At 40.4% G+C, this 72,089-nt stretch overlaps 1 long non-coding RNA gene across 1 annotated transcript; it reads left to right on the top strand.

Moving 5' to 3' along the window:
• The first annotated feature begins 44,166 nt into the window (after positions 1-44,166).
• LOC117094551 lies at positions 44,167-46,410 on the top strand. Its single transcript, XR_004441580.1, has 4 exons — positions 44,167-44,247; positions 45,380-45,518; positions 45,805-46,027; positions 46,223-46,410. It is a non-coding gene; the product is annotated as an uncharacterized LOC117094551 (long non-coding RNA).
• The last annotated feature ends 25,679 nt before the right edge of the window (positions 46,411-72,089 follow it).

Here is a 72,089-nt window from a genome sequence, read left to right as displayed (position 1 = left end):
CGGAATACATGGGGCCTCACTCTCCACACTGCCCCCAACCCCAAGAGCCTCTCCATCCCTGGACAAGGAGAAGGCACAGTTTCCCTCGTGTCTAAGTAAGCATCAGCTCTGCAAATGCAACTCAGCCTTGGGTTCCAACGTTTCAACTTAAGAGGAAATATAAGGTTGCCACCTACTTTGGCTTCAGATTTTAATGTGCTCTCCAAGTCAATTTCCCAAGCAATTAAGCTGATGATCTCTAGTGAATTCTTGGGTCTAGGTATCAATTAGTCCAGAGCTTTGAAGAGCAAGGATGTGACTATTAGCCTGAAACTCATCCGTTCATACACCACAGTGGGCTTCCGCCCATGCTTCTGGCTCTAAGAAACTAAATCTTGAGCCTCTTACATGACTTTAACATGCTGTGAACATATGCCTAGATAAATGTCGGGGAACCCACTAAATAAAGTACTGCTCTATCAATGCACAGGCCAGCTACATTCCAAAGACTTCCTCTCTGAAGATTTTTGTAGGATCAAGCACAGGATAACTCAAGTAAAGGGGAAATGCTTTCCTTAACTTATTCCTATGTACATAAGGTTCCATGTCAGCTCATTAGGGCAGTGGCACATAACTCTCTCCTCCCTTTGGGGCAGATGAGCTCCAAACATCTGTCCAGCCAGGCAGAGTTCCTGGAATTATGGGCAAAATATCCAGGTCGCATATGAGACAAATTCCCTAGCAGAGGAATAAGGCAAACTTTGTCTTAGGATGCTTTCTTATAAACACAGGAAGTATCATAAAATAATAATTTCAACCCATTTTTACTCAAAGAGATGGGTGAATTGATGAATTAAATAATTAAATTAGGTTTTGACATTTTCTTAACAAGAAACAGATCACTGCAATTAGAAGAGTTTGCAGAGTAATTATTTCACATTGCTAGTTCAGACTGCTTTCACAGAGAGATGGGCGTTTCCCTTAACATGTGGCCAAGACATAGGACAAAATGGCTGTATTTTGGATAGAAACACGGAAACATGAAGAGGTATATGCTTTGTATACAGTGGCTAAATTGTCTGGTCAGCTGTTTCTAATAGCAGAGGTGCAAATAGGTCTTGACAACTTCATGTTCTATTTCAGATTTATGATCCATTAAAAATATTTAGAGTTTTAAAGCCCTAGGGCCATGATTGTGCCACAGGCTGTTATTCCGAGGCAGCACACTGGAACTCGTTTACTGTGTGTGATTTTTTTTTCTAAAGATTTCTCTTCTCTTCTTTCTTCTGTTGTCTCCCTCCTTCCCTGTCTTTCATTTTCTCTTTTCTTTTTTGAACGAGGAATTTTGCTCTTTGTGAGAAGGTGATAAAGAAGACAACAATGACCTTGAATTCCTGTTCACATCCAAATTGTATTGGGATGTAGAACTCAACTCCATCTGGGAGTAGTTCTCCGGTAATGAGAAAATTCATACCAGGCCCTATTTTCAGCCTGAGAGTCCCCTTCCAGCCCCTTGGAAACATCACAGTGGAGAGAGGCCCCCTTAGTGGCCCTCAGCCACTCATTTCTCCAGAGGGGTTATTTTTGCATATTTCTGGCAGCCTGGCCTCTGACCTATAGCCTGATGTAATGGGGTTCAAGTTAAGTAAAGTCAACAGTTGCCTGGCCTATTGTTATGTTTACCCTTGGTCCTTCTGCAAGCAGAACACTTGCTTCTCTAATAATTATCAACAGGTTAAACCTCTCTTTGGATCTGCTTCTTCTCTGATTTCTGAATTGGTGAGAATGAGCTACATTAATGGGAAAACTAGGCAAGGATTGAGATGATAAAGAGAAATTAGGAAATACACTGCAAAACCCTGTTGGAATGAAAGAACTATGGATGAAGAGCCACAGATGTTCACAGAGGCTTCAGGTTCTGAATATGGACGAATATGATGCGGAGATGTGTCCGTTTCAGACACCTCTGCACTGAGAAAGGCTGGAGAATGTTAACATCTCATCTTTGGAAAGGATCTTAGAAAGAATTTAACCTGGCGGTTTTGGAATGTTTTTAGCAACTTGATCTTTTCTTTGAGTCTAACTCAGATTTCCAGTTTATAAAACAGATACAATCAACACTGCCCTAGATAATACCCCAAAAAGGAGGCTGAGGGCCTATATCACCTCTGCCCTCCTTCCCTCACCAAACAGCCTCTGAGATGCCTCCTCGAAGCCCCTGTCTAATCAGCATGGAGCAGAGCCTGAAAACCACTCAGAGCACAGCATGTGCCCAGACAGGATCCCTGACTCAGCCCCACTCATGAGAATTCCCAGCAGCTTCCCAGCAGCTGGAGCTGCCCTGACTTTCACCATCAGAGTGGCTCTTCGCTACCAGAGCCTCTGAAACAAAGCTACCCCTCTGTCCATGTGACAACCTTCAAATATAGGACCACAGCCAGTATGTCTCCTTGTGGTCTCCACACCCCACTGTTTGCATTCGATTATTTGCTCCTTGAAGTCAGGAGGTGTGCCTGTTTTATCTTCACAGTCTCAGTGCCTAATCCAATAGTGAGTAGTAAGCGCTTAATAAATGTTTGTCCTAGAGAAAGTGGTGATAGCTACAAGATGACACCTGGATGATTAATAATAAAGTAATTATAAAGACTCCAATGATTAAATTAGGCATTGGGTTCAACACTTTATATACAAAATGTATTTCAATTTTTTGGAAACATTTAATAAGCATTATTAACGCTGTTTAATAGAAGAGGAACTGAGGCTTAGTGTTAACTGCCATAGCAGGGCCACACAGCTAGCAAGCAAGAGGAGGAAGCAGGACTTGAGTCCAAGCTTATCTCAGCTTTTAACCACAATGATAGAATCTAGTGGTTGAGGCCAGTGTTGACAGATGTTCAGTCGAGACAAGGGCTGGGGAGGGAAGGATAGGAAGGAGACACTGTGTAAGCAAGTGGAGGAATCCAGAGTTGCTACTTGGGAAATTGTCCTAATAGATGCACTTCTACCATCACCACCACCCTGAGCTCCATTTCTCTTCTTTCCTCCTTTTTCTCTGTCAATTCTCATCTTGACCCAGATTTTTTTTTCTTCCAACAGTCAATGGGTGGATACTGTCTGAATTCCTGAAGGGTTTCTGCTACTAGAACATGACCACCCAGAGCTGTCTGCTCTCCAATGGCTTAGCACAGCAGCAGCAAAGGAGGCGGGAGGCAGGCTGGAGGACATGACATTGCAGATGTATGATACATGTGTAAGACAGCCTCTGGCATATGGCAGGTCATCAAATGATTCAGTGTTCTCCCTTCCTTTCAAAATTTCTTCTTGCAAGTTTCCCACAGTCTCTCGTAATTTCCTTCTCTAGAGGCTCTAGTTTTGTCTAGGACTGATTTGACATTCCTGACCATCTGTGGAAAATGATGCCTCCCAGAAGACACCATTCTTTAAGATCTTCCTATCCCAATCAGGACAATAAGCTCTCTCTTAAGGTCAACTCCCACCTTCACCCTGCACTTGTACCTTTCCTCATTGTCACTGATGCTCCCTCCTTCTCCATTGAGCCCAGTGTTAGGATGTGAGGCTTTTGAGCCTCCTTGTTTCCTTATTAATGGAGCTTGAGATTTTGTTTCTTGCTTTGGAAGCTACATTGCAAATAAAGGTAGGGTCAGGAAGTGAGATCTGATTTGCTGTCTGGTGCCAAGGCTATGGTTAGATCTTTGAGGCCAATTTCTAAGTGACTTTGGGTTAGAGTCAGAATACATGTTTGAGGTAAATAGAGAAGAGAACTATCTCTTAAGTGGGGGAATCTCAGAGACTAGTGTCTTGGAGAGAGGTTTATTGGCTAAATAATAATTCCTTACATATGTTCAGCATTTCACAGCTCACCAAGTACTTCTTTGAGTATTATCCCATTTGATTCTTGAAACAATGCTCTAAGGTAGCTGGGAAAATATCATTGTTCCCATTTTATACACACTCTGCACTCCTCAGTAAGGACAGCAGAACTTATGGGACTTATTCACAGTCATTCAACACTTTAGTGTAAGAACCAGGACTGAAACCGAAGTTTTCTGACTTGTAAAGATCACATGAATAAGGCAGGTATGTAGCCCACCTGAGAAAATGTCTTCTGCCTTTATGTATTTAGAGAGTGTCAGTCTCTGTCCTCATTTCCTTTCTGAATCCTGGATCTGTGTCCTTTTTTTCATTCACCATGCTGGAAAAATAGATAAAAGGAAGTGATTTGGAGAGAAGGAAGAGAAGAACACGGTTCTTGATCTCCAGGGACTGGTTCTAAGACCTGCTTCTGAGGCTGAGGTTGATGCTATTGTGAAACCCAGTATGAAGTATAACCTCGTTAGGTCTAACCAGCAGAGAGTGGGAGAACAGTGTCTCTCTTCACTTTCTGCTTCCTGTCCTCCCTCCTTTCCCACCCAGCTTCTGTGGTTTGTTAATTATTTGAGGCAAGGGTATTGGAGGTGCCTAGGCTCTGTCTTCTGACTCAGTCTCATCCCTCCCTGTCCCATAAAAATGTCTCAGAGGCCTTGTTGATCTGAGAATATGAGGCAAACCAACCACCTCGCCCTTTCTAGGCTTGTACATGGGTTTCTGAACTGTCCCCCAACAAACCCTCCCTATGATCCCACCCACCCAGCCACTATTGCCAGCCCAACTTACTGGAAATCTCTGTTCCTCTAAAGCAGACATTGGCTTTGTTCCCAGAGCCAGGCAAAATGGAAATGCTTTCTAAGAAAAACACAAACAAGAGAATTACATCCTGATCTGACCAGTTGGAGATTTCTTCACAGTATAATTTTATTTATTCTTCATCAAGGATGCTTTATCCCTCTTTCTGCAAAGACTGGTCTGCTAGGTCAACAAAGTAACTGACACTTATTTCTTTCCCTAGTTATTAAAAAAAATCCAACCCATATAAATTGCTGTCAATTCTGGTGACTTATAGTATAGTTAGAGCTCTGGTATCAAAAATAAATTGATATGATGGTCGTGAAAGAGCAATAGGATCCTCCTTCTTGAAAGATATTTAAAGATTTGAGAAACTCTGAAGGGCCTCTGGACTATGGCCCTCACTCCCCTACTTCACCTACAGCTCAGATTATGTTTTTTAGTAGTATGATTATTGGATTCCACTCACTGCCACCATCTTTGGTTAATGCCATCCAAGAGCATGACTATTCTTCAATGTCTAAGTTTTCCAAAAACCTCTTTGTTTTCCCTTGCCCACTGCAGTCCAGTAAATGCTACATTATTTTAGAGGTGACCTAATTTGACCTTCAAATCATCTTTAAAATTGGCTTTCCCACAGTAAAAGAATTTCAGGCCACAGACTGCCACCATTGTGTTTATGTCACACAATATTGTTTTGAAGGCTTCTGTCAACGTAACTCAAGTTTGAAGCACTAAGCTGGCACTTGATATATGCTGCTGAACAGTCTAACTACAGGATATACTATTTATTATTTTAGTAGTAATGGGAGGTATATGCCAAGCCTTGTTTTAGATGCTGCAAATGCCATGTGCCTATGAACAGTCCAGTTTGAGACTCTAAAGAAGCTCTTATTACATATTCATATTCCAGTTCATAGATATTTCTCCTAGACTTTGGTTTTCAGATTATTTAATTGTTACATTATTACTCAACTTTGTGTCAGTTTTTGCTTCATCTCTTTCCTTTGTCCTAATCCTTTGGAAGGAATAGCAACAGCAATGGTGAGGAGAAAGAGCCCAAGAAGGGTAGACTTGAATTCTGCTCTTAATTCATTTATTCTGTGATCACCGACTTATCTCTTTACTTCTCTTATCTCAGTGAATTTATATGTAATATTAGGAGAATAGAAATGCAAGGGACCCCAGGAATAACATAATTACTTGTCGAAAATAAATGGTCAAAGATGACTATTGTCCAGGTGTTCGAGATGGAAAGGTAAATCAGATTTGATCCCTGACTCTAAGGGGCCAAACAGTCTAGCAGGAAAACAATCTTTGAGCCTAGAGCTTTTTCCTTGTACCCAGCACATGACTTAAACTTCGTGAGTGCTGGAGAACCAGATGTTAATTTGGGCTTGGAATTTTGAGCTAGTTCTTTTACCATAATTGCTATTTCCAAGTGGAGCTGATCATCTTTCTACTTTCTATTTCTAGGGGAGAAAGATATATTCTGGTATAGATCCTAGGTGTTCCCAACTGGCCTATAAATTGACTCTGTGATACAACAGAACAGGCATAAATTAAAATATCCTCTTCTGTTACTCACAAATTCCATACTTTTGGATAAGTCATGTCCCCTTTTGTGCCTCATTTTATTCCACTGATAATAAGAGGTTTGAATTAGATGAGTTCTGGGGTCCCTCCTACTTGAACATTCTTTGAGTTGAAGATCATGGCCACATCACTCAGCCCTGCTACTGGTGCCCAGGCTCTGGCCTTAGGCGTGTGTGTCTAAGCTATTTGGTTGTCTCTTTTTCTGCCCCTTTCTCCCTTCAATCCATCCCTAGTATCTGTACACCAGATCCACTGCCTTGGGCCTACCATATATATTAGGTTGGTGCAAAAGTAATTGTGGTTTTTGTCATTAAAAGTAACCGCAAAAACCACAATTACTTTTTCATCAACCTAATACTTCTGCTTCTCAGTTTCTCAGTTCCTTTTTTCCGTCTACTGCTTTTCTTCTTGAAATTGGAATCGTTCTCTCCCTGGATTTTACCCAATCCCCCTGAATCGGCAGAGGACTCTCACCTTCTCTCCTCAGCTTGAACTATATCTTGCTCCTATGAACTTGTTTTCTTCAAGGCTTTGTAGCCTCTATTTTATAAGCAACACCTATGGACCTCTGAAAAAACTACTTGAGAATGCTATTTTTTATGTCTTACACTCAGCTCCCTATTACCATGTCTTTGTATTTTGACCATTTCTATTACTGGTCAAGGTTACATAACCTCATTATATGCTACAGACTGAATGTGTTTTTGAAATAAGAGGCAGGGGAAAACTGTCATTAGAGGTAGTAAAATATAAAGCTTTTTTCTTTCTTTCACAATCTCCCTTGACTTGTCATGGTCATGTTGTTTTTCAATTTGCTATTTAATGTTCTAAATAAAGAAAAATTGAAATGGTAGATTACTAGCATAGATTTACCATTCATCTTGATATTGTGCAATGACACTTTTAAATGCAAAAATAAGAGTATTTCACTCCTATGAGAGCTTACTGAAATCACACAATTTATACTTCATAGCTTGTACATGCATATATATTTTCCTCTTTTCAGAACACTGTAAGCACTGCACCAAACCAATTCAAGTATTTGTACTTTTCTTCCTAATAATATGCACATTCTATCAACACTCTCTACCTTTGACTTACTGATGAGTAAGAGAGGACTGAAAAGAAAAGGCACTATAGTTTGCCCTATCTTTCCTTCTGTGGTATCATTTTCAGTGCAAGTGGTTGACTAATAGAGGAAGTAATATGAGTAATGAAGGATATGACAGAGTCCCTTGCTAATTCTTGTTTCTTAGAATGTCCTTGCCCTCTTTCTGGCTTGAATGAAAAATGTGGCCTCCTGGGACTGTCAGTGATGTGGTCCCCACGTCCTTAGTCATAGACATAACATACTTACATTGTACTTGATTTGAGTCCCCTCTGAGCTCCCAAGCATTGCAGATTCATCAGAATCCTGTGCTCATGGAATTTTATGAACACGATACGCAAATAGGACAGCAAGAAATGGCAGTAAACACTTTTATTGTAGCTATCTCCTCTGCTCCTGCACATGCTCCATGGTACCGCTGGACTTCACTTACAAAACACAAATACAAAGACAAAATTACTAAGAATTACCAAGAATTTTAATTTCAAGATGGCAACAGAGTATTAAACCAAAGGTGAAGTCGTTCTGAGTGTGGAATTTGTAAGACAGCACTGGTGGCACTCCCAGGAGCTCGTCTTGGCCAGGTCGCACCCTTGAGTCCATTGGAACCTGAATCTCACCCTACTCTGCTATGCTGTAATGACTCCAGCTGAGTTCAAGGAGTTACAGTTCAAGACTCTCCAGACTCTAGTGGCCAGGCCATCCCACTTGTGGTGAGTAGCTTTAAATAAAATATGCTCACAAATTATTTAATATACCTTCCTTTAAGAAATGGAGCTTAATTCTTTTCAAATGTGGACTATTTTTTAGTGACTTACTTTTTAAAAATATTATAGGGCAAAAGTGATGAAGTATGACTTCCAAAACTTGATCTTGGAAGATATTGCATCTTCTCTCTTCCTTTCTTTCCTAGATCACTTGCTCTGAGGGAGGACATCTGCCATATCATGAAGATGCACAACCATCCCATGGAGGGTGATAGATGCAGAGCCACTGAGGCCTCCTGCTAGTGGTCAGTGAGGAACCGAGGCTTCTTGCCAATGGCCATGTGAGTGAGTCATCTTGCAAACAGATCCCCTAACCCCAGTTAAGCCCTTCAGGCAATTGCAACTTGGTCAAGTCTTAACTGCAACCTCACGAGAGATTCAGAGCCATAGCTACCAGCTAAGCTGCTCTTGAATTCCTGACTCAGAAACTTTCAGATTGTGAATCTTTGTTGTTTTAGGTCTCCAACCTTAGGGGTAACTGGTTATGCAGCAATAGATAACTAATATACCACTATTTATAAGCTTGGTACAACCCAAACACCAAAGCATATCCAAGAGTTTTCTTGGCCATGTTAGGCAGTCTCAGAAGACCTCAAAATGAAAAACAGACAAGCCTCTATTCCTAGAGTGCACATTAGGCAGATACAATATTTAGCTTTTCTAGAATGCTTTATTTTTTTAGGCACTGTACAGTAAAACCAGGGCTTATTTCCTTGCCTTGATAACTGGTGATATAGGTCCCTGTGCCACAATTCTGCCAGACTCAGACATCATTTGTCATTTGGAGGAGAAATTCTGAATCACATTCTCCATCGTTCCTTGCAGGCCCCCAGCGGTAGTAACCCTCTGCTATGCACAGTGAAATTCAGCTCAATTAGACAGCCTTGCGCATGCTTTCCCCCATCTCTACTTCACTCCCCTTTCTTTTCCCACTAACCTCCTGGGAATCATCCCTTGAGGACCTTGATGAGAGCAGTTGACCAAACCAAGACAGTTGTTTGGTCTAGTGTTTTGGGGTGGGGAGTGCTTTACAAGTTGATGAGATTACTATCCCCTAAAAAGGGAGGAAGCAGAGATGTCTCTCCCAACTCTTGCTTCTCTTACTTGGCAGTCTGACCTATCAGGCAGGCTAAGTGGCCTAAACTAGTTCAGGCCCTAAGGCAAAAATGTTTTTTTTTCTTGTTGTCCATGACATTATTTTTTTCTTATCACTTAGGAGAATGTGTCAGGCTGGCCTTTTCTTACAATACCAATGCTAAGTCTCCACCCTGAGTTTGGAAGTTAATTAGAAGGAAAAGAAGCAGAGGCGTATGAAGGAACTAGCAACATAGAGGTGCCCAAAATGGGGCGGGGGATGAACTGTAACTACACAAAGGCTGGCATTAAAAAGTACAGCCCCACATGGAAGCCTAGCCCCACTGTCCTTAGCAGGTGTTCTGGGCTGCTAGTTTGGCGGGTCAGGGATGGCTTGTGCCCCTAGGCAAGAGGCAAATGGTATTGTGGTTAAGGATGAACTTGGATTATAAGTAAAGGAGATTTATTCAGGAAACAGCTGGAATTGACAGGGCAGGTTATTGGGGCTGGCTTTAGCAGCTTTGGGGCCCAGCAATATTGAAGTAGCTCTTTTATCTGTTGATTTTAGCAGTATTGACAATGACTGTTGAGTTTATCAAGAATGGAGTCATCTAGGGAAGAGGCACTTGAGAAAGCAAGTATCTGATATTGATGATAATAGAGGTCAATGGGGTGTTTTTGGTCTACCTGAGAGTACTGAGGAAGCATCCCTTCTCTGGAGTCTTCTGGTTGTATGCAGAGAGGGTGTCACTGTTAACTGAGCCAGCAAAGGCTCATCCCCAGAGAGGCTATTTCTCAGGCATGACTACAGGCCTAGAGGCTTGAAGCTCCTGTAGGTCTCTATAGTGTGACATTTTTGATGGTGAGGCACTGGCCCAAGTTTTCTCCTCCATCCTGCCCTGAGGCAGGGGCTGAAGAACTGTCAGGTTTTTTAGTGTATAGGGAGGAACCTTTCATGTTGGTGCCCATGTCATTCCAGAGAGGTAGAACTTTCTCCCAACATATTTGAAAGGGAAATTCTGACCCTCCATCTGTTTTGGTATGTGTGGGAGCCTGAAACTGGGAAGACTGTATTTCCTGGTTGCTTAGTGCTAAGGCACTGGAGATCACTGACTGCTCAGCCATGGCACAACCGCTTGTCTCTTTTGCTCCGTAGCCCCACCCCACCCTGTGATCAGGTACAGGGGTGATGTGCTTGAGCTTCACGTAGTATCTCCCAGGTCACTAAGATGGGGAACTTGCCATTTCTCATGTCTTCGCCTCTAGCTGACCCTTCTGTGCAGAGTAGCTACATTTAACAAGAAAGAAGTAGAAAGCCCCCACTCTGGATATGGGCCTTGGTTCTCCATTCTAACCATTTCTAGAAATGGATGCTGAGAAGTGAAATTTGAGGCTATTGTATAAATACAAACATTAGTAACATACTGAATGTATATTCATATACATATATAAATTTTTCTGATCAATTTGAAAGTTACCGACAGGATGCTACTTTATTGCTAAATACTATAATACTAGAGTACATATTTATTAAAAAAGAAGCACATTCTTTTACATAACCACAAGATAATTATCAAAATCAGGAAAGTAATATTGATGCATCATAGCTATATTCAAATCATCAGGGCTTATTTGTATTTTTCCAAACGTATTAATAATATTTTCATGGCAACAGAAAATTCTGCTTTGCTTTCAGTTGCTGTCCCCGTTTAGGCTGCTTTAATTTAGTACAGTCCCTCAGTCTTTTTTGTCTATCATGACATTGATAACTGTGAAGAATGCAAGCCCTGGTTATTTGATAGATGGTCACCCAAGTTGGGTTTGTTTGATGTTTCCTCTTGATTAGATTTAGGTTATGAAATTTTGGCAAGAATATCACAGAAGTGGTATGTTCTTCTCAGTGCATGATATCAGAGAACATATGGTATCTTACTTGTCTCATTTCTGGGGATGAGAATTTTGATCACTCGATTAAGGTGGTGTCTACCCAGTTTCTTAAATGATAAAATTACTAGTTAGTTAGCTACTAATTAATGAGAATCTGGTGGAAGGGTACCTTAAGATTACCTCAGTATCTTCTTACTCCTTAAACTTCCATCTGCTGGTTTTAGCACCCATTGAAGATTTTTGCCTGAATCAATTGTTATTATAATGGTTACCAAAGATTGACATTTAAGTTGACCCCTGGAATTGTTTCTATGATTATTGGTTGGCTTTCTACTGTAAGAAAGAACATTTTCTTATCACCTGTTTTCTTATTTATTCACTCATGTATCCATTTATATCATGGATTTTATTTTTTCTGTGAATTCTATTTCTTTTTCTGTGAATTGTATTTCTTTACTATGCTTATTTACTTTGATTAGCCAATTGTCCAGGTTTTTTCAGTCTAAGCCCTTTCAAGCTGGTTCCTATGTCCGTTTGACATATCTACATCATTCTTTTAACACATTCTCACTTTTCTGGCACAACACCATATTCTTAACTCATCTTACATTTTTCCAGTATCAGCCATTTCTCAAAAGGGCTTGATTCCTTTTAGTGGCAAATGGCATTTTGATTAATTACTACAAGGTGCCATTGTTTCTAGGGCCTGTCAACAGACATAGACAGCAGATGTATATACACACATACACTCATATATACAAATTTATGTGTGTACGTATGTAATATCCATGTCTATATCCACAGGTGTACCTCAAAGATATTGTGCAATAAAGCGAATATTACTATAAAGCAAGTCACATAAATTTTTTGGTTTCCTAATACATATAAAAATTGTTTACACTATACTATAGTCTCGTGAGTGTGTGATAGCATTATGTCTAAAAAAAACTGTATATACCTTAATTAAACCATACTTTATTGCTAAAAAATCTTAACAATCATCTGAGCCTTCAGTGAGTTGCAATCGTTTTGCTCATGGGGGGATTCTTGCTTCAGTGTTGACGGCCGTTTACTGATAAGGGCGATTGTTGCAAGAATAGGGTGTCTGTGGCAATTTCTTCAAATAAGGTAACAATGGAGTATGCCACACTGACTGACTCTTCCTTTCACAAAAGATTTCTCTGTAGCACACAATGCTGTTTGATAGCATTTTACCCACAAAAGAATTTCTTTCGAAATTGGAGTCACTCCTCTCAAACCCTGACACTGCTTTATCGACTAAGATTATGTAATATTCTAAATTGTTTGTTTAATTTCAACAATGTTCACAGCATCTCATCAGGAGTAGATGTCATGTCAATAAACCACTTTGTTTATCCATAAGAAGCAACTCCTCACCCATTCAAGCCTGATCCATTTAAGTTTGAGATTGCAACAGTTCACATCTTCAGGTTCCACATCTAACTCTCGTTCTCTTGCTGTTTCCACCAAATCTTCAATTACTTCCTCCACTGAAGTCTTAAACTCCTCTTCAAAGTCATCCGTGAGGGTTTGGAATCAGCTTCTTCTAAACTCCTGTTAAGGTTGCTATTTTGACCTTTTCCCATGAACCACAAATGTTGTTAATGGCATCTAGAATGGTGACTTTTTGCCAGAAGGTTTTTGATTTACTTTGCCCAGATTCATCACAGGAATCACTATCTATGACTCAGCTATCTCCTTACAAAATTATTTCTTAAATAATAAAACTTGAAATTTAAAATGACTCCTTAATCCTTGGGCTACAGAATGCATGTTGTGTTAGCAGGTATGAAAACAGCATTAATCTTTTCGTACATCTCCATCAGAGCTCTTGGATGACCAGGTACACTGTCAATGTACACTAATATTTTGAAAGGAATCTTTTTTTCTGAGCAGGAAGTCCCAACAGTGGGCTTAAAATATACAGTAAATCATGATGTAAACAGACTTGTCATCCAGGTGGTGGTGTTACATTTATAGAGCACAGGCAGAGCAGATTGACATAATTTTTAAGGGACCTAGAATTTTCAGAATGGTCAATGAGCATTGGCTTCAACTTTAAGTCACCAGCTGCATTAGCCCCTAACAAGAGAGTCTTTTCTTTTCTTTTTTGAGATGGAGTCTTGCTCTGTCACTGAGGCTGGAGTGCAGTGGCATGATCTCGGCTCACTGCAGCCTCCGCCTCCTGGGTTCAAGCAATTCTCTGCCTCAGTCTCCCAAGTAGCTGGGATTACAGGTGCCCGCCACCATGCCTGGTTAATTTTTATATTTTTAGTAGAGATGGCGTTTCACCATCTTGGCCAGGCTGGTCTTGAACTCCTGACCTCGTGATCCACCCACCAAAGTGCTGGGATTATAGGCATGAGCCATCATGCCTGACCAACTTTTGAAGCTTTGAAACATTTACTTCTCTCTGGCTATAAAAGCCTTAGATGGATGGCATCTTCTCATATAAGACTGTTTTGTCTACACTGAAAATCTGTTGTTTAGTGTAGCCACCTTCATCAATGAAGCTAGATTTTCTTAAAATAAGACAGGAATGAAGATCTTCCAGATAACTGGGTGTAGCTTCTCTGTCAGCACTTGCTGCTTCACCTTGCACTTTTATGTTATGGAGGCGTTCTTTCTAAAACCTCAGGAACCAACCTCTGCTAGCTTCTTCTATAGCTTCTTCACTTCTCTCAGCCCTCATAGAATAGAAGAGAGTTAGGGCCTTGCTCTACATTAGGCTTTAACTTCATGAAATGCTGTGGCTGGTTCTATCTTCTATCCAGAACACTAAAACTTTCTCCATATCACCAATAACGTTGTTTCACTTTGTTATTATTTGTGTGCTCAGTGAAGTAGCACTTCTAATTTCCTTCAAGAACTTTTCTTTTGCCTGCGCAACTTAACTGTTTGGCATAAGAAACCTAGTTTTTAGCCTATCTGGGCTTTGGACATGCCTTCCTCACTGAACTTCAGCACTTATGGCTTTTGATTTAAAGTGAGAGACATGTGACTGTTCCTTTCATTTGAACACTTAGAGGCCATTGTTGGGTTATTCGCTGACCTGATTTCAATATCGTGGTGTCTCAAGAAACAGGAGGCCCTAGGAGAGGGAGACAGGTTGAGGAATGGCCAATGAGTGGAGCCATATGCAATGTTTGCATATGCAAATACTTATTGCATATGCAAATATTTATTGATTAAGTTTATTGATTATTAACAGAACATATGCAACATTTATTGATTAAGTTCACCTTCTTAAATGGGTACAATTAGTGGTGGCTCAAAACAATTACAATAGTAATATCAAAGATCACTGATCACAGATCACCATAACAGTATAATGATAATACAGTTTGAAATAATGTGAGAATTACCAAAATGTGACAGAGTCATGAAGTGGGCTCAGAGTGTTGAAAAAGAGGGGGCCAATAGACTTGCTGGATGCAGGATTGCCACAAACCCTAAATGTATAAAACACACAGTATCTATGAAGTGCAATAAAGCAAAAGGCAATACAATGAGGTGTGCCTTTATATAATCTATATCTATATAGATACAGATTTCTACATTTCTAAATCTATAGATATAGATATTGGCAGGTGAAAAGGTAAACATAAACGTAGTTTCATTTGATCTTACCAAATTCCTCTCATGAGGTCGTATCAAGTGACATCCTCTCTAATGAGCCAGTGCTGTTTATGGAGACTTAATTATTAATTATTAATTAATTATTGAGGCTTTATTATATGTCTTAATATCTAGCAATATTAGTATCTCTTCATAGCTTTCTTTTTCAAGGTTTTTCATGTATTCTGGTGTGCTTACATTTTCAAATGAAGATGAGCTTCATAAAAAATTTTTTTATGGCGTTATTATTGAGATTGCATCAAATGTATAAAGTAACTTTGAAAGAACAGACCTTTATTCCTGACATGGTGTCATCTTATCCAAGGGCATGGTATGTCTTTCAATTTGTTCAAGTTCACTTTTGTGCCTTTAAAACATGTCTAAAGGTTTTTCTCATAAAGATTTTGCATTGTTACATATTTCTTGCTAAATTAATTTTCTTTGTTGCTATTGTAAATAAATTATTTCTACCGTTAGCAACTTTTGACTGATTTTCCTGTGTGTATATAAAGGTTATTGATTTCTATAAACAAATTCATATAATGAATACTTTTATAGTTTAGTTTTGTTGTTGATTCTCTTGGGTTTTACTGGTACATAATTATATAATATGCAAGCAGAGATAAGTTTACTTCTTCTATTCTATTTTTTTGGAGGGAAGGGACTCCAATTTATTTGTGTAATTGCCCCCAGCTAATACATCCAGTACCATGCTGAATAGTAGTAGAGACAGTGTACATTCTTGCCTTATTCTGGACATAAATGGAGACACCTCTAATGTTTCTTCATTAATTAAGATGCTGACTCTAGGACCGAGTTACATCTACCTTTAAAATATTAAGAAACTATCCATCAATTCTTGTTTTCTTGGATTTTTAAAAATTAAGCAAGGATAATAAATTTTTTGAAGGCTTTTTCACCACCCATAGAGATTATATGATTGTTTTCCTTAGAAGTTTTGATATACATATTTTTGGATTTTCTAACTTCTAATTCCCTAATTTCTTTTATTTTGAAGCATACACTTGATTAAAGTATATGTTTTCTTATGTGGTGTTAGAGTCTGTTAGTGAAAATTTTATTTCAAACTTTCATATTGATAGTGTTAAGTGATACTGACCTGTACATTTCTTTATTTGTATCATATTCATCAGGTGTAGTTGTAAATGTTATGTTTGATTTATAAAAATAATGAAGATGTTTTCCTATATTTTTAATACACTGGAACAATTTATGGAGCATTTTAACTATCTGGTCTTTGAAGGCATGGTCAAATCCACCCTCCTCTGCTGCCATTCCCCAATCAACTATCTGAGCCTGGTGCTCTATTGTATGATTTAATTCTATTTTATCTGTAAAAATTGGTGTGTTTAAGCCTTCTATCTCCAACAGGCTCAGTTGTTGTAAACTATGTAATTGTGTAGGCCTACAAAATTACATATTTTATCTAGATTTTCAAATTTATTTTCATAAAGATCTACAAAGTCATCTCTTTTAAAAATTTCCTTCATTTCAGGAGTAGTTTTTCCCCCACTTCTTATTTTATTGATTTCTGCTTTCTCCATTTTTCTTGCATTAGTTAACTAGTGGTCTGTCTATGCTATTAATTTGTTTAAAAAACGGAAAAGAATTTTGGATTTCATTAGATTTGCAGTGTTTCTATTCTTTGCCTCTTTTACAAGTGTTTTGCTTACTATTTCTTTCCTTCTGCTTTCTTTTGCTTTACTTTGTTGTTCTTTCTAGTCTTTTAGGTAAATTTTACTTACTTAATTAACTTTTAACTTGTATTTTAGGTTTGGCGGTACCTGTGAAGGTTTGTTATACAGGCTACCTCATGTCTCGGGGGTTCGTTACACAGATTATTTCATTACTTAGGTATTAAGCCTAGTACCTAATAGTTATTTTTTCTGTCCCTCTCCCTCCTTCCACCCTCCACACTCCAATAGACCCCAGTGTCTGCCCTTTTTTGTGTTCATGAGTTCTCATCATTCAACTCCCATTTATAAGTGAGAAGATGCGGTATTTGCTTTTCTGTTCCTGTGTTAGTTTGCTAAGGATAATAGCCACCAGCTCCATCCATGTTCCTGCAAAAGACAAGATCTCATTCTTTTTTATGGCTTCATAGCATTGCGTGGGGCATATACACCACATTTTCTTTATCCAGTCTGTCACTGATGGGCATTTAGGTTGATTCCATGTCTTTGCTATTATGAATAGTGCTACAGTAAACATACACGTGCATATGTCTTTATGATAGAATGACTCATATTCCTTTGGGCCTATACTCAGTAATTGGGTTGCTGCATCAAATGGAAGTTCTTCTTTTAGTTCTTTGAGGGATCACCTTGCTGTTTTCCATAATGATTGAACTAATTTATACTCCCACCAATGCTATGTAAGTGTTCCCTTTACTCCACTGCCTCACCAGCCTCTGTCATCTGCCATTCTTACTAGTGTGAGATGGTATCTCATTGTGGTTTTGATGTGCATTTCTCTATTGCTCAGTGATATTAAGCTTTTTCTCATGTGATTGTTGGCTGCATGTATGTCTTCTTTTGCAAAGTGTCTGTTCATGTCCTTTGCTCACTTTTTTTTTTTTTTTTTTTTTTTTTTTTTGAGGCGGAGTCTCGCTCTGTCGCCCGGACTGGAGTGCAGCCGGGCGAGGTGGCGGGCGCCTGTAGTCCTTTGCTCACTTTTTAATGGGGTTGTTTTTCTCTTGTAAATTTAAGTTCCTTATAGATGCTGCATATTAGAGATTTGTCAGATGCATAGTTTGCAAATATTTTCTCCCATGCTGTAGGTTGTCTGTCTTATCTGTTGCTAGTTTCTTTTGCCATGCTGAAGCTCTTAAGTTTAATTAGGTCCCATTTGTCAAGTTTTGTTTTAGTTGCGATTGCTTTTGGTGTCTTTGTCATGAAATCTTAGCACTTTCCTCTGTCCAGAATGGTATTGCCTAGATTGTCTTCCAGGGTTTTTATAGTTTTGGGTTTTACATTTAAATCTTTTATCCATCTTGAGTTAATTTTTTTGTATATGGTGTAAGGAATAGGTCCAGTTTCAATCTTCTGCATATAGCTAGCCAGGTATCTCAGCACCGTTTATTGAATGAGTCTTTTCCCCATTGTTTGTTTTTGTCAGCTTTGTCAAAGATCAGATGGTTGTAGGTGTGTAGCCTTATTGCCTCGCTCTCTATTCTGTTCCTTTGGTCTATGTGCTTGTTTTGGTACCAGTACCATGTGGTTTTGGTTACTGTAGCATTGTAGTATAGTTTGAAGTTGGATAGCATGATGTCTCCAGTTTTGCTCTTTTGGTTTAGGATTGCCTTGGCTATTCAAGTTCTTTTTTGTTCCATATGAATTTTAAAATAGTTTTTTCTAGTTCAGTGAAGAATGTCATTGGTAGTTTAATAGGAATGGCACAGAATTTGTAAATTGCTTTGGGCTGTATGGCCATTTTAAAGGTATTGATTCTTCCTATCCATGAGCACGAGATGATTTTCTGTTTGTTTGCATCTTCTTTGATTCCTTTGAGCAGTATTTTGTACTTTGCATTGTAGAAATATTTTGCCTCACTGGTTAGCTGTATTCTTCAGTATTTTATTCTTTTTGTGGCAATTGTGAATAAGATTGCCTTCCTGCTTTGGTTCTCAGCTTGGCTGTTGTTGGTGTATAGGAATGCTAGTGGTTTTTGAACATTGATTTTGTATCCTGAAACTTTGTTGAAGTTGTTTAACAGCTTAAGGAATTTTGGGGCTGAGACTATGGATCATGTTGTCTGCAAACAGGGTTACTTTGGTTTTCTCTTTTCCTATTTGGATCCTATTTATATCTTTCTCTTACCTGATTGCTCTGGCTAGTACTTCTAATACTGTGTTGAAAAGGAGTGTGAGAGGAGCATCCTTGTCTTGTGCCGGTTTTTAAGAATGCTTCCAGCTTTTGCCCATTCAATATGATGTTGGCTTTGGGTTTCTCATAGATGGCTCAATGATTTTGAGATATGTTCCTTCAATACCTATTTTATTGAGAGCTTTTAGCATGAAGAGGTGTTGAATTTTATCAAAAACCTTTTTGGCATCTATTGAAATAATTATGTGGCTTTTGTCTTTAGTTTTATTTATTTAATGAATGACATTTATTGATTTGCATATGCTGCACCAACTTTCATCCTGGGGATGAAGCCCACTTGATCATGGTGGATTAATTTTTTGATGTGCTGCTGGATTCGGTGCAAGTATTTTGCTGAGGATTTTTGCAATGATGTTCATCAAGGATACCGGCCTGATGTTTACTCTGCCAGGTGTAAACATCTCTGCCAGGTTTTGGTATCAGGATGATGTTGGTCTCATAGAATGAGTTGGGAGAGGAGTCTCTCCTCCTCAGTTTTTGAAATAGTTTCAGTAGAAATTCCACCAGCTTTTCTCTGTAAACTGGTAGAATTTGGCTATGAGTCTATCAGGTCCTGGACTTTTTTTTGTTGGTAGGCTATTTATTACTGATTCTATTTCAGAGCTCATTACTGGTCCATTTAGGGAATCAGTTTCTTTCTTCCTGGTTCAGTCTTAGGAGGGTATATGTGTCCAGGAATTTATTTATATCTTCCAGGTTTTCTAGTTTGTGTTCATAGAGGTGTTTATAGTAGTTTTTGATGGTCATTTTTCTTTCTGTGGAGTCAGTGGTAACATCCTCTTTGTTATTTCTGTTTATTTGAATCTTCTCTCTTTTCTTATTAGTCTAGCTAGTGGCCTATCTTATTGATTTTTTCAAATACCCGACTCCTGGATTTATTAATCTTTTGAATGACTTCTCATGTCTCAGTTTCTTTGGGTTCAGCTCTGATATTTTTATTTCTTGTCTTCTACTACATTTGGAGTTAATTTGTTCTTCCTTCTCTAATTCTTTCAGGCATGATGTTAGATCGTTAATTTGAGATCTTTCTAGCTTTTTGATGCAGGCATTTAGTGCTATGAATTTCCCTTTTAACACTGCTTTAGCTGTGTCCCAGAGATTCTGGTATGTTGTATCTTTGTTCTCATTATTTTCAAAGAACCTCTTGATTTCTGCCTTACTTTCATTATTTACCCAAAAGTCATTCAGGAGCATGTTGTTTAATTTCCAAGTAATTGGATGGTTTTGAGCAATTTTCTTAGTTTTGACTTCTATTTATATTGCACTGTAGTCCAAGAGTGTGTTGGTATGATTTTGATTCTTTTTAATTTTCTGAGGATTGTTTTATGTCCAATTACATAGTCGATTTTAGAGTATGTGCCATATTGTGAAAAGAAGAATGCATATTTTGTTGTTTTGGGGTGGGGAGTTCTGCAGAGGTCTATCAGAACCATTTGGTCCAATGTTGAGTTCAGATCCTGAATTTCTTTGTTAATTTTCTGCCTCAATGATCTGTCTAATATTGTCAGTGGAGTGTTGAGGCCTCCTACTATTATTGTGTAGAAGTCTATGTCTCTTTGTAGGTCTCTAAGAATTTGCTTTATGAATCTGGGTACTCCTGTGTTAGGTGCATATGCATTTAGGATAGTTAGGTCTTCTTGTTGAATTGAACCCTTTACCATTAGGTAATACCCTTCTTTGGCTTTTTTGATCTTTGTTGGCTTAAAGCCTGTTTTGTCTGAAATTAGGATTACAATTCTTGCTTATTTCTGTTTTGCATTTGCTTAGTAAATTTTCCTCTATTTCTTTGAGTCTATGGGTGTCATTACGTGTGAGATGTGTCTCTTGAAGACAGTACACCATTGGGTCTAGCTTTTTTATCCTTAGCTGAAATTTAATTCACTTATTTTTAGGCTAAGAATTTTTTCTGACTGTTGCTTAAATGCATCCTCAAAATTCTGCTATATTCTTTTGTTGCATCAGTGCAGGGTATCTATATAACTTATTAGCATTCTTTTAAAAATTCTATGATTTTGTTTGCATATCCCTTCTATTGAAGAGTTGTTTAGTATTTTTAAATTCTAGATAAAATAATCTTTTTCTTACTTTATTAATATTTGTAGTGTTTTTACATGGTAATCAGAGAGTGTTCTTTATATTTCTATAATTTATTGGTATTTTCTTTGTTACTTAACATGTCCTAAATCATGATTAGTTTTCTGAATTCTCCATGCCCACTTGAGAAGATATGTTCTCTATTATCAGGTTTGATATATATCCATAAGCTCTACATTAGTAATTATGTTATTTAGGTTGTCTTATATCCTTACTTATCATGCCTGTTTAATTTATCTTTTTTTTTTTTTTTTTTTTTTAAAGCAGAGTCTCGCTCTGTTGCCCAGACTGGAGTGCAATGGTGCAATCTTGGCTCACTGCAACCTCCGAGCCATTTTGTTGGGGTTACAGGCATGCACAACTACCCCCAGTTAATTTTTGTATTTTTAGTAGAGATGGGGTTTTGCCATATTGGCCAGGCTGGTCTTGAACTCCTGACCTCTTGTGATCCCCCTGCCTCCACCTTTCAAAGTGCTGGGATTACAGGTGTGAGCCTCCATGCCTGGCCTCCATTTATCTTATACTGAGAGCAACTCATTGAATGTTTTTTATTATTATTTATGTGTCCTTACATTTCTGAAATTTTTGCTTCAAAATATGTTGCTGTGTTATTTGGTGCATAGATAACTGTGACTATTATAACTTTATTGTGAATTGTGGCACTTATCATTAAAATGTGACCTTTCATTTATTTGCACAGCAAGCATTATCTCCTGAGAAGATGCAGGTGAATGAGGGGAGTGAGACTCAGTGCTCATCTTTGGATATGAAGTCTATTAGTGAAGAATCACTACCCATATATTCCCTTAGATGTGGTAGTAGCATAGCTTTTTCATGTTAAGTGTCCTGAAAATGTGGCATCAAGGTTTCAGCAAACGTATCTTACAACATGAGGAGGACTCTAATCAGACAGGGGATACAAGTATACAATCAATGACAACACATACTCACTTTTAGTTCTTAGGAGGATTTTGGTTTTTTGTTTGTTTGTTTGTTTTTTAGCTTGAAGATTTTCTTTTAATATGATTTTTTTTTTTTTTTTTTGTAATTGATCTACATTGTTAACTGATTGAGACTCCACTGTGATTCTCTCATTTACTTAAAAACTTTGCAGGGATGCCTGTAATTTTTAGTGTTACATGTCATGAAAAAAAGTGGTATATTGGTTGATGTAAGGAGGGACCAGAAATAATTTCAACTATTCCAAATACTGAATGAAAAAATAATAATTGGTTTATGCTGTTTTAAAAATAACAAGTACTGATAAGTCCGCCATGACATTTAACCTTAAAAATTACTTTAAATATATTATTTTATTTGTATAAAGGAAATACAAATGACTGATAAATACCAAAAAGATTCCAAAACAGCTTAACTTAAAATGCCCAAAGAGCTCCTGACTTGTAATGCTGAAATCTCAATGTTTTTATAGTTACTGGGCTAACTAATGTGATTATTGAGTTTACAGATTTAAAAACAGTCACTGAAAAGTTAAAGCATCTACTGTTTTTATGAATCCAAACTTATGTTGCCTCAAAAAACCCTAGGTGGTAACACCGAAGTAAAGAGGCCAGTTTGGACATTGGTGAGTCACAATGATTAGAGAAAAGGGATCAGTTTGCAAACAGTCATAAAAAGAAACGGTCATTGAAATAATTACTTATTAGCATATTTACTCTCCAAAGAGTAATTTTATGTGAGTTGAATTTTTCAACTTTACCTTACTTACGGCCAGATTTAATATCATGTGGCTTTGTATTTACTACGGATATGTGGAACTGTAACCAAATATATTATTCTCTAAAACTTTCTCTTGTTGATTGCAAAATGCAGATCTATAAACACAACCCATAAAAAACTGACCTTATTTGTCTCATTTAATTTCTCTACTTTGTCTGACATCAGTATCACTACACCTGCTTTCTAATTTTTTCCATTTGCTGCCTTTTTTTTTTTTTTTTTTTTTTTGGAGACGGAGTCTTGCTCTGTCGCCCAGGCTGGAGTCCAGTGGCAGAACAATCTAGACTCACTGCGAGCTCAGCCTCCCAGGTTCAAGCGATTCTCCTGCCTCAGCCTCCAGAGTAGCTGGGATTACAGGGGTGCACCACCACGCCTGGCTAACTTTTGTATTTTTAGTAGAGACGGGGTTACACCGTGTTAGCCACGATGGTCTCGATCTCCTGACCTCATGATCCGCCAGCCTTGGCCTCCCAAAGTGTTGGGATTACAGGCGTGAGCCGCTGCACCCAGCCCACTCGACATTTTTTTCCAAATTATTTTGTTTCCAAATTATTTTGTTTTAGGTTTTTAAAAAATAATCAGTATATAGTTGAAACTCATATTTTCAGTCATGATGGAAATATTTTTAATAGGTGAATTAAGTCTATTCACATTTTTTAATAAGACTAATAAGTTTGGTGTAAACTTTGCATTATTTTTACATTGTCAAAACTTACAACACATGCTATATTGAATATATTATATAATATCTTATTCTTTCACTCTTGTTTCCTCTTTTGTCTTATATCTATAATTAAAATAGATTTAAAATTTGACACTGATAAAGTTTCCTCGTTAATTTCTTGTTGGATGAATTTCATCTTCAAGTAGGTTTCTCTAAAGGGTACATGGGTACAAAATTTTCTGAGCTCCTCCAAGTTTAAAATTGTTTTATTCTATAGCTTTGATACTTTACAGGTATTTTGTTTTGGGGGATTTTTGTTTAGCTTTGTTTTGGTTGCTTTAATTACCAGCTCTAGAAAACAAGAAACGGATGACTACATTTAGAGAATTTTTTTTTTTTCTGATAGTGGTTTTGGGTGTCAGTTTTAGTCTAGATACTATCTCTCTTATCTCATTCAGTCTTTTGAAATAGTAAATTAGACACGCACTGGATGAACATTTGGCCAGACAACAAATGGGAAAATAGTGTTTTCCCAAAATTACATTTGCCTAAAATAAAATATGAAGTCAAATATCATCATCATGAAATAAAATAAAGGCATATAAAAATTATTCTGAAATTTTGTTTAAAAGTTTAATTATAATTATGAATGTTGCTGTTGAAATTTCTAAGTTAAATGTTTAAAGTTTGAATTACAGTGCAAAAATAGTATTTTCTCAGAATAGTGAGCTACTTTATTGCTCTTGCAGTCATTATCTGAGCATTTGTGATATTAAGTAGAACTTTTTCATTTATGATCAGTGGGGAAATAAGATACTTGTGAAGTACTGAATTTTTTTCTAACATTCTTCCTTTATTCTCATTTAATATTCTTTATTTTGTCAATATGGAATGTATAAAGGATGTTGTTCTTTTCTGCTTAATACACCTTGAGATGACCAAGTTAACATTGTGCTTTTAACCTGCTCTCATAACATAGAAAAAATTAATAAATTACATATTTTTCTTTAGTGAATCATGATCTACATGGGATTAAATAATTAAATATTAAATATAGTATTTAAAGGTTATTTTGTTTCATGTTAATTTTATTTTATAAATGCTTATACCTAAACATTTTTCAAAAGATAAAATTATGATCTATTATATACCTAACTGGGAAGGTGTATGTTATGCTAACTTATTATTGAAACTTTTATAAATGTGTTACCTTAAAAAGCATATAATGGGCTCCGTGTGGTGGCTCACACCGGTAATTACAGCACTTTAGGAGGCCAAGGTGGGTGGATTGCTTGAGGTCAGGAGTTTGCTTGAGACCAGACTGGCCATCATGGTGAAACTCCATCTCTACTAAAATACAAAAATTAGCCAGGTGTGGTGGTGGACACCTGTAATCCCAGCTACTTAAGAGGCTGAGGCTGGAGAATTGCTTGGACCCAGGAGGTGGAGGTCGCAGTGAGCCAAGATCGTGCCACTGCACTCCAGCCTGGGTGACAGAGCAAGACTCTATCTCAAAAAAACAACAACAACAACAACAATAGCATATTATGCTCTAAGTTTATCTAATTAATATATTATTTTAATACTAGTATTAACTGGAAATATATTTTCTTATTTTTTAGCTAATTGAAAATTCTTAGCAATTGTGTTCATGAAATTAATAGCTTTCATAATCATTACAATTATTAAAACATTTTTCTCTTTCAATCAGTCACACATATATCTGTTTCAAACAGAGTAGAATTTCAACATATAAAGCACACAAGAAGATCATTAAAGGTTATATACTTAGAATTCTTACCGATTTTGCATGTGAATAAGCATTGTTCATATTACTAATATTGTTGTGCTGACTTCATATGATAAGAACCTGTGAGATTAAATACTAAAGTTTAGGAATTGCAGGACTGATGTTGAAGAAGAAAAAAGCTGAAACTGAATAGGTGATTAGGTTGAGAACATCAAGGCTAGAACCAACTTTATGCATCTTTAAAATACATTATTTCAACTTAACGATTTCTTTGAGTACTCACAACTTTGGGATGTTCTATATATTTATACTTTTTATTTCTTTTTCTCTAAATTACATATTCATGTCTCATTTTTTGAGTGACAGCACTCAAGATACACATAGAGATCTTTGGAGACTGGAAGAAGCATCTGTCTTTCAATCTCTGGTATAACTCTGTAGACAGTGCTAATTGAATCTGGTAAAGAGGGCTGTGATAGAAAAAGCAATTCTGCTAATGGATTAGACATTAGAAAGCTCTGGATCAAAGAATTCTAGTATCATTAGAATGCCAGGGAAAAAGTACTGTGGTTTCTTGAGACAAGTGCCCAGGCTAATTTCTTAAGGATTTGCATTTTGGGGTGGATTGACAAGTTAACTATTTGAGGTTAAGGTTATCCCTGCATCATTAAAAGAAAAGAACAAGCCCTTGTCTGATAAACCTAAAAACTTGAATTTGATGAATAGAGATGCATAAGATGTTATGCTCTTTGGGATTCTGAAAACCCGATGTAAGTCAGTGTCCATCTGATCACCAGCAATCAGTGGCGGGCAGTGGAAATGCCCTGGGGATAAGGTATTTCTAACTCCCTCTCCCCAACACACACACACACACACACACACACACATAACAAACACACACACACACAAATACCACACACATAACAAACACATACAAAATACACACACAACACACATTCACAACACACATACAACACACAAAACACACACATACCACAAACACCACAATCACAACACATACACCACACACACACAAAACACATACCACACACACAACACACACACACAAAACACATACCACACACACACAACACATACACACAAAACACACACACAACACACACAAAACACACACTACACACCACACAAACACACAACATGCACACACACAACACACAGCTATACCACTGTGTGTTGAAGATAACAGGGTGAACACACACATGCACAACACATACACGCGCACACACAAAACACACAACACGCACACACACAACACACACACAACACAACACACACACACACAACATACAGCTATACCACTTGCCATGATTCCGGCACTGTGGTTCATATAGGTATATAACAAAACAGTGGAGCATATTCCTTGATAAATACCATAAATTCTTTCAGAGCTGAGACTAAAATAGGTAGCTTTGCCTGCCATAGTTAGTAATGTGCTTATCTGGGACATTTGAGAGTATTGTCTTTTCTCCAGTCAGGTTTTTGAGAACACCTTAGACAAGGAATTCAAATTCAAGAGACTAAGAACTTATTTGGAAGGGAACTAGGTTGAGAAGTTGAGAGACAGGAAGATGGATCTACTTTCGTAATTATTGTGCCGGCAGGAGGAATTAGGAGCACCTCTCCACCACATCCCAGCTGGGAACAACTGACGGGAATAATCCTGTTGGAGGTAGCACTTTCCTGAGGTGCAGAGAAAAGCAGTCATGCAAGACCACAGCAGTTCACCTGTCATAATGACAGCCCAAACAGGCTTGCTGGATTTGATTTTTTTAAAAAGTGTCCAGTAAAATTTGGATTTCAGATAAACAGCGAATAATTTTTTAGCATAAATATGTATGCACTCTGACATCCTGCTAGTAAGGATAAAAAATAAATAAAATAAATAAATACGTATGTTCCGAGCAAATATTTCTGTTATCCCTGGATCATTCAAGGGAAATACAGCATGGGGCATGCTTATGTTAAGAAATTAATCATTGCTCATATAAAATTCAAATTTAACTGTGTTTCCTGTATTTTATCTGGCAACCCTAAGCCCAAAATCCCTTTCCCTACTCTTCCTCCATGTAAAAAAGAAAGAATTAAAAAAGAGAGAAGACTCTTTCGTTCAATAAGAGGAACACGTTGACTCTGCAGCTAGGTGAAGGTTTCTATAACTGAAGGAAATACTGTTTTATCAATAAGGATTCAGCCTGCATACTTTCTGAAAAAACTACATGTGCTTGAAAATTATTGTCCTTTAGAATATTTAAAAAATAAATACAGATTTTGACAACTGAAACTATATAGATACACATATAGAAAATTTTAATACTCTGCTGCTCACTGTCCTCCTATTCCATATCCTCAAGGTGATCGATATTCATTGTTAATGTGTGCTCATGCATATTTTGCTATACTCATACGTTTACATACTTATGTGTAATTCCTTTTTCATGGAATTATATTACTCTGCAACCTGAGTAATGTGCTTATTATAAGGCCATCTGGTTAAAGGAACTGGAAGATTACAGTTCTACTGCTGGCAATAGCACATTAAGCATCCTTATTCTAATGTTCTCAGCCTTGACCGCAAACAGAAATTTAGTGTCTGCTAGGATTCCCATTCCCCCTGGTATCACAGTCCTTCAACCCCATACCATCTAACATAGTAGATGCTAGCCACATGTAGTTGACGAACGCTTGAAATGTGGGCTATCCAAATGAAGATGTGATGTAAGTGTACAATACACACCAAATTTAGAAGCCTTCATTGTAAAATAAAGAACTTTAAATCTCACATTAATAATTTTATGTTGATTACCCATTGAGATAATGGTACCTGGGATATATTGGGTTAGATTAAAATGTATTATTAGAAGTAATTTCATTTATTTCTTCTTACATTTTAAAATAAGATTACTAGAAAAATGTAAATTACATATGCAATTTGCATTATATTTCTATTGGCAGCACTGTTCTAACCCAAAGGCCTGCAGAATGACGTGAGTTCACCTCAGAGGTACACGAGATGATTCCTTGGGAGTTTGGAAAGAAAATATAACTTCTTTTCTTACTTATTATTTTTATCTTATCAATTTTTAATTTATATTTTTGTGTCTGTTTCATAATGTACATAGTATATCGTCATGGTACTAAGTGTGTATATTATTAAAATTTTAACATGCATTTATTTACAGATGTATTAAAAACATTTTTACTGACAGAAGTGTGTGACACAAAATTAAAGCATGTGGTGACCTTGCTTTGCAGGGGTGAGCAGAGGGTATGTTTTCCTGCCTCTCTTACATATTGTTCCCCTTGGTATCAGACCCACCTTTCACACCTTTGTGCTGACTTTATTCATTCTCTTTCCCGAATCATGTCCAAAGGCATCCCAGGGAGGATAAATGAAGCTCTAAGCTTTGCCTTCCTGCTTTCTGGATCTTAGGGTTTGGTGTCCTTGCTCCTTGGGTGCCTGGAACATCCCATCTGGCAAGGTCGGGCTGCACCTGCCTTCCCGATGCACCTTCCTCCCAGAGAGCCTCGTGTCCACCCCAATGCTCCTCGTTCTCCCTCTCACTCTTCTCCAGCACCTCCGGCCTCCCCTCCCCACCAGGTGCGCTGGGCTGCAGAGATTACAAAGGAGAATCAGGTTTACACTACTTTGATCCTAACAGATAGTGAGAAGAAAGAGAAAGAAAAAGTGAGATGAGAGGATAGATTGATTCCAGGGGCTTCGACCATGGGATGATTCACTCTCAAATCAATTCCCATTGAATTGAAACCAACACTCTCTCAACCGAGGTTATTGGTATTAGAAAGGAGTTATGGGAGGTGGCTAAACCTATAACACTTTTTTCAAAAGAATGTCTATTCGATTTTTTCTTTTGAAGGTAGTATGTTGTGGCAGCCATGAGAACTATAGGATGGAAACGTGAGTGGTCACGTCACATAGGATGGAAACGTGAGTGGTCACGTCACTCCACAGGGAAGGTAATAACAGGGTGTAGCTTTTAAAAGGGCTTGCACCCACTCACCACTGGCACAGGTCCTTGGACACACATGCACACGCATGCCCACACGCACCTGCCCGTACCCCTTGCCATGCCCACACTCCTTGCCGTGCCCCCTGAAATTCATTCCCCCTGCAACTGAAACTTGCCTTTGCTTGTGATCATTCACACCCCTCTCTGCATTCCTGCGCCCACTCAATTCCTCACTCTTACGTGCAGAAAACATTTACTCACTAAGGGCCTGTTCTAGGAAATGCACTGAAGTCTGAGGATAATCAAGTCTCACGGCCACATTCAGAAAATTCTGGCTGAAGTGTTTTAAGTTGAATCATGAAATTGCTAATATTGAACAGTTTCTGACCTTTGAAATGACCACTTCATATAGTGAAGCTTAATTTTGTACATGCATACACACACATATTTGGGATTCATATCACTATAGAAAAGTGGTCAAAAAAACAAATTCTGGCACCGATTTATTATTTATCAGTTTTGAAAACTTAAGTAAGTTTTAACTTATCTGAATCTCATTTTCTTCTTATGAAAATGGAGAACATAATGGGCTCTACTTCATGGAGTTATTGTGAGGATCAAATACTTAATCTTTACAAAGTATTTAATACATACTGCCCAGAACATAGTAAGTGCTCAATAAACGTTAGCTGTAGCAGTGGCTGCAGTAACAGCTAACATTTATTATCATTATTAGTGGGTGGTAGCATCACTATCATCTGTAGAAGTCCATGTACAGTATTCCTATTTGCAAGATGATAAAATAGACCTGCTCAAGTGAGAGAAAAAGCTCTTACTGACTCTCCCAGCCAGGAAAGCCATCATCTTATCAATAATGGAAATGGAATACTTTATCAGAACGGTAGAAATTCAGCGAAAGTTCTTAAAACAACTAGGAACCTTAGCGTTTGACATTCGAATACAGAATAACAAAAAGGCAGTGGGGAAGTACCCAGAAAGTGTGAGGGACGCAAGAGGGGAAGCAGCAGGTGGCCGTGCTGACTGCGTTTCACTTTGGGCAGTGGATTTGCATCTAGAGACCTGACTGTTTATTCCGAGTCAAAGCCAAGGGCTGAGGACCCTTGTGAGGAGTTCGGGTTAAGTTTCATGTTTGTGCAAGAAAGATTTCAAGGGCAGTGTGGTCACAAGGACTGATGGACAGATAGATAGACATGTCTGGATTTATGACTGAGCAGCGGACCAGCGCCAACACGCTAGTGAGGACACACAGTTGACTTAACACAGGCTGCTGGTATCCACAGCTGGAAGTCAAAGAAATTGTTGGTGTTATTAACAATCTTCTGGCAGGAGGATGGCACTTGTGTCCTGGCTGTGCCGACACAGCTAAGATTCTCTGGTGTGGATTACAGGAGCACATGGATCGCAGTCCCACAGACAAGCTGGAGGCCAAGAGTCCCTTCCCTTGTCCTCACGGGAGGCCACCACAGTCAGCCTGAAGAGCCACTTCAACAACCAAGGGACCCGTTTACAAAAGAGTGAAACAAACTAAAATCAGACAAATAGGGGTCACACTAGATTGGCTGGTGGAGTCAAAGGGTTTGATTTAGAGGTGCCAAAAAGGAGCATGAAGCCAAAGGGAGATCAGGGCCTTGGGTGCAGCAAGGGGTGAAATCAAATCTCACCTTTAGCCATTAATATCAGTGTGACACAGGCCAATCCTCTTACCTGTGGGGCTCAGTTTCCCCATTTGAGAAATGGTGATGAAAATCTGCCTCGTAAGACTGTTGTGAGATTGGAGGGAAATCGTGACCGTGACTTGCCCAGTGCACCTTAGTTCATTTTCCTCCTCTCTGTATGTAGTAAGTCACTCCAGAAAAGAGCTGACAATTCTGGCCCTGACAGGCGCAGCAGCCAGCCCAACCTTGAGAAGCAGTTCCCCCACCCCCTCTCCCTCACTCTGTCCTCCCCTCCTGGCTTTTTCTCAGAAGGCTCCAGGGCTCCCAGGCCAACTGCCAAACCACAGGACTCTGCAATTTGCTTTCATAGACCCCCACCCCTTCCCCTCTTTGACTGCATCTCTGCGTGGCAGTCCCGCTCTGGGCTCCCTCCCTGGAGGGTAAGTCTCGTGGCTGCCCCAGCCTGCTATGCCAGCATTTGCAAGGGGATTCATCTGAAACCACTACTGACAATCTGTGTTTATTTGGGGCGTGCAGAGGAGCCAAGGGCTATGAAAGGAGCTGCGTTCCAGAACTCTCTGATTCCCATCAGGCTGTGCAGATCAGACCCTATACCTGAAAGGAGAGCTAGGCTTTCTCTTTCCATTCCTTCAAATAGGGGGCCGCACACTGGTTGCAGTTCCACCAGTTGCAGTCTGCAGTTCCTCTTTTTGCTCGCTGGCAATACAACCCAATCCTGTGCCTTATCAAAGGCAAGAACTATTAGAGAAATGATGATGGGAATTGAGGATGCCAAATTTTATACATTTGTAATTGCAGGGGATAGCAAGACTTCTTTATTTTGCACTGTTTAATAGTTCAACTTTTTATGGAAACATACAGAGAAAAGTGCACAAATTGTAAACTGACAGCTGGGATTGGATGGCAGGAAGAAATTGACACTAGCACTGGATTCCAGCCCCTTTAGCCTCTCAGGGCACGAGAATTGAGAACATTCTTTTAGGAACCTTGTTAGCGTATTTATGACAACGAGGGGTGACCTGGAGCCAGCTTGCACCAGCTCAGAAGAGCCTATTTTTCCATCTCTTCCCAACTCCTCATCAGTGACCTCACATTGGTGCTTGAAATCAGGGTCGAAGTGGGTATTTACACCACAGAAATCAGCAGATGATAAGTAGAACAGCTCACCCCCCTCCCCCTGACAGTTTTTAACCACTTACTAACAAACCACTGCTTACAACTTTCCTAACATGGGTGGACAAAATTTAAGTACCTTTCTGACTAACTCCGGTTTAATCAATCCCTACTCCCTTTCTCAGAAAATCTCCCTTTCCCATTATCCTGCCCTGAGAGTACAGAGCCTTTGCAATCTTCCTTCTGGACACTCTTGTGCATTTGACAACTGCTGCACCTCAGCCTTTTCTCCTCTCTTCCGCTTTTTGTTAAGTGATTGCTGTTCTTCAGTGTGTCTGAGTGACTCCCCAGAGACATATCCAGGTGGTCGATGTGCAAAGGCCAGCACTTCCTGGAAAGAAACTTCTGCTCCAGGGCTGACAGTGAGGCCTTCCAGAGCCTCCATGACCCCCTTGGATTGCAGACACTGTCCAACCGTCCTTCTGTCAGCTAGCTTCCCCTAACGCCATGCTTTTCTCAATTTATTGCATTTTCAGCCTGACTGAAGTCTGCCCTGGGGACAAATTGCAAAACCTATAACCTTAGGACAGCAAGGTAAGGAGAGCCAATGCACAGCCCCTTCACTTCTCTGGCCCCTCAGTCCCCTCCTGTCTTAATTGGGCAGTGTGGGTCAAACGCTGCACACGTCCCTTCTGACTCTGCACACAGTGTTCTTTCTACAGCTTGGCTGTACAGAGAGTTCTATTTTTCACCCCCATGAGAGGGGTGGGGCAAAACACTGAAGGAATCTTTCAAAGACCCTCCACCTGACCCCTGTCTGAACAAATAATTAATCTCCTGAAAAAGCAGCTCGCTGATGGGTCCAGGCTGTGCCTGTGGATTTATGAGGTGACGTCAGTTTGAAGACTGGGATGCAGAGCCTGAGCTGTGTTTCACACACTCCTCAATTGTTTTAACGGGCCTGCTCCTGAAGGCCTCCAAATCTTTCCCCAAGCTAAGCTTTATTAAAATGGCAAAGATGGAGAGGAGTGCTTTTCCAGATAAATCAGCTTACTTATGCTCTGCTCCTTCCCCTCCCCCTGTCTACTGGAAAGCACTCCCAGAGGGAAGGAAATGAAGAACTGCAAAGTACTTGCAGGTACATGCTTAATGCCTTAAACTCTTGCATTGTGTTAACAGCTATTCACAGACTGGGCTTTAAAGAAATAGATGGATTCTCAATCTGCCCAATTTAAATAATCCTTAAGAGAGAACTAAGGAGGAAGATTAATGTCCTTAGTAACTAAATGACACACCAGAGTTTAGCCTGGAGGCTGGGTCTCTGCACTGACTATCACAGTGCAATTCCTTGAGAGGATCCAGATAAAACTGGGTTTAAAATGAAGGTGGGGGGCGTTAATGGAGAGAAAAAGGGTTAGAAGTCAGAGTGAAAGAAGGGAGGGGTGGATGTGAGCAAGCAGGGATGGAGGCAAAGCTTTTGTCCTAGAGACAAAAGTAGAGGGAGAGTGAAGGAGTAGAAGAAAATATATTTCTACTCTTGATTGATCATATGTATCATGTGTCTCTCTCAATACATACACGGATATAATATGCATACACACATATAGTCTCTGACACATACACAGACATATAGTCTGTTTATAGACTGCATGCATACGTGTCTAAGACTTGAGAAATTTAAAGTCAGAGGCCACTTTTATTTAGAATTTCAGAAATATGTATTATTGATTGAAATGAAAGACCTTAGAGACCTGAACTGTTAATATCTAATTTATGGGAACAAGATAAAATCAATTGTTGCAACTTAGCATGATTTTTGAGAGACGGTGATGGTAGAGAAAAGGGAGAGGATTTAGTTGACAAGTGGGAGAAAGAAAGGGTATCCTCTGTGTGGCTTCTATGCATGTGTGTTGGGCAAATCTGCAGTAAGGAAGCAGCCAGTGAGGGAATGGAGAAAGCCTAGGAAATGATCAGGGCAACACAATCCCCTGATCCAAACAACGCTCCTGTATTTATCTTGGTACTATGTGAGACTGGTCAACCCAGATAATTAGTGACTAAATTTCATTACCTCTATTTAGGCCGAATTACATTTAAATTCAATCACTTTTGATTCTGAGGTCTGTCTCTTTTTACTCTTTCCCATTCTTGTGGCAGTTACTGTGTAGTCAAAACCAGGTAGGACAGATAAAGAGAGCTCCAGGGCTAGAAAGCGAAAAGGTTGTGAGGATCATTTGAATGGGACTTGTGTCACCTTGTTGGTTGCAGGGTGGATTCCCTGAGGGCCTGACCAGCTGCTTTGACTGCCCTCTTTGTCCTCACCATGCCATAGGCCCTCTCTGGTGTTTTCCTCAAGGTCAAAAAGGACAATCTTCCAAGACAGAAAGGCCAGCCTCTGTGAAGTCCTTTAGCGCAGAGGCCATAATATCTACCACTTTCCACAGTGTTTGGCTCAGTAAGACTTTTAAGAAGCCATTTACAGAATTAGAAGTATTTCCACTATGTGGAATACAGAGCATATAAGGCCTGCCTTCTAGAATCTTGTAACCTAAATAAGATTGGATTTATACTAAGAGAGAAGCAACTAAAATAGCATATAATAAATGCATTTTTTACATTGTTTCCTAATACCACTTACCAGCCCTAGTCAGAGATGTGGAGAAAGTGACTTCCTGTAGATAACTGAGACTCCACTGTGGTAGAATAGGGAGGGTGTACGTTGAGTCAGGGTGGGTACAGGCCTTTTAGAATTGGCTGAAATTGAGGAGTCCGTATCAAATGTTGAGAAGAAGATAAATCAAATAGAATCTTGGTGGACAGAATCAGATTTTCTCTCTTCAGCCGAAAGTCTACATCAACACAGACTTAAGGTATCCCTTGAAAACAAAATTTCACATGGTATCTGGTTATGTTCTTGGTCCAGGCTCTATATTTGTACTTCAACAGCCCTTTCCCTCCACCCCTGGGTGTGGGGTTACAAAGGAAAGCACCATAGATGTCTTCAAAGAACTTAGGGCTTAGTGTGAAGACGGATGCACAACTGGTGTCTTGAGAAGCAACTCAGTAAGATGGTTGGATTCTATGTACCAGAGGAATATGGTAGAAGAAATAATCAGTCTGCCTGCACACATTAGGAAAGACTTTACAGAGATACCTTGCCTAAACCAAGACTTCAAGGAATTTTTTGTAGATTAGGTAGGGAAGTGCTATCCTGGTAGAAGAAACTGCGAAGACACAGAGGGGTAAGGGTGTCTGATACCACTGGGACAATTGCAAGTGTCGAAAATGAAAATAAGAAGTAAATAACAGCATGAGGGGAAAAGGTGCTTGATTACAAATGCCTTCTGAGTCATGCAAAGAGTATATATTTTTATGCTATAGTGTAGGGAATAAGGAGTCATTGGGAATTCTTCATCGAGACAGAAGGGATGCATGTATCTCATTCCAGCGGCTTCCTTCATAGTCTTCTTTCTAATGGTTGTTTCTGCCTTTCTTACCAATGTGGCTGATGGGGAGTGCCTTCTACAAATGCTACCTCTTGACCCCTTGGGGAGAAGGAATTCTTATCAGTTGCCGGATTTGGAGAGACCAAGTCCCAGCTTATTTTTTTCCAACAGAGTTTTCCTTGCTTCATATGGTGTCACAACCTATTGTTACTGGGTGCTAGGATACATTGGCCATATCTCTTGGGTGGAGAGCAGGGGAGACAAAACCTTCCAAAGCAGCATAAACTCAGCTTCATTCTGTGGTATCCATTTGACCCAAAGAAATCCTATGTCTCCATGCAAAGATAAGAGGAGGGAATGTTACCCTTTCCTATCAAGTTGTCTTTTTTCCTGCTGGAAGTGAGAAGGGGTGGGGGCTGTTGAGGGGAAAATGCATGCAGGAAAGCTCATCAGATTCACCAAGCGTGTAACTCAAGCAAACCTCTAATGAGGGAATGGGATTCCAGTGTTCACTTCTTGGAGCATCTGCAGTCTCTAAAAGTGATTATCTTGGTTGACCGTCACTTGGTGTAGACAAGAGAAATATACTTTGTTCCCCACTTGGCCTGCAAGTCATCAGTCTGATGATTCTCTCCACCACTCTTCCTTTATCTTCTGTTTATACAGAACTGGGCTCAGGCAGGAGAGAAGGACCCCTCTTAGAGTATTGATGGTGAGGGGGCTAGTTGTGAGACCACAGGAAAAGTTCCACTGAGCATCCTGTTTCAGAATAGCAACTTTAGAGGCAGTGTAGAAAATGCATGGAACCCTGTTAGGAGGCTACAGCCACAGTCCACTGAAACATGACGGGAACAAGGCTAAGAAGGAGAGGAAAGAAAGGAAGTAGATTTGAAAGTGAAAATGATAGAGAAATATAGGAGGGTGAGAAAAAGAGGTATGTCTAAGATATTTAAACTTTTATTTCAGGAAGAGATTTCATGATGGTGTTAATCACTGAGATGAGAAATCTGAGGCTGGGAGTGTTGGGGGCAGAGTGGAGGAAGAGGCAAGGGAATGAAGAGAAGAGAGTTCAGTTTGGGGCATATTACAGTGGAGCTGCATGAGATAAAGTCTAGGCAGAAAGAGCTGCATAGTCCTTCATATAGAAATATGAAAAAATAGAAAATACAAGAACGGAAAAGAAGTATGACAGAGGACATCCACATCTTCAATGAAAATGCAATGAGAACAGTTAACTGATTCTAGAGCAAAAGAACTCTATGTCATGAGATGGGAAAAACTTCTTTATCCTGAGGTACTAGAGGAGGATTGTGTGGCAAAGAAGGTAACAGATGTTAAGACTAGATCTTTGGGTAGCTGCAGATCAGAAAGTGTATAAAAGAAGGGTATAATAGGAGCAACAGAATGGAGCATGCATGCACTGTATCAGCAAATGCACTGGAAGAGGGAATGTGCTAGGATTAGGACATGGCATCTATCTGGTAAAATAAGAATAGGAGGTATGCATTTACTTATTTGAAGATTTTATAATCAGCCAGTTATTAACAGCACAGACTCTTCTATAAGATTTAGGAATGCCTGAGCTGCACTGAAGGGGAACTGAGCTAAGGATGTCATTTTCCAGAATCAAGATCTTCAAAACTCAACACTAATGCCTGATTCCTTGGTGTGCTGTCTATGGAAAGGGCATGTTTAATAACATAAATTTGGTATCTCAAGACCAGAGTGTGCCCACATCTACCTTTCCCAAAGCCTATACTTTCTTGGGAAGGGTTCTTTTTGGATCTAAAAATATGTAGGAAAGGGATGTCATTATGCAAAATAGATAGCAACATTTTCTTGCATTTACTCAGGTATTTACTTTCACCTCCCATGTTTTTGGAATACTGCCGCCCACTCTTTATTTTTAAGCTTATTTTTAAATTTTTGTAAATTTTTATTTTTTATTTTTAAATGACAACAACTGTATGTATTTATGGTATACAATATATTTTGATATATGTACACATTGTGCAATGGCTAAACCAAGCTAATCAATATATGCATTACCTCATATAGTTATACTTTTTTGTTACGAGAACACTTAAAACCTATTCTCTTAGTAATTTTCGAGAATATAAAACATTGTTTTTAACTATAGTCATCATGTTGAATAATAAACTTCTTGAAATTTCTCCTGTCTAACTGAAATTTTTTATCCTTAGGCTAACATCTCCCCAATCCCACCACCTTACCCCACCCCTGCCCCAGCCTCTGGTAACCACCATTCTACTCTCTGCTTCTGTGTGTTTGTCTTTTTTATTTTTAATTTTTTTAAGAGAAGGGATCTCACTGTGTTGATCAGGCTGGAGTGCAGTGGTGTAGTCATAACTCACAGCAGCCTCAGATTCCTAGGCTCCAGTGATCTCCCTGCCTGAGCCTCCCAAGTAGCTGGGACTACAGGTGTGCACTACCACATCCAGCTAATTTTAAATATTTTTTGTAGAGACAGAGTCTTGCAGTGTTGCTCAGGCTGGTCTCTAATTCCTGGCCTCAAGAAATTCTCTCAGCTCTGCCTTCCCAAAGTGCTGGAATTATAGATGTGAGCCACTATACCTGGCCAGTTTGTCTTTTTTAGATTCCACATATAAATGAGATCATGCAGTATTTGTCTTTCTGTGCTTGGTTTATTTCTATTAGCATAACGTCCTTCAGGTTTATCTGTGTTGTTGCAAATGACAGGATTTCCTTCTTTGTTAAGGCTGAATAGTATTCCATTTGTTTATATAACCACATTTTCTTTATCCATTCATGCATCTGTTGGTAAACACTCTGGTTGATTCTGTATTTTGGCTATTGTGAACAGTGCTGCAATGAACATGGGAGTGCAGATATTTCTTCAACATACCAGTCTCATTTCCTTTGCATATATACCCAGAAGTGGGATTGCTGGATCATATAGCAGTTCTATTTTAAGTTTTTGAGAAACCTTTATACTGTTTTCCATAATGGTTGTACTAATTTACATTTTCACCAATACCCCTTTAGAATGAATGTTCATGTTTTCTCTTCATAGGAGTCCAATTATTTCTAGTCTTATTGTCAAGATAGTGACCAAACTGTCATTTGATAATCCCTCAGCACGGAACCTGGCACCATTGTGGGTGAAGCGAGCTACGGAGGATGGATCCTCTAATGCTGTCTATTATTGTTAGACCAGACCTCTGCAGCTGGCTCCACCCAAAGGGCTGCAGAGTCTCCCTCCTTCCCACGCTGCCTCTGCTAAACTCAATGTTTGAGTCCTTGAGCACTTCAGTAAAGGGGCTTGATGGAAGGCCTCAGATAATATGTTTACTCTTTCCCAGACACCCTCCCCTATCCTCAGCTCCAAATCCATTTATCTCTCCCATAAAGTGCTTATTGACAGAGAACTTGAGTGCTCAGAATGATGCCAACTGAAGACAAGCCTCTCCAAATACAGCAGTCATGTCTCCCCTTGATCTCCCCAGGCTGAATCCAAAACAGCTGTGTTTCTGCCTCAACCTCAAGGATTAGCTCACAGACTCGCCCTCCTCCCATCACCAACTGCTTTCTTGGGTCGTTGATTTTTCAGAGAGAAAATGCCTGTGGTAGAGGCATGAAATAGCTCTGCTCAGCCTCAAGAAGAGGTTCGCAAGCTCATTCAGCCAAAAAGTAATTGTATTGAGCCTCCCAGAGAGCCTCTGCTCCACCCACATTTGCAAATACTCTTTTACTACATACTCTGTGTTTCTAAGTCTCTAATTCAGATTCTTCTTTTGTTAGTTAAGAAGAGTGTGGGTTTTCAGGTATGCAGCAAAAGAAAAAGAGTCCATAAATAATAGAACTTAAAGAAGAGGCAGAGCTTAACACATGCATTTGAGCCCAATGTCTGATTTCACGTAGGTTGTAGCCTGATTTCTCTTGGGTCATTTCTACTCTAGCTAGGGCCTACTTGAATGATCTCATCTGGTTAAAGCTTATCATCCAGAATGAATTAGCCACAATCTCGCTTCTACAGGAATAGCAGGACCAAATGACTTCCAGCTTGATGTTTCCCTGAATCAAGCAAAACTGTCAAGCAATTCTTCTTCTTCTTTTGCTAGCTGGTTCTTTCTATTCTGGAACCTTAAATGCACACCTAGTCCAAGATTCCATATTTACCTTCTCTCTGGACATTTAATCATAACCCTCAACCATGTCTTTTTGCTGATGACATTTCAAGCAAAATTGTCATTCATTCACGTTACAAATCATAAGGCACTATGCAAGAGTCACTTGGTTATATAGAGAAATCCTCACCTTAAGGACTTTACAGTCTGGAAAAGAGGACGAGAGATTCAACGTGGCACTTTGTTATTAGGAGATGCAGAGGCCTGGATTCAAATTCAGCTCCTGCCCTGGGAAAGTCCACTTAACCTCTCTGTGCCTCAGTTTTCTCATGTGTAAAATGTGGTTCACAACTGTATTATCCCAAAAGGTTTCTGTGAAGACTAAAGGAGATAATATATGTAGAGCATGCAGGACAATGCCAGCCACCTAGTATTGCTTTTAGCTATTACTATCATAAGAGAGCTACAAACAGAAACAATATATAGCAAAATACTATGAGATGCTGTGTTAGTCCATTCTCATGTTGCTATAAAGAACTACCTGAGACTGGATAATTTACAAAGAAAAAAAGGTTTTATTGGTTAACAGTTCCACAGGTTGTACAGGAAGCATAATTGGTGAGGCCTCAGGAAACTTATAATCATGGCAGAAGGCCAAGAGAAAGCTGGCACGTCTTCATATGGTCAGAGCAGGACAGAGAGAAGGAGGTGCAACACACTTTTAAACAACGAGATCTTGGGAGAACTCACTCACTACACAAGAACAGCAAGGGGGAAATTCGCCCCCATGATCCAATAACCTCCCACCAGGCCTCTCCTCCAACACTGGGGATTATTCAACATGAGATTCAGGTGGGGACACAAGTCCAAACCATATCAGACTCAGAGGAGGTTGAGGTGCTATTTATTTGGAGGAGGGCAGTATAAGGAGTGCGGTTATATTCCAAGTAAAAAGCTAAACAATAGACAACAAAAACCTGAACTAGACTATACTATACCATACTCTACTATATACTATTATTAAACAAAGTTTATGGGAGGGCATTGTTTTGGATTAGTCCCTTTCACTAGGCCCCAGCAGACCAGACCAAACCAGAATGGAGTCATTCATGTTAAGTGCCACATAATCAATGTTCAGGTGCCACTGAACTCTAAAATGTGAGAGTTTTCCAAGAAAACAGGAATTTCACAGCAACCAATCAAAAGGGGTTCAATTTACCTGAGCCTGCATGATAAAGAAGTTCCCTCTGCTTTAACTCTATGAGGAAAGTAATTTGAAACCACCAATTCATATTTTGTTCTGTTTCTGCTTTCTCCAGCCCTTTTCTGCCTATAAAGCCAACCTTTCCTGCTCTGCTTCTTGGAACATTTATTTTATACAATGAAGTGTTGCCCTATGTTAGAATCACAAATAAAAGCCCACTAGACCTTTAAACTAGATTTGTTGTAAATTTGACTCTTGATAATACACTATACTAGACTAAAGACAAAGGGGCTGACCAACTTTAAAAGATGTGGTGATAGAATAAACAAGGTTTTGGCATGCATTAATTAGGGTGGACAGTTGATAAGAGGGAGTCAGAGGCTATTCCAAGGGTCGAGTATCAGCAAGTTGAGGAATGATGGGGTCATGAATCAACTGGGAAGTCAGAAAGAAACAAACTTGTTTGTGGAAGAATGTGACTGGCTTGTTTTTGGTCACGTTGAGTTTGAGGCATTAGTGGAATATCCTGGTAGTGACATCTTGGATCTCTGAAACAAGTGTCCTCAAACTCCTGAATTATTGCCATACCTGTTACCTGCTTTTCCATCTTTCCCTCTTTTTTGATCAATCCAGCAGTTGGAAACTATGTTCAAGGGAAAAGATGAATTCTGGAGATACTGAAATGTCATCAGTAAAAAGACATGGTTGAGGGTTATGATTAAATGTCCAGAGAGAAGGTAAATATGGAATCTTGGACTAGGTGTGCATTTAAGGTTCCAGAATAGAAAGAACCAGCTAGGAAAAGAAGAAAAAGAAGTGCCTCTTTCCAGGAAAACAATACACCAACCAGCCATCAATATAAGTATTTCAGGCTCATCAGCAATATGAGTGGCACTAATGCATTGCTCTACATAAAAGAGAGTGGAGAGTACGTTAGGGAAGGCAAAGGAGGCTGGGGGTGGTGGCTCATGCCTGTAACCCCAGCACTTTGGGAGGCACAAGGTCAGGAGATCAAGACCATCCTGGCCAACGTGGTGAAACTCCATCTCTACTAAAAATACAAAAATTACCTGGGTGTGGTGGCACGCGCCTGTAATCCCAGCTACTTGGGAGGCTGAGGCAGGAGAATCGCTTGAACCAGGGAGTCAGAGGTTGCAGTAAGCTGAGATTACACCACTGCACTCCAGCCTGGTGACAAGGGACGACTCTGTCTCAAAGAAAAAAAAAAAAAGGTATCTGTCAACCCACCTTTGATTGAGTCATCAAACTATCATTTACTTTTTTTTTTTTTTGAGATGGAGTCTCACTCTTTCACCCAGACTGGAGTGCAATGGTGAGATCTCAGCTCACTACAACCTCTGCCTCCCAGGATCAAGTGATTCTCCTGCCTCAGCCTCCCAAGTAGCTGGAATTACAGGTATGCAGCACCATGCCTGACTGATTTTTTGTAACTTCAGTAGAGACGGGGTTTCACCATGTTGACCAGGCTGGTCTTGAATTCCTGACCTTGTGATCCACCTGCCTTGGCCTCCCAAAGTGCTGGGATTATAGGTGTGATCCACTGTGCCCAGGCTTTTTTTTTTTTTTTTTTTTTAAAGAAATTCCACCAGTTCATTTGAAGTCTGATCAATGCTGGGCGAACAGATTAAATTCGCTTTAGAGTAGCAAATCTTAGGACTATAAGCTGAAGAGGAACTGGAAAGTCCAGCCATACCTAAGTCCAAGCTAGCCACTCTGATCCTTTTCTCTATTATATTCCATTAAAGACCCTGATATCTGGGACTAGAGTTCCTGAGCACTATATACCCATGACCTGGTCTGGAAGCAGCTCTTCTTAGCTGTCCTATCATGCCCTCAGTGACTCCAGGTCTCTGAGATAAGTGTCCCGAAACTCTTGAATTCTCACATGCTCTTTCATCTTTCCCTCTTTTTTGGTCAATCCAACCAATTCATGGCTTCCTGTTGAATGTTATTTTATAATAATATGGTTTATGTTATTAATACTCTTTAATGTTATTCAAGCCCATCTTCTATCATGTCATTGCTCAAAAAACTTCAACAGTTTCTTACGGTCAAGCCCACTATGTGAGTTTCTTAACTGGGCATTCAGAATCCTCCCCAATATCTTCCACTACCTATGATTTATATTTTAGCCAAACAAGACCCTTGATAATCTTGAACTTCATTGCATGTCTGTACTTCTATACCAGTGCTGAATCCCAAACTGAAATCTGGTTCATATTTCATGAAACAGCTGGTTTCTACACCCACATCTTGAAATCTCTTTCTATTCCCTCACCTAGGTACAAACTCCTCAAGGGGCCAGTAGAGTGCAGTGGCCACAATCTTGGATTCTAAAACCCAGTTGTCAAGGTTCAAATCCCAGTCACACCGTGTGCTGACTGTGAGATCATATACAAGTCTCTTTTCACTTCACATCTGGTTCCTGATCTGGAAAATGAAGAATATTAATCAGATATTAAATGAGATAACATACATTTAGTCTAGTCTGTGGAACCCTGTAAGCATGCAGCAACTGCGAGCTATTATGGCAGATGCTGTTGCTAGCCCACCCACATCCACTTGGTATTTGTCTCTACATTCTCAACCTGTTTATAGAAAACATTTGTGACTCTATGTAGTCAAGATAGCATGCTCAGCTCTCATACAGGGCAGAGCAGAAGTGCCTGAGATGTAATCAATCTCCCAAGAAGCGACACTCAGACAATGACCGTTGGGGAGTCAGTCAGTGGATGAATACCGCTTGTTAGGAATAACCCTGAAATCTATTCTAGAGTGTGGACAGCATAGAATCTCTTATTGTCTCTCAGACTTCCCCAGCAGGCTCTAACATCAGTTGCCTGCAATGGTAATTGGCTTGGCAGATACCTTTTATCAGCTCCTTTGATTCCCTAACTTACTCTCCACTCTCTTTTATGTATTTCCTGGGATAATTTCTCAAAACTACTTGGATTCTTGTCTTGGGGTCGGCTTCTGGAGGACTCTAAAACCATATCTGCTGTTAACACTATAGCTGAGTTCTTTGAAAGCACCAGAATACTGCTTTGTTTGCATTAGTCTTCTGCTAGTTAGAGTCTACCTTCATAAAACCTAAAATCCAACAAAAAATTAAGACCAAAATATGTATATTTCTCAACAGTGCCTAGCACAGTACCTCTCACATAGAAGTTACCCAATCTGTATTTAGAGAAGAAAGAATAATGGTAGATCAAAAGATTACTCTATGAATATTAAAATAGAGCAAGGACTATTGATTGGTTACTAAGAATATTTTGCAAACTTTTATGGTTCGACACATCCTTTTAATGTGGATAGGTCTACCTAATACACTTGCAGCTTCTCTAAGTCCCCTCCCCTCAACGTCAGCTTCAGGACTCCTCGCCCACCTCTGGCTAGATTTGAGAGGTACTTGCCATTATCTCTTCATTATCTTATCATGTTAATGTACTTGCATAACCTTTTATATTTTCTAAATATAAAAAATATTTTAGAGATTATATTTGACGCAGCTGCTTCCTGAAGACCCAGAGGTCACTTTTATCTTATAAGCACATTCTTCAGATTGTCGTGTGGGTGGGTAACTTCCGCCAGACTTTTCTGGAGATGGCTAATCCAGCCGTGGGAAGTGGTTTCTTCTAACAGCCAGTCAGGAAAATCCTGCTTCTCAAACTCCTGTCTTGACCCCTTCCTGTACTTTGCCTCCTAGATCTTGAGGTCTGCCTTCTGTGGAAGAGAAATTCTAGAATCAATAAACTGAACTAGAGCCCTGGGATTATCAACAGGTAATGGTGATACTGTAGCAGGTGGCTGCATGAGATTTGTGATTACAGACTTGAGAGTGGCTGTCACCTTTGGTGCTACCAGAAGTAGCTTTCAAAACTGTCCTTCTATAACAGAGAGTTCTAGAAGGGTGGTCCACAGACCATCTATATTAGAAGGGCTTCTGGCTCTGCTTTGCTTGCAGATTACTGGTCCTGCTCAGGCACACTGAATCAGAATCACTTGTGAGGATGCTTCAATTTGCATTTTTAAACAAACTCCTCAGGTGATAAGGTGACCAAATTATCTAAGTTTTGGCATTGAAAGTCCCACATTCAGGAAAGCCTTTAGTCCTGAGACATTTGGTCTCCACGTGGGTATGTCTTATGTACACTGAATTCTTAAAGCTGTCTTACACCCCAAGGTATGCCACACTAACACAGACGCTGCTTCTACTTGGTAAAAATCTCTGAGACTTTGAGATGCCTTTAATCCAGTGTGACATTGGGTGGGGAGCTCCCTCAGACATCGATCTTGATAAGATCCTTCCATGGGAACTTGAGTGTCTGAGAGACCCAGAGTGTTTGTTTTGTTACTTTACTTTTCCTTTCTTTTGAACTTCATGTGCAAGGAGTTGAACTTGGTCTTGAGTTTATAGTATACAATTTTATTCTGTATCTGCAAGGCCCTTCTCTGGATTTATGTGGTTATTTATTCACATTTCCCCACCAGCTCTCCATGCCCAGCAGGGAAACATTATAATGTGATTGTTTTATACTCTGAATTTGTTTGTATCTTTATAAAGCATATAACATTGTTCCTGGGTATTTTAATTTAAACAAATTGTATTCTCCTGCAGACTTCACCTTAACTCTTGCCTTTTTCTGTTAAGTATTGTGTTTAATGCTGTATCATCCTTTGATCTGTTGTTTCTTGTGGTAGGCAGCTCTTAAGGTGACTCCCAGTGATGGTGCCCTGTTGGTACCCATGTCCCTGTACAATCACCTTACCTTGATCATGGACTACACCTAGTGACTTGCTCTTAGTGAACAGAATGTGGCAAAAAGTGACAGTAGGTTACTTTTGAGACTAAGTTATAAAAACCCTTTGTCTTCCTCTCTTGTGCCCTCCCTTGCTTGCTCTGGTGGAAGCCAGCTGAAATTTTGAGAGCCACCTTACAGAGAACCTAACAGCAAAGACTGGAGAGAGGCTTCCAGCCAACAGCCAGCAAGGAATTGAAGCCCTCAGTCCAATAGCAGCAGTGAGGAACTGAATCCTGCCAACAGCCTCGTGGGTGAGCTTGGAAGCAAATCCTATTCTAGTCTAGTAGAGACTTGAGAGGACCCATAGCTCTTGCCAACACTTGATTGCAGCATTGTAAGAGATCCTGAGCCAAAGGACTCAGCTAAGCCATGCTGGCTCTTAGCCCATAGAGACTGTGATATAATAAATGTTTGTTGTTTTAAGATGTTAAACTTGGAGTAACTTGTTACACGGCAATAGATAACTGATACGCTTCTAATCATTGCATGGTGTCCATAGCATATCTCTACCACATTTTACTTGTCTGCTCCCTGCAGGTGGGTTGCTTGTTGCCCGACTCTAACTCCTGCTACTACTACAAACACCACTGCCATGAGTATCTTCAGCAAGACCTCCTTCCAGACCTGCACGAACAGTTGCGTGAAATGTATACGCACAAAGGGATTGCAACGGAAGACCTAGAGACTAGGGAAGAACTTGGAACAATAATCTCAGTTTCTTCAATTCCTAAACTGAGAGTGTTGCTGTTTTTAAATGAAGGTATTTTTCCCCCTAAGCATTTTGTTCTAAAGTTGAGCTGCCTTTGAGGAGAAATAAAGAGACTACCAGATTAATGGTTTTTTTTCAAATGGGATGGTGGGGTAAGGAATAGTCTGGGTGGTCTGTGGAACAACTTGGAGGATTGGTGTTGTGTCTTGAAAAGATATTTAGGTATGTCCCTCCTTTTTTACCCAGGCCGACTGATTCACGCTGGGCTTCAGACATGAGAGGTTAGGAGTAGGAGGCATGCCTCGTTCAAAGGTGAATGGACACATCTATAACCATTAAAACAATGTTTTTCTGTTTGGATTTAGTAGATGGTCTCAAGTTCCTGGAAATGTGTGCAGAGACCCCGTGGCCATGAGAAGATCTGTCATTTTATTTTTTACAGTAGGATGAAATATATTTGGAAGTCATTGGACTGTAGCTGTCCTACATCAAAAGGCATTTCATAACAAAACACTATCATGCCCCATTTATAGTAATAGCATGCTGTGCTCTGGCTGCTGTGGGCAAATAAAATATGTTCCTGTAACATAAACAGCCTCACCTTCCCTCTAAAGACTAAAAGGCCATGAAAGATTTATTTAAATAGGCTTTTGAAACATAGAGACACATACAAAAACATGTTAAACATATACATATGTAGATAGATAGATGGGTATAAATAGATAGATAGATGATAGACAGATAGATGGAGAGAGAAAGAGAGAGATACACAGAGATCGTCAGAAATGGACTATAAACTCTAAATTGAATAAATAATGTTAGAGGAGAGAATATCAGAGCCAGAAGGGACATTAAAAATGTTTAAGTCCAGGCACCTTTATTTTGCTGGCTTTTTTCCCAATTATTTTTATTGTGGTAAAATATACATAAAATTTCCCATCTTAATCATTTTTAAGTGTACAGTTCTGTGGCATTACATACATTCACGATGTTATGCAACCATTACCACCATCCATCTTTATAACTCCTTTTCATCTTGTAAAGCTGAAACATTATACCCATTAAACAATAACTACCCATTCCTCACTAACCCCAGCCCCAGTCAATCACCATTCTACTTTCCAGCTCTATAATTTTGACTACTCTAAGTACCTTATATAAATGGAATCTTGTTTTTCTTTTTGTGACTGGCTTATTTTTCTGAGCATACTGTTCTCAAGGTTCATCCATGTTGCAGCACATGTCAGAATTTTATTCCTTTTTAAGGCAATAATATTCCATTTTATATATATACACCACATTTTGCTTATCCATTCATCTGTCCATGGACACTTGGGTTGGTATTGTGAATAACGCTGTTATGAACAAGGGTATGCAAATATCTCTTCAAGACCCCACTTTCATTTTTATTTGTATTATTTATTTTATTTTATTTTATTTCATTTTATTTTATTTTATTTTTGAGACTGGGTCTTGCTGTGTCACTCAGGCTGGAGTGCAGTGGTACAATCTCGGCTCACTGCAACCTTCACCTCCCAGGTTCAAGTGATTCTCCTGCCTCGGCCTCCTGAGTAGCTGGAATTACAGGCACGTACCACCATGCCTGGCTAAATTTTGTGTTTTTTGTAGAAAGGGGGTTTCACCATGTTAGCCAGGCTGGTCTCGAACTGCTGACCTCAAGTCATCCACCTGCCTTGGCTTCCCACAGTGCTGGGATTACAGGCGTGAGCCACGGTGCCTGGCCAAGACCCATTTTTAGTTCTTTTGCTATATATCCAGAAGTGGAAATGCTGGATCATACAGTAGTTCTATTTTTAATTGTCTGTAGAATTGCCACACTGTTTTCTACAGCATCTCTACCACTTTACATTCCCACCAACAAAGCACAAGGGTTCCAATTTCTCCACATCCTGGCTAATGCTTTTCTGGCTTATTATTTTCTGGGTTTTATTTTGTTTTGTTTTTAATAGTAGCCACTCTAATAAATGTAAGGTGGTACCTCGTGGTTGATTTCATTTGCATTTCCCTAATGAATTGTGCTGTGGAGCATCTTTCCATGTGCTTCTTAACCATTTGTGTATCTTCTTTAGAGATCTGTCTATTCAGGTTCTTTGCCCATTTTGGAATCAGGTTGTTTTTTGTTGTTGAGATTTAGAAACTCTCTAAATATTCTGGATATTAATCCCTTATCAGACATATGATTTGCAAACATTTTCTCTCATTCTTTTAGTTGACATTTTACTTTGCTGATATTATCTTTTAATGAATAATTTTAAAATTTGTTCATGAAGTTCCATTTGTCTATTTTTCTTTTGTTGCCTGGGACCTTAGTAGCATATCCAAGAAATCACTGCCAAATCCGGTGTCATGAAGCGTTTACCCTGTGTTTTCTTCTAAGAGTTGTATAGTTTTAGGTCTTATATTTAGGTTTTGATCCATTTGAGTTAATTTTTTGTATATGGTGCTGGTAAGGGTCCGACTTCATTCTTTTGCACATGGATATCCAGTTCTCCCAGGACCATGTGTTGAAAAGGCAGGCACCTCATTTCACAGAAAAAGAAACTGAGGCCCAGAAGAAGTGGCATGCCCAAGGCTGTGCCAGAAGCAAAGTGTAAAATAGAACCTGAAGCCTCTGACTCTCAGTCAGTGCTATACAGGCATTTATATTTAACATAAATTTAAATTTAAATTTAAATTGTTTGAACATGAAAATAAGTTATTTTGTTAGCTCTTGGATTCACTAATGATGTAATTTCTAACAAATGAATAAAGGTTAGGTTGATAGAGTAGGTGATAATTTTAATGTGTTGTTCACAAATTCTTTGGTATTTCTTTTCTCAAGAGGTAGAACTTAATTCTCCTTTCTTTAAGTGTGAACTGAACTTAGTAACTGGCTCCTAAAGATTAGAATGTGGCAGAAATGACAGTGAGTGGCTTCTGAGACTAGGTCATAAAGGGCATTACAGTTTCCTCAATTTCTCTCTCAGTAACTCCTCCAGGGACACCAGCATCTCTTCTGACTCTTTGTTTCCATATCTTGAGGAAGCAGCCTCCTGCCTATGGCCATCTGAGGAAGCCATCTTGGAAGCAGCTCCCCCAGCCCCAGTCAAGCCTTCAGATGACTGCAGTCTCAGCTGACATCTTGACTTTAACAACAACAAGAACAACAACGACAACAAAAACTCCAAGCCAGAACTACCCACCTGGAATTTGAGGGCTGCTTTCAAATTCCTCATCCACAGAAACTTAGATAATAAATGTTTGTTGTTTTAAGCCACTCATTTTTAGAGAAATTTGTTATGCAGCAATAGAAAGCTAGTACAGAGAATAAACCAGCCTCTCTTAAATTACCACCATAAAAACAGAGAATTAACCAGCCTCTCTTAAATTACCACCATAAAATCAACTGCCTATTTTATTAAAAGGTAAAACCAGCTGCTGAAGAACTTGTTTCCTCTCATGGCTTTGGCACTTGGGTTCAACAGTAAGAAGAATTGAAGAGTGAAGGCTTCCTGGCTACCCTCTGGCATCCTGTGTTTGGTCTGAAGCCTGATAAGCCTGGGTTGCTCTTCCAGTCCACCTTGTATGAGACTGATGTGGAAAAATGTGTCTCTTCTCAAGGGCTAACTCTGGAACCCTAGGAAAATATTCTAGATTTGGATCATATTAAAATGGGTATTAGACCTAGGTTCTAGTTACAGCTCTAAGATCTGGATGTGTCAAAATCCTTTTCCCTTTGTAGGTTTTTAAGTTTGGCCTCTTTAAATAAAGAAACAATCACCCATGCTTTGTCTTTTAACTTCCTACTTCAAACAAGGAGCTGAAGACACTGGCCATCATCAAATGACTAGTGGACAATTTCCACTGCCTCGGTGAAATTTGCAGTCTGATTCTCATCATCTCTTGCCCTTTTTTTTTTTTTTTTTTTTAGCTGTGTTTATGAAACTGCCTTTGCAAAGATTATGAAAGGGGGAGAAGTCTAGCATGACCAACTCCATCTTGCTTCTAGCCTCACAGGCTGGCTTCCCTTCCTCATTCCTAGCCACAGGCCAAGCTAACTATGAGAGGAATTTAGTTTATAGTTTAACTTTGAGGTAAGGATGATAATATTCTCTCCCTAAAGCAGATCCCTTCCTTGTTTGGGTTCTGAAACTACCTTTGTAAGACTAAGGAAAGACCACAAGATTAGGATTATGGAAAGGGCCTGAATTCTGCTCAAATGGAGGCATCATTTCTATACTTCCTTACTGCTCAGGAGTTATGTGGCCAAATGTCACAGAGTTGTGACTTCCTCAATTGTTCCTGTAGATAACATCACTATTGTAGAACCTAAGACCGGTCTTTTGAGATGTTTTTCAGATTTTTGCATTCTGGCAATTGACTGATGCCTCCTAGACTCATGATTCAACCAGTCCTATGGCCTCCACCCAGAGGTGGACTCAGCAAATGAGGACTGTTTTCCTCACACTCCTGTGATTTCATCACTAACCAATCAGTAGCACTCATTCCCTAGCTCCCTGCCCACCAAATTTTCCATAAAAAACCTAGCCTCTGAGCTCTTAGGGAGACTGACTTGAGTGATAAACTCCAGTTCTTCTCTATGGCCAGCCTTGTGTTCATTAAACTCTTTACTTCTATACCATGGTCTCAGTGAATGGTTTTATCTGTGCAGCAGGCAGGAAAAACTCATCAATCGATTACATTTGTCACTAAGTCCTCTCAGCTAGAGACTCATCAATGATATTAAATTTTAAAAAACTACCAAGCAAATACAATTCAAGTGGAAGCTCACCTGTGGAGCTATGGGAACACACTGTTATTCAAGAGGGCGGAAGTTTGAGTCAGATGCCTAGAGATATGTTGTCTTAGCTTTGCCACTCATTGGCTATGTGATCTTGGATAAGTCACCTCACTCCTCTTGATCTCAGCTCCTTCTTCTTTAAGAAAAAAATAAAGTAGTGATAATTTTAATAGTCAACCTTTACTGACTGCAGTCTAAAAAAATGGGGTTAAGTAAATTGCATGCATTACCTTTAACACAACCCTGTGACATAGGAATTAGTGTAACATAAACAGCCTCATAAAGTCTGTATTTTACAGATAAGGAAACTAAGTTTCAGAGATAATAAGTGGTGGAACCGGATTCAAACCCAAGTTCTTAACCACCATGGTCGTAGTAATTATAAATCAGTTTCAGCTTGAAATTGAACTCTCTGGATGCTAGGATTCAGAAGAGATGTGACATCTGTGAAGAACTGAAAGTGTCGGTCTACCAGGCATTTAGTTATACGAGGAAACCGGAGTGAGGTTAGCATCAGGGAGTCACTGGTTCTAGAGCAGAGGGAAGATTCTATTTACTTTTGATGCTGGTCACTACAACGTTATGGTGGCAGCAAGAGAGCAATGTAAAAACAAAAAAGCCTGGGATATTAGTATGCAGGTCATCTGGAGAATTGATGCCAGCATCTTCTGTAGTAATTGATGAGGATGCCTGACCATTGACATCAATGACCTTGACAATGGACACAGGCAGGAACTGAATGCCTTGAGCAGACATCAGTGACAGTGTCGGCAGCGACTGGGAGTCATTACCCCAAATATGCCAGGGCAGGAGGGGATAAATGCACTAGATGTCATGTGGCAGCCCAGAGGAGCAGTTTGCAGAGCACATGTGAGAAACCCTCCAAGGCTACCGGGGAGACACCACAGGAGACAGAAACCCAGGATCATACTTGAATGAAATTTGAGAGAGAGCTTAAATTTCTATAGAACAGAAGTGTATTTTCCTGAAGAAATTTTGTATTTGCTCTTGAGATCCTATTTTTACCCTCAGACTTGGGTGGTCTGAAAAATGTAGGTTACTGATGAGATGGAAGGGTGCAACTCCACAGTGCTCTGTAACGGTCTTTCACTTTGCCTCATGATTCCCAGAATTACAGCATTTCAAACTCCATTGACAGAAACACCAGGGCTGGCAAATGCAGTGCAGATCCATTGATGAATCTTGAAAGGATTTCTGATGCTAATTTGTTGCCCTTGGGACTAACTGGGGTTGAATTATGATTATTCCTAATGCGGTGGTCCCAGCACTGTTTGGCGAGGAAAGTGAATACTTTCTCTAACTGGCCACAGTGCTCTTCAGGGAAAGATGTTTGATCTGGGGCACTGAGGCACTCTTCCCTGCTGACTGTTGGGAAATACAGCTTCTCTGTGGGAAGGGGCTTTGCTGTCATCGTATTGAGGTAAGTGCCTATAGGGAAGAGAGGTGAAGTGGGGGAGATGTGGACCACATTCCTCCTACCAGGAAAAAGGGGCTGGCTCCTTTCTGAGAACTGCTTTCTGCTGGGAAGGGGCTGGATGAACCATGTAACCCCACCTTTTGCTTGGAAATGAAGAGCTTCCCCACTCCAGAGGAAGGAGAGGGGAGGAGAGGAGGGAAAGGGCTGCAGGGCATGTTCCTCTCATTCCCTCTCAAGCAGAAAGGAAAGCTGTCTTCAATTAGGAAAGGGAAGGAGATTCAAAACATCTGGCGGGAAAAGTGCTGGTTCTGGAGGGTCTTTGGGAGGAGCATGGAGGCTTGTGGACAGCATGCCTGCCTTGCTGGACCTGACACAGCCCTCTGAGAGTCTGTCACCACCTCTTCCTCTTCAGCTCTGCCTGGTCTCCTTGTCAGGCTGAGGCCTCTGGCTGCCTCCTGCCCTGGACTAAAGGAAGCAGTAACAGCAACCCCAACCTGGGCAGCACAGCCCACAGCTTTCATCTCGGGGTCAATGGGTAATTTGCACAACAGGGAGACCACCCACGGAGGCGGTACGGAGTTCACAACCTCTAGCACTTAGGCATCTAATCAGTTTGGTTTTGCCTGTGGAGAGTCTCCCTTTGAATCTCAAAGCTACCAAGCTGCCTTCTTTCCTATCCTTTAAAATACTTCCAGACTCCCACCTCCTCTTAGGAGCCTTCTTGGAATATCTGCAGAAACTTTATATTCCTCCTGCCCAACCACATACACAATGTCAAAGCTGCCTCTTCCATTTGCTTGCATCTCCTGTGGACTGCTCACCTTCTGCACCCCAGGCAAAGCAGATGGCTGAGGGACATTAGGGTTGCTTATAGAGCTGTGGAAAATTCTCTGGAAATCAACCTCCTGTCGCAGAGACCCCAGGTTTCCCAGGAGTCACAAGGCACCAAAGCCTGGAGGCTCCTTAAGGATCACCTGCTGGGTGGGACTTGACTACATTTCCCAGGAGGTTTCGGCCCAGGGCCTCTGATCAGGATTTCCTTTGGGGTGGGCAGATTGGGTGTGGAAAGGAAGCCAGGAAAGGTCCTTTTGGTTTTCTCAATGACTGACAGAGCAGAGGGGTGATCTAAGAAGGAGCTGGGCATTCCAGGATTGTCCAAATGTGGGCCCAGCATCTGTTTTCCATTAGCCTCTTTCATTGAAACATGGTGGTCTCTGATGGGTTTAAAGTTTGTATTAAGCATCTAGGCCCTAGAAAGTTTTTTGTTTCATGGAAGGTGAACTCCTCATCCCACTTAAAAGCCATGGAATTGTGTGCCATATCCCAAAGGAGCACCCATTCAAAGGCACATGCCAAAGCTTCATCCCTGCCCTGTGGGCCATGATGGTTTCTGAGGCTTCCAGCCATGATAGCAAGAAGCAGTTGACTATCACTTCTAAACTTCAGCTGGTTCATGTATAGGAATGCATATTGCTGACAAATTATAGCATCATGGACTTTAGAGCTGAAAGGAATTTTAAAAGTTGAGACCAATTTCTATTTGACACAAAAAGAAATGAAGTTCCAGAGAAGTTACATGATGTAACCAAGGTCACACAACCAACTAAGATACCTAGGTATCAGTCCGTGTTTTGCAAGAACCTCTGACACTGTGCTGTTTTCATGATATACTGCATTAGAGTAAGACACTAAGAGACCCTAGGTATGAAAAAAAAGTGATGTAACATTAAAAGTAAATACAACACTAAACTTAAAACAATTAGACTTACAAATTTTACTAAAGGGAAAATAAATTTTTGCCCCCTAGATGTTTTGGTTGCAAAATTCTGCGAAAGTTCATTACAGATGAGCTTTTCTATTTTTTGTTTATATCCTGCTCAGCCTGGTGCTTTGTAGCACATAGTCAGTCTGCCAATTGGGTAGATAACCAACAATGATATATGCCATATATTTTGAAAGTAAGCACATTTAAAGAACAGGAGTCCCACACTCTCTTTTTTCCTTTGGTTCTTCTGTGAGGGGGAAGAATTTCAGGAGTTGTTTAAGGGCTTGAAAGGGACACCAGGCCAGAATCCCCCAGCTAAGCCGGTTCTGGCATTATCTTGCTAGCAGTCACTTCTAGTCACTTGGTATTTGTGCCATGCCTCGCCTCCTTAGGAATCTGAGGAATCACAAAAGACTGTTTGGTGTGATCACTTCTTCTGCCCCAAAGGCTTCCTGCATCACCAGCCAAGAACCCAACCCAATGAGTGAGCGAAGAGCCAGAAAGACCAGACTGGTGCATACTAGGACACTGGCTAATTTTAGATACAGGGACTGGGTAGGAACCAGATATGAGGGTGGGGATCTTGGATGGAGGCCACTTGAAGATTCAAGGCTAAATGTTGGGGCCTAAGACTCTCTAAGAATATGCACAAGAAAGACTTTGTGGGTCCCATGGAGCAGGCATAAATAAGGGGTGCAGTAATGGGCACAGAAGTGTGAAAGTCTCCTGAGAAAAGTGGAAAAGGCCTTTTCAGTCTAATACGTTGATATATTTACTCACGCTAATCTTTTCCTCCATTTCAGAAGCAGAATGTCCTCCATTTGCATAGCCCTTTTACACTGATCCTTTTAAGACTTGAAGGTGAATGTTACTTGATAAACTCAAAGAATTGAGGACAACAGACAGATGACAGACAGACAGACAGAATAAAAATGAACACAAGTGATGACCACACGATTCAGAATCATAGATTGCTGCTTATCCTTCCAGGTAAAGCTGGCTTGTAAAATACAAGATTGACTCTTCTTTTAGTATTTTGAATTTTTTCCCATATCATTTTAATTGGGAGAGTTGCTTGATTAAAATTTTCAAAGAGGAGTCCAAAGCAGTATCCAGAACCTTTGAAAGCTGGTCTCATGGTTGAGGTGTGAGTGGAACATATTATTCTTCCATTCCCTCACTTGGAAGCAGCAGTTGAAAATATTTAGGTTCTTTTACTCCTAATTTCCAACCGCGAAAACCCAGAGGCATGTTCTGATAGGGGGCCAACTGGCACTTTTATAATTTTGAAAAGAGCTGACAATTAAAAAGATGTGGGATGGGGGAAAATAAAGAAAATTCCTCCCTAAAAAAGTAAACAAGTCCTAATTTTTTATTATTTGGGTGATCAATACTAATCAGATTGATTTTATTTGGAGGCCCTGAGAACCACATGTTACTAAATATCCTGACTCAAAATAATGCCATGTGTGAGATACCGAGCTAAGCTTGAGAAATTAGATCCACTTCTGTTTGGAGAGGAGGTGAAGAGGGGGAAGAGGAGGAGGAAAGCTCAGTTTTTCCTTTGTTTCCTTTTGAAATAAAGCAAGAAAGTGCTGAAATACCCCTCTTACGTTGGTGGGAAATCAAGGCTAACTAATCCCAGGTGGATTAAGTAGCCAGTGAGTCCAGGAAATGTCTAGTCCAGTGACTTTCTGACAGGTGGGGGACTGGGAGCCAGCTATGCCCACCTCAGGACCTTCAGGAATCCCACACCTGCCCTCTGAAGTGCTGCTGTCTTGACCGACCTTTTCACACCCAGAGCCAAGAATTACAGGCTGTCTGAGCTCACCTCTCTGTGACCTCCCAGTCCTACTCTTTTACCCAGAGACACATCTGGGTCCCAGCTGAGCTCAGATGTTAGAAAGGTTTATCACACCCATCCTCCTCCAATTGCCCCAGGTGCCCAGGGAGAGGTGATCACCAACACAACAAAGGGACCTCCTGCGACCTTGGGTCACCCTCTGAGATGAACATTTGGAGAATGAGGTTAAGGGATCCTGGACCAGCATGCCTTTCCAAAAGGACACTGCTCATCCACCTCTGTAGGACTTACTGGGCCATCCTGACCCCATCATCCAGTTAATCCCACTAGAAAGTAGGTCCATAGAGAACAGAGGCCTTTTGTATTAGGCTGGTACAAAGGTAATGCAGTTCTTGCCATTTTTTTTAACAGCAACCTAATACTTCAAACTGCATTTCCAACGCTCTGCACAATGCCTGGCACAAGTGGGAATGTAGCACGTGCTTGTTAAATGAATGCAGGAATGAATGAAGGAGGCTCCACAGGCCCCAATCTTCCTGACAATGTACTGTGCTCCAGAATCTACGGCCTTTTTTCTTTACCTCCCACTCTTCTTTTCTTGATCTATGCCTTCTTTTTCAAGGGCCCTTTCTCTCATTTTCCTAACACTTGGAAGGCACTTAGAGCCCATTTAAGATTGGTGTGACTATACACAGGATCACACTCATTCCCAGTTGCATTAATTGGCTTGGGCTGCCATAACAAAACACCACAAACGGGGGACCTTAAACCACAGAAATGTGTTTTCTCACAGTTCTGAAGGCTGGAAGGAAGCCCAGGATCAAGGTATCAGCAGGGTTAGGTTCTGCTGACCTCTCTCCTTGGTTCCTAAATAGCCACCTCTGGCTGTGTCCTAACATGGCCTTTTCTCTGTACATGTGTAGAGAGAGAAAAAGAAAAGGAGAGAGAGAGAGTGCGAATCTCTGGTATCTTTTCCTCTTGCTGTAAGGACACCAGGCTTATGGGATTAGGGCCCCATTCTTATGACCTCACTTAACTTTATTTAACTACCCCAATAAAGGCCCTATTTTCAAATATAATCCCTTTGAGGATCGTAGCTTCAACATATGGTTTTCGGGGGGATACCATTAAGTTCATAAAATCAGACAAGAGGAGCTCTCTGATGGGTCCCACAATCTAGAGGGTACCACTCTGGCCTTCTGGTCGTGCTCTTTCCCAGAGCATGAGGAACCTACCAGATTACAGGGTCACGTCCATCCAGAGCTGGCGCTCCACCTTCTAGACTATATTCTGGGTACATGGTACCCCAAAATTCTTTTCCCAAGGAAAGACCCTGCCTCCCACTCAGTGGGTGGCCATGGAGCAGCTATTTCAGGGGAGCCAAAACAGTGCTTAGAATGTGAACCAGTTTGCCTACACATGAGCCTGCCAGGCCCTTCATGATGTGGGAAGATGCCTGGGGAGGAAAAAGAAAGGGGGTAACCCAGGATCATGGGGCCAAGGGCTGGGACTGCAGCCAGCTCACCACAAGCCACCATATTGTGGCAGGAGGACATATTTATTTAACACTTCCTTAGCTTCATGTAGGGCTTTTACATATTTAGATGTGATAGACGGGCCTCCTTTTGTACTCCTCCCCTAGGCACAGTAAATGTTACGCCTGGGCCCAACCTTACATTTCTGGTTTGTCCTAGGACAATCCGAGTTTATGCCTGATGTCTTGCAGTATTATTAATACCATCACACTTTCATTTTCAATTATGTCCTGTTTGGGGACAATAAATCATGTGCTCTGCTCAGCTATGAGATACAACATTAACACAGAAGTTGGGGAACGGACCGAGAAGAGGTAGATCTAGAATAATGAAATCGTTGTTAGCCCACCCCTGAGCTGGCTGCAGGATGTACGAGATGTACAAGACACGCTTCCCCCACAAGGAGTTTGTTGATCATGTCTAGAGCACCAGACTCACACTTTGCTTTTTCTAGAGAACAATGCAGGAAAGTGCACAGATATAGTTCAGTATTTAATTAATCAGGGCCCAAATATACGGTGTGGATAGTGAAAGAAATATGACTGTGTGCAGAAGTCTCCGAACTAAGGCTTCTTAGGCTGGAGCACATAAAATGGAAAACTAGTTCAACAAAAAGAATAGCAGTACAAAAAAAATAGAAATCTGTCTGTATATATAAAACAATAAACAAAAGAAGCCCAGGAAACTCCCTTAATGCCTCTCAAAGCCCTGGGTTAAGGACTGACCAAAGGTTTGAGGCATTTTCTTTTTCTGCATCCAAGTCCTTATTTCCAATTCACACTCTCATCACATCCCTTCCTGGGGACAGGAGCCTGAGGAAGCTTGAACAGGCAGGGACCATCTGGGCCAGCTGCACTGGCTATAGTCTGGTTGTTTTAAATCTCACCTTGCTTCTTCCCTCTGGTGCCTCAACTTTCTTCTCCAGATGCTGAGGCCTGTATGTCTTGATCTCATGAAGTCTCTAAAGCTCTATGACCTTTTCTGACAACTTACTCTCTATGCTGATTTTCTTTTGCGTAAAGCACCTGCCATATGGACACATCTTCCCAGTTATCCTCTCCTCTGTGACAGTCCACTTGGATTGGAGTACCACAGTTAGGTTCACAACCTTGAGTCTGCACGGAGTCTCTGAGGTCATTACCACTCTCTTTGTGCCAGAATAAGGGATGGTTTTTTAATTGAGATCTTTATTAATTTTCACATGTAACTTTTAAACAATAGATAATGTATCCCCATGGAACAATATTCAGAATGTGCAAAAGGGAATACTGTAAAAAGCCTTATGTATTCAGTTCCTCTCTAGTTTTGTGTATTTTTTCCAGAAAGGCTTATTTTCTATCTCTTATTATTCCTTTAAAAAATACAAGAGTGAATATGCAAAGCATATTTCTCTACACTGGTTTTTGTTTTAAATAAACCTTTTGATTTAGAATAGCTTTAAATTTATAAAAAATTGCAAAAGTAGAATAGAGTTCCCATTAACCCCCTACACACACACACACACACACACAAACATACACACACATATACAGATACACACACACACACACACGTTCCTCTACTAAATAGCTTAACATTAGTAAGGTACATTTGTCACAATTAATAAGCCAATATTGACACATTATATTTAATGAAAGTTTGTACTTGACTCAGATATCCTTTGTGTTTACCTCATGTCATTTTCCTACTGCAGGATCACCTCCACGACACCACAGTTCATTTAGTTGTTGTGTCTCCTTAGAAGTATCCTGGCTCTAACAGATTATCAGATTTTCCTTGTTTTTGATGACCTTGACAAATTTGAGGAATGCTGCCAGGTTATTTTGTAGAATGCTCCTTGACTGGGATTTTCCTGAGGTTTTTGCAGGTTAGACTAGGGTTATGGGTGACCACAGAGGTAAACTGTCATTTTTCGTATCAAAGGTACCTGCTGTCAATATGACTTATCACTGGATGTTAACCTTGATCACCTGACTGAAGGTATTTGCTAGGTTTCTTCACTATGAAGTTACTTTTTTTCTCTCTTTCTACACCGTACTCTTTGGAAGAAAGGCACTAGGTACAGCCTACACTTCAGAATTGGGATTTATGCTCTATCGCCTTAAGAATGACTGCACAAATTATTTGAAAACTTTTTGCATAAGAGATTTGTCTTTTCTCCCCCATTTATTTATTTATCCAGTCATTTATTTGTAGTCACATGGACACATACATATACATTTTATACTTTGTGTCATAACCTGTGTTAATCAGCTGTCATAACAAAATGTCATATACAGGGAATTTTGTTTTTTCTCTCTTCTAGAGACTGCAAAGTCTGAGATCAAAGTGCTGGCCAATTTGATTTCTGGTGAGAGCTCTTTTCTTGGCTTGCAGAAGGCCTCCTTCTCCCTGTGTCTTCACATGGCAAAGAGAGAGAGGGAGTTCTCTCCTGCCTTTTCTTACAAAGACAATAATCCCATGGAATCAGGCCCCTTCCCTGTGACCTCAATTAACCTTAATTACTTCCTAAATAATATCCAGTTCCCAGATACAGTCATATAGTGGGTAAGAGATTCACCCTGTGAATCTTGGGGGCATATAAGTCAGTCCATAGCATAATCTAATTCTACTTTATTTTGCTGCTGAAATTGTTCCAGTTTTGGCTGTTGGGAGCTCTTTGTTGGGAGCTCTTTCAGTTGGCTCCTGTGTTCCTTTGATATAATCCTGTCATTGCGGACATTTTTTAGCACTTCCTTACTTTGCACTTTGCTTTTGTCATTTAATAATCCAGTTTAGAAATCATGCCCAATTGTGAAAATCTTCCTCATTTAATTTATAGCTAAGGAGATTGCTACAGAACAGCAATCTCTATCTAGTCTCTTATTAATGGCTATCTAGTCTCTTATTAATGAACATTTAGGTTGTGTTCAGTCATTTGCTATTAGAATCAATACAGCTTTGAGTGACATAATATGTATGTTGGTATAATGTCAGATAATTTCCAGGATGAGTGTCTTAATCCATTAGGGCTGATGTAACAAAATATCATAAACTGAGTGGCTTGTAAACAATAGAAATGTATTCCTCAGAATTCTAGAGGCTGGAAAGTCCAAGATCAATGCACCAGCATATTCAGTGTTTGGTAAACCTTCTTGCTGTATTCTCAGGTGGTGGAGGGGTGAGACTCTCCCTGGGGCCTGTTTTATTAAGGGCACTAATCCTAATCACTAGGGCTCCTTGCTCAGAGTCCCCAGTGACCTCCCAGAGTCCCTAGCTCCCAACACCATCACCCTGGGGGTTGGGATTTTAATACTTGAGTTGTGAAGCGATGTAAACATTTAGTCCATTGTAATGAGGAACTGCTGAGTCAGAGGAATATGTGCTTGTCCTTTTGATGGATGTTGACAGTTGCTCTTCAGTGAGATGGCTCCAGCACACATTTCCATAAGTAGTGGGTGGGCAGTGCCTATTTCACCCAGCTTTTCCCATATGGTGTATACATACATTTTTCGATTATTTTTTATGGGTCTTAAATGTGGGAAAGAGTCTATAGTTTGGAAGACACCAGAGAAAAATGCTCCACAGCTCGCCCTGGTGACTCACTACAACTTATGGGAAGATGTGAGATTATTCTGTACTCTAATGTATGTTAGCAGGCGCACTCCACCCAAAGCCTTCCTGTGCGTTCCTCCCTGTGAGCTCACATCCCGTTCACCAGCTGACTGGGAAGGGAAGTCAGGACCAGGCCTGACCCCATCACACCATCATAACCTCGGGATGGCAGGGCTGGAAGGCACTTCAGACGTCATCCTTTGCAGACTCCTCATTTTACAGTGAGAGGCATGACGTGTCCACAACTGGTTAGTGCCAAAGCCTGGGACAGGCTTCACATCATCCAGCTCTTAGAGCACTGTTGACAATGTCTGCCTTCACTCGGAATTCAGCACCTGCTTTCAGTGTAAACCCCTGCATTTCACTAAAACTGAACAGACTGCTGATTTAAAAAAGAGAGGTCCATCCAACAGGGATGAAGTTTTTCCTCCTTTTTTTTTTTTTTTTTTTTTTTTGAGGCGGAGTCTCGCTCTATCGCCCAGGCTGGAGTGCAGTGGCCGGATCTCAGCTCACTGCAAGCTCCGCCTCCCGGGTTTACGCCATTCTCTTGCCTCAGCCTCCCGAGTAGCTGGGACTACAGGCGCCCGCCACCTTGCCCGGCTAGTTTTTTATATTTTTTAGTAGAGACGGGGTTTCACGGTGTCAGCCAGGATGGTCTCGATCTCCTGACCTCGTGATCCACCCGTCTCGGCCTCCCAAAGTGCTGGGATTACAGGCTTGAGCCACCGTGCCTGGCCTTTTTCTTCCTTGAAAGAGGACATTCACCTAATGGGAGACATGGAGTCAGAATCTTTCTGATGTGTGACTTGTCACAGTAACCCAATGCAGGATGCTGGTATGTTAATAAAAGTAAAAATTGCATCTGCCTACCTCAGAGTTGACAACAAGGTCAAGGAGTTAACATGAGTACATCTGAAAATGTTACTAATCATGATGATGATATCCATGTCTTTTAATTGCAAGTTCCATTTGTTTTTGACTGAAATAATAACTCCTGAGTGGGGCTAGAAGCCAAGCATTCGACAGGTTTGCTCTTTGTGGGGTTCTAGTTTCACTTCCCCATTCATGGGCAACCATAAACCACATACAGGAACCCTCCATCTGCTTTTTCATACCTGCTTTCTCTCTTCCTGTTTTCTCCTTGCCCTTTCTCTCCCAGGCTTTTCCCCAGTGTGACCTTGTGCAAATCACTTTCCTTTCACGGGCCTCAACGTCATTTGAAAAATGAACAGACTGCACTAGACGACTTGTGAGTTCCTTTCCTTCCCTGAGATTCCATGATGACCTTACATACGGTTTCTTTATTATTTTCTCTTATTCTCAATAACACAAGAACTGTAGTCATACTGTGGGAACCTGATATGGTTTGGATGTGTGTTCCCCCAAATCTCATGTTGATTGGTGATTCCCAGTGTTGGTGGTGGAGACTGGTGGGCGATGATTAGATCATTCATCAGGGTGGATCGCTTCTGAATGGCTTAGCACCATCCCTTTGGTGATAACTGAGTTGTTGCTCTGAGTTCATGCAAGATCTGGTTGTTTAAAAGAGCATGGAACACCTCCCTGCTGACTCCACACTGCTTTTGCCATGTGATGCACCTGCACCCCCTTCACCTTCCACCATGATTTTAAACTTCTGGGGGTCCTCACCAGAAACAGATGCTGGCACCATGCTTCCTATACAGCCTGCAGAACCATGAACCAATTAAATCTCTTTTCTTTATAAATTACCCAGCCTCAGGTATCCCTTTATAGCAACACAAACAGATTAGCACAGAGCCTAGTAATTTATTCCTTACAGAGATGTCTAGAACAGTGTACTTTCAAACAAATGTGGTAGCCTCCCTAGTTCATTCTGTCCAGGCCACCACTAAAGCACTGGGATCTGTTCAGCATTCCTGACTGAAGAGTGACAGTTTCCAATCCAAGAAATTTACAGGAGAGGAGTAGTAGGAACTCCAAATCACATCACAACCATGCTGGTTCAAATACAGATGTGCTGGTTGTTAAAACACTTAACTACTTCTTTACTGGTTGGTAAATAGTCACTGCTTCAAAAATCCAGGGTGATATCTCATTGTGATCACGTCTTGTTCACCCCATTTGTGAGGGAGAGATTCCCCACCCTACATAGAATGAGATGGCTGAACATGATACCCAACAATGGACAGATGAGATTAACAGCAGTTTAGTAGTCACATTTACTCACAGCCTATGTGAGGAGGATGCCAAATGCCTTGCAGGGCCACACGGAGATTGCACTTGGGAATAGAGTGAGCAAGCAGAGGCTGTGGAAGGCAGACTGTAGTAACAAGAGGGTGAGGTGCCCCCTGATTCCCACTAGAGGAAGTAGTTGGTTTGTCTGAATACTTCTGTAGGCTTGCAGGGAACTAAAGCTCACTAGGTTGAAGCCCACATGGTGTGCAGCTGGTCTACCTGAGAGGTGAGTGAAGGGGTATATGTTACAAGAACAGAAGAATTCACAGTTTGGCTATTTTGGGTCCTGTGAAGCTAAAACATGTCAAGGCAGCACATGAAATTTTAGGCCTTGTAATAAACATGACCACTCACTTCCCAGCCCTGTACCCAGCTTGCATCTGGATTGCCCCAAGATCCAGCAACAAAAGCATTCATGTGTGGTACAGCAGAAACCTCCAGTCCCTGATCCAGCACAAAAGCTACTTGCTGTCCTTCTGATTTAGTCATGCACATGCTTTACCAGCTGTTACATATTTTGAATATCATCCTGGCCACAGCCATTAACACATGGTAGAGCACTTTGACTCAGACCTTTTTTCTTTCCTCCTCCTTGTTCAAAGCTCCCAGGATTTTTAGTCTTCCTGTTGACTGTACAACTGGAATGGCCTGAAAAATCCTTATCTCCCCCATCCCTTCTTTACAACCTTGTTCCATCCAGTTGGAACTAGAAAGAAGGAGAATGAACTAACTCACATTGAGTTGCTGGTTATTCACTATTTCCAGGAATATTTGTGTTTTAAGAATAGACTCTGCTTTACTTTAAAGGAATTGTGTTTTAAAGAATAGACTCTGCTTTAAAGGCAAGCCATGAGCCTGCAAGCCAAATCTAGCCCACACCTGTTTATGCACAATTCTCAAGCAAAGAATGATGTTTACATTTTCAATGTTAAAAAAGAAAACAAGAAAGAACATGCGATGAAGACTATATGTGGCCTGTTAAGACTAAAATATTTACTATTTGGATCTTTATAGAAAAAGTTTTCTGGCTCCTCACTTAAAGCAAAGATTATCTAACGGTAGAAATGAGGACATTAATAACAGGCTAGGACACTGATTTTGGAGCAGGGGTTCTCATCTGGTTCACACGGGAATGCTAAAATCAGAGAGATAAAGAGAGAATAAAACCAGATGAGAAAGCTGAAGTCGATAATGCTGAAAAGGCCATTGGCAAGAGAGTGTTCAGGACCAAAGAGCTGAAAACAAACGTAGTGAGGCATAAGAATGTTAGGGCAGAAAAGGCCGTTCCGGAAGGGTTGCCAAATCCATCCTTCTGGTATATATCGTTTTCTTAAGGGCCCAGGAGCTGGGGAGTCTTCAAAAAACAAGGGTGGACGTAGATGGAATGTGCAACAGTGAATTAAAACCATGTAAAACTGACCTACCTGAGGACATAATTTTTTGTTCTCTTCTTACCCTCATATGTTGGTACAAAGAAGAGGACTGGAGGGTTTGAATGGCGTCTTCCAAACAAGACATCCATGTCTTTGAAATATTAAATGCTAATAAAATTGGCACTTGATATGGCCTGGAATTGAGATAAAGAAAATTGGCAGGCCGGTAGCGGTGGCTCAAACCTATAATTTCAGCACTTTGGGAGGCCAAGGCAGGTGGATCTTGAGGCCAAGAGATCGAGACCATCCTGGCCAACATGGTGAAAATGTGTCTCTACTAAAAATACAAAAACTAGCTGGGCGTGATGGCGCCTGCCTGTAATCCCAGCTACTAGGGAGGCTGAGGCAGGAGAATTACTCGAACCAGGGAGTTGGAGGTTGCAGTGAGCTGAGATTGTGCCACTGTACTCCAGTCTGGGGACAGAGCGAGACTCCGTCTAAAAAAAAAAAAAGAAAAGAAAGAAAGAAAATAGATTAAAGTAACATGAGTAAGAACATTTTTCATAGAAAGGACTGGAAAGGTGAGAATGTGTTTCTGAAGGAGTAAATGGAGTTTCTCTTCCTGGAGCCACCTTATGGGAGCCTGTTGTACCCAGGAGTAAGGCCTTCCTGGCACCTGTGAATCCAACTTGACATTTCTGCCTCCTGGAACCCCAACAGAGTCCTGGAGGCAGGCTTCTGCCAAGTGTCATGGCCTGGCATTTCCACTACGTGCTCGCATGCATCTTTGTTTCGAAGGGAGGATTGGTGGGTGGGGTGCTCTAGTCTGGGAGACAGTGGGTGGTAAGAGTTTCCAGGAGGACAGAGACAGACTGATTGGCCCAGCTAGTTAGGGCGCATGGTGTTAATGAGATCAGGTCATATCCTGGTCTCCCACCACACCCAGCCAGCAGTCTCCTTTCAGGGGTCACATACTTCACTCTTCCCCAGAAAGAAAGAGCCAAGGGAGAGGGTGGGGATAACTCCATGCAAAACCATCTTCTCTGCTGAAAGAAGAACCCTGCTGGTGGAGGGTTCTTGTCACCTTCCTTACATATATCATCTCTCATTCATTCGGGATATGAACACATAGGACACTGCATCCATTAGTTTTGGCTGGTTACAACCTGCCCCAAAAACTGATGGCTTAAATCAATAACTGTTTATTTAATTGGCAATTCTTTGAGTCAGTTGAACAGTTCTTCTGGTTTAGGACATTTCAACTGATCATTCCCCCACTTGCTTATGTATTTGCAGACAGCTGGAGAGTCTGCGGGGGGCTGGATGACTGAAGATGGTCCCACTCACACAGTCTAGCAATTGCTTAGCTGCCAGTCAGGGCAATGGGGGACATAGGACTTTGTGTCTCTTATTCTCCAGTAGGCTAGCTTAAGTTTCTTCCCATGCTTTGGTGGCAGAGGACCTAAGGACAGCAAGAGAAGGCCTGCATATTGGCCTCTAAAAGTTACAAAAATAGGCCAGCTGCAGTGGCTCATGCCTGTAATCCCAGCACTTTGGGAGGCCGAGGCAGGCAGATCATGAGGTCAAGAGATGGAGATCACCCTGGCCAACATGGTGAAATCCTATCTCTACTAAAAATACAAAAATTAGCTGGGTGTGGTGGTAGGCACCTGTAGTCCCAGCTACTCGGGAGGCTGAGGCGGGAGAATTGCTTGAACCTGGGAGTCAGAGGTTGCAGTGAGCTAAGTTTGCACCACTGCACTCCAGCCTGGCAACAGAGTGAGACTCCATGTCAAAAAAAAAAGAAAAAACTTACAAAAATATTGGCTTAGACTTATTCTAGAAACGGAAGTGATAAGACAGTATTAATACATTTTACATGAATAGTGGTTATTTTAATGCAGATGCTATATTCAGTGCTTTACACATATTATCTCATTTAATGAGGTAGGCTGTAAGCACCTGGTCCAAATTCACTCTGCTATGAAGTGGCAGAGACAATATTCAAACTCCAAACTTAAACCACTATCATACACAATCACAACTCATAAATTTTAGGAATGGTATGCCTGTTCCAATCATGCCGCCATGGTTCAAAATTCCACCTAAATTCCTGTTGTCAAATCCGCAGATTCTTGGCAACACAGAGGCCACTGGAGAGAGGCATAACCTTGCGTGGCAGCTGCACCGGAATTGGATTTGTCTCAGATGTTTCAGATGACTAAGGTGAGTGATCAAGCTGGATATTTTTGCATGACAACCAAAGTGTGACGAGAAAGAAAGAAGATTCAGTTGTTTAGATGGTAAACTTTTGTGTACCATTTCATCTTTTTAGTATTGGAATTGGGATTTTGAGCTCTTGTTCATAGTGCCAATGCTGCTTAGTCTTTCTGAGACATCAGGCAAATTCTCTTTTTCCATGTTTCAGATTTCTCCTTTGTATAATAAGGGGCTTAGATTCTATGGTTTCTAAAAGTTCCTTCCAGTTCTAGAAATCTCTGATCCTACGATATATTACCCCTTAGAAATGATTAGTTTAACTAAAAAGCATGTAAATTTCTTATCTTCAAAATAAAGACATGCCTTTTCCACTACCCCCACTCTCCCACTTTGCGACATGGAGGAGATTGAGAAGATGCTGTCCAGTGACAGACCAGATTCCTTTGGAGACCAGGGAGTTGGGGGAGTACAAATATCATATTCAGGACAGGAATTCAGACTTGGATGCTGCAAGTCTTGCCTCTCAACTCTCCATGCTCTATCAATATTATTATTTATCCACTGACTTTCCTGAGTAGGAAAGAGATCAGGTCAAGTAGCATATAATATCCTTCTTATTCCCATGCAGATGTCTGAGGCTTCTTTCCCCTTTGGTCCAATCTGATTTGTATGTCTTCTTGGTTAATACCCCCAGAGTGCTCTAGGCTGCTTTCTGCCTAAATATCACATAAATCAAAGTGTGTAATCTTGCAGGGGTGAGGAGAGGTGGAGAGTCAGCCGGAATCGAGATGCTAAGGACAGACTGAGCCATCCCATTTCCCTACTTCCCAGACCTTGTTCTTGCCCTCCTGCAAAGCCTTAGGAAGGCCTCATGGGGGGAGCTTGAACTCATTCCCACCCACTCCTGATGGTTCCAGCTACTCAACCTTTTACTAAATGGCTCTGCACAGCTGTTTCTAGTTACGTGTCTATTTACTTTGTTGGTGTACGTGTGCTTGTGTACCATGTGTGCATCTTATCCCCTCAGTTCCCCAGCTACCCAAGGCCTCCAGTGAATCCACATGAGGTCATTTAGAATCCCGAGTGGAAACAATCACAAAGCAACATAATGTTCAAATTCAGGAAGCATTTACAAAGGTTGTATGCATCTTCCCTGTCATTCATAAAGGCAAAGGAAGTTAGAATTCAGGAAACAAGATGCAAAGACTCAAGAATGTCTTCAGATTCCAAGAGTAAACTTTACTACTGGAGTAAAACTAGGTTGTAATCCTCTTGAAACAGACACTTTTTCCTTTTTTAATCACCTAGATGACAAATGTAAGACTTACCCCTGACTTCGTCCATTCATTTGTTCATTCATTAATTCAACAAATATTAATTGAGTTTCTCCATGTGCACTGGACTGCTCAAAGCTCTATAGGAGATACAGTAATATGCTTTGCTGCCTCTGAATGGAGCAGTGTCCCTCCCAGCCTATGGGCATGGCTAAATTTTAAAAGGATTCTTCTGCTTGTCTTCAACTTCAAAGGTCAGTCTGAACATGGAGTGAAATCACCAGTGTCCCTGGCAGGGAGAGACCTTGTTCCACACCCAACACATCATCCTAATAGTAGGCTTTTGACACAGTCCTATTAAATAATGAAGCATGTCTCTGTCTAACTTTATATAATCAGTGCTCCAAAATTCAGAAACTTTGCCTTTCAGTGGTTGATCAGCAAGCTCAGTGAGTTCCTACAAACCAGCTTGTAAGGAATTACTGTCTGGAAGCATGCTCCCCATTCTGCCTGCCATGATTGCCAAATGGTGGCTTTTCTAATTTTTTCATTCCTTTCTGCATTTATTAATTGACTTTCTAATACAAGGAAGAGCATTCTTTTCCTTCTACTCATTTAGTTACATCAGAAAAAACTGATTGAATTTAATAGGCTATAATCCTTTACTATTACAAATTTATTTTGATGTCCACAATGTCCCAGAGTTGGCCAGTAGAAGTGCCCACAATCTGGCTTCTGTATCCTTTTGAAATGTCTCCATCATTCTTTGGGAACATTCTTAATTTCTGAAAAAATATATACATATTTCAGGTTCATCTTTTACTTTCTGTCCCTTAGCCACAGAATCAATCATTTTTTTTTTTTTCAAAGAGCCCTAATTCCTTTTAGCAGAGAATAATATTTAAAAACCAAGATCAGGAAGCCAGGTGGTCTCACTGCACTGCAATTCCTTGGTTTTAGGCCCTCTAAGAACACACAGCTAGGAAATAGATGTATGTACACACACACACACACCTGCACCCACATACATTTCCATATTTATATCCACATAGGTTGATCTCTTTTTATAGCTATTATATAGTATATGCCATGCATTCTCACTGAAAGCTCTGATTGCAATCCAGCATCACCGAAATATTGCCAACATTTCCCTCAGCATGTTTGTAACTACCTTTTCTGAAAAGGAGGACACTGGCTGCCATCTTCTATAATATATTTACTTATTTGCTCAATACTAGAATTCCCACAGAATAGTTTCAGAATTGCTATCCTGTGCCTCTATGAAAAGCAAGCCTCACTCCACAGCACCAATGATTGTTTAGAATTTTATTCTTTGGCCCGAGGACATCTTGTCAAAGAATACATGGGTTAGTTCTTTCTTTAGCATCAGGTTAGTTCTTCTTTAGCACCAGCCTTATTTCCCCTCCTCAACATCGCTTTGAGACATGCCCTGAATCTTTGTTTTAGCCATCTCCAAAATAAGCTAAAGCCTCATTTTTGGTGCTCTGGTGCTGCTGCTGGAGCCAACACATGTCTCTCTGGAACACCAAGTAAATATTCAATGCATGTTTGCTCACTCCGCCTTCCTGTGAAGCTAATCCAACAAACAGATGACAGAAATATCTTCATTTTCACAAATGCGCTTGTGAGCTTATAATAAGAGTCTTATCTCCCAGGGCTATCCACATTCCTATGGCTTCTCCATTCCCCATGTTTAGATACCAAAATCTTTCTTCACTTTCAGACAAGTCTTAATTCATCTTCCCTATAAAGGCTTCGTAATACCTCTTTACCTAAACTTAGAGCATAGCCCCACAAATGCCATGTTCATAGATTTAGAAGCTCCTTTCATATTTATCAAGTTCTCACATTCTCCATCTTTCATATTTTAAAATATTTATTTAATTAAATTTATGAGCCAGAAATTGAAAAACATATGGAGTGAAGGGAAGGAAAGAAGGAAAAAAAAATAGCCCATTCATTCAACTTTCCCCAGCTGCCATTCCGGACTCGGGAGATTTGGCTGAGTTCTTGGGTAATGCCATGCAATAAAACTTCCATAGGGTGCCAAATTTAGGTCCAGCATGAAAAGAAAACAAAATCCCTCCTATAAGACAAACTATTCAATTTGGAAATGGGATTTTTTTTTTTAAGTCTTGCATTAAACCTTCATAGTGATTGTTTCCACAAGGGCGAGAATCAGCCCACCCTTTGGAAAGCTTCTGAATGGGGCAGTATAGAAAATTTTAAGAAACATTTATTTCTCTGAATGGAGAACTGTTACTTTTGGGGGCTCTGCTTTCTCCTTTTTGGACAGAATCCACTCTGCCCTATCCTGGCTGGAAGAAGAAAAGGTGTAGCGTGCAGGCAGCGAGGATGATTCCAGGTGCTGGAAACTGCACAATGGGTGCTATTCTTTGTTATTTGCAATCCATCTTTCTCAAAGTTGGCTCACAAGAAGTACATCTTCTTGAAACCTCTGGACTAACCTACCTGAGAACGTGGGTGGGTACTTTCTCAACACATATAAGGTCCAACATATGACAAGTGACAGAGTGAGACAGCTTTCCAAACTGGCATGAGTATTGTACAGTTTCATATATGGTCCGGTTACCTGGTTACTTATGGTCTGGTTACCTGGTTACTTTTATTGTCCTGTCTCTACTTATGTATGTATGTATCTCCACCTATGTACTTTTATCGTCGTATCTCTACCTATGTTCTACACACATACACATACATTATATATATGTTATGTTGTGGTTATATTTTATTCTCCCTTTTAAGATGGAAAGTTTTACATTCCAGGAAACCCTCAGTCCTGAGAAGACTGGGGCATTAGATCACCCTGTGTTGCAGACTTTTTCAAATGGCAAGTATTAATTATTATTTAGATTGCACATATATTTATGCCCCAAACTAAAATGCTCTGAAACCACACCTTTAATAGTTGGAATTCCAGGCCCTCTCCATGGTTCTTTTGACCTGCTATTGCAGAGAATACTCTGTGGCTGTGAATAAATCTTGGTCAGTTTTCTATAAGCAAGAAAGGAGCCTAGATGCTCCCCTCAAGATGAGACCCTGAAAGAGAATTCTGGTTGTCACCACGTGATCTGCCAGGGTTTCCTAATAGATCTGCTATTTCAAATGGTGATCAACCTGATTCGGCAAAGCCAGAGGCCCCTCTCATGGCCTGTGTGTAGTGAGAAGCTCCTCTGTGTGTCACTTGAATGTCGAAGTGGCACAGCATCTATATTGAAATAGTGATAACGCTTTGCTCACAGGACACACGTGCCCATTTGGATCCAGGCAAGTTTCAGTTCAGGCAGCACACTGTTTCCACTACTTCTTTCTCATGGTGATGTACAGTCTAGTTTGTAAATCCAGACTTTCGCTTTCCTTGGAGTGAGTTCCTTCTCAGGAGTCTTGCTCTGCTGTCCTGTGGCTTATCATCAATCGGGAACACCCTAGTTTATTAGACACTGGGAGCGCAATTCTCATACCGCCCATCTCTTCCTGTACCTATGGCTGCATGGATAAAAAGGGAAGGTGGATCACTCATGTTTACCTGCCAGGAGCACTTGAACCCCAGAAGAAAACTCGTCTGTCACAGAGGGTGGGAAAGGAAGAGTTGAGGAGAGGGGCTCTGCCATGGTAACTGGGCTGCAGGCCCTATGACCAGCCAAAATATTTTACTGCATGGCATTTTATAGCACATAATCATTGTCTTAGTCAGTCTGGGTGACTATAACAAATTACCATAAACTGGGAGGCTCATTTCACAGTTCTGGAGACTAAAAGGCAAAGATCAAGGTGTTGGTAAATCCAATGTCTGTTGAGGGCCCACTTCCTGCTTTGTAGATGTCCGTCTTCTTGTTTTATCTTCACATGGCAGAGAACAGAGGGAGGAAGCAAGGTCTCTCACGTCTCTTTTAATAGGGCATGAATCCCATCATGAGGGCTCTATCTTCAAGACTGAGTTCCCACTTAAAGGTTCCATCTGCAAATACCGTCATCACATTGGGGATTAGAGTTTCAACATATGAATTTGGAGAGGGACGCGAACATTCAGTCCATAGCAACCATTCATGC

This window comes from Trachypithecus francoisi, unplaced genomic scaffold (genome assembly GCF_009764315.1).
Source record: "Trachypithecus francoisi isolate TF-2019V2 unplaced genomic scaffold, Tfra_2.0 Lachesis_group13, whole genome shotgun sequence".
Lineage (NCBI taxonomy): Eukaryota > Metazoa > Chordata > Mammalia > Primates > Cercopithecidae > Trachypithecus > Trachypithecus francoisi.
The sequence above is the reverse complement of the archived record's forward strand: the minus strand, read 5'-3'. Positions and strand labels throughout refer to the sequence as shown.